Source organism: Marmota monax, unplaced genomic scaffold (assembly GCF_021218885.2).
Source record: "Marmota monax isolate L192 unplaced genomic scaffold, Marmota_monax_Labrador192_F-V1.1 WCK01_AAM20220418_F8-fsc00002, whole genome shotgun sequence".
Lineage (NCBI taxonomy): Eukaryota > Metazoa > Chordata > Mammalia > Rodentia > Sciuridae > Marmota > Marmota monax.
In genome coordinates this window covers 5,744,747-5,816,835 of record NW_026693571.1, presented here as the reverse complement: position 1 = coordinate 5,816,835, position 72,089 = coordinate 5,744,747, and the positions used below count along the sequence as shown (strand labels likewise).

General features: G+C 39.0%; 1 pseudogene; it reads right to left on the bottom strand.

The window, feature by feature from the left end:
* Positions 1-36,525: 36,525 nt before the first annotated feature.
* On the bottom strand, positions 36,526-70,960 carry LOC124102536 (ubiquitin-conjugating enzyme E2 E3-like; annotated as a pseudogene).
* Between the last annotated feature and the right edge of the window lie 1,129 nt (positions 70,961-72,089).

Here is a 72,089-nt window from a genome sequence, read left to right as displayed (position 1 = left end):
ATTTTTTGAATAAATAAATGAAATTTTTGTCATTCGGCAATTCACCATCATTTCAATCAATGTAGTTCGATTACGGTGCTGTGATGTGAGGTGATGTGTGTAAACACGTATCTGTATGTGCAGCACAGAATACAGAACAGAAGAAACTGGCAACCTTATATTGCTTTCCTTCATGGATGAAGAGTATGAATTCAGTGTCAACCCTACCCACAGTCTCTCCTAAGAGAAGATGCTGTGTCTTTACTAAGCCCCCTAATTGGCTCACTGCTGGGGGTTGAGCAGTTAGATATAGCACTCTCTTTAGCAAAGTTGAATAGTGGAAGCATTCTTGGACTTCCTTTTCCTAGTAATGTTCAGGACCAAAATGCATCCCCAGGATGCCTAGGAGCCATTCCTTCTTCCATTTCAGAGTCATTAATAGTCAAGAGCTACTTACTGAGAAGATATACTGTGAAGAACACAGTTAGGGGCATGTAAAATCAATTAAAGACAAGCTATCTGCCACTGCGAAGCTGGAATCCCCACTTTTCCTGTGATACAGACATGTTCTCCTCATTTTCTTTTAGGATTTCATGACAATTTCTCTTTTTCCAAAGTCACTTAAGATAATAACAATTAATTTCATTAAATGTTTTCTTTCCCTTATTAAAAGGTGTCATGTGTGTGTTAAATACAGAAATAAAAAGTAATAGAGAAGATGAAAAAAGTCTTTCTTTGTTTTACCATTCCCAAATGTCTCACCATTAGACACTGGTTTCCTTTTTTACTTTTATAGTACTTTGTTGGTATGTGTAGGAAGTAATCTGGGCATTTTGCCCAGTTTGGTTTAATTTTTGTTTATTTGTGAAGTGTCTTAGATTGCATTACCCTTATTAGATTATTACTGTTATTAGCTGTTACTAATGTTATAATGTTTTCTTATCAATCCAAAATTGAAGCAACAAAGAATTCATTCCCCAGGATGATCTCATATGTTGTCTCAATTATGAAGAAATGATGCACAGTGGAAATATAACACTAACTACAGTGGATTTAGGATTCCCTGGATTGTGGTTCTTTAAGCATTTCTTTTCTGTGTGTGTTATTTCAGGCTGGGTTTCTTCCTATCTCCCAGCATACTGTCACCTTTTCCACAATGGACCTTTTCTGCTTCTACTTAGCTGATTTTTTTCAACTTCCCATCTCTTTCTTTGAAAAATCAAGTCATCTTAAAGGTCTGCCACCAATCTTACTTCCTACAGACTTTTCTTATCACACTGGCCTCATTTACTCCAGACAGAACTGAACCATTGAAGTCTTACTGTCCACATCATGTATATGGTATTCATGTTCAAATAGAACTACTTTCTTAAAAAAAAAAGTTACATAACATAAAATTTGCCAACTTAATTCTTTTTTTTTACTGGATGTTGAACTCAGAGACATTTAATCACTGAGCCACATCCTCAGCCATTTTTGGATTTTATTTAGAGTTGCTTGGAGCCTTGCTCAGTTGCTGAGGCTGGCTTTGAACTCAGGATCCTCCTGCCTCAGCCTCCCTAGCCACTGAGATTACAGGCATGAGCCACCATGCCCAGGCTAGCCTAATTCATTTCTAAGTGTATAGTTTGGTAATGTTAAGTGTAATCACCTTATTGAACAATCCTTCTTCTGAACTTTTTCATCTTGCAAAACTGAAACGCTATACTTGTTGCTCTATTTCCCCCTCCTACAGCTCATGGTAGCATATTCTTTCTGTTTCTGTGAATTTGTCAACTTAGATTTCTCATAAGTGTAATCATATGCTATTTATCTTATTATTACTGGTTTATTTCATATAGTCTAATTTCCTTTATTATAATTATTCACCTATGTACCTTTTCTTCCCAATTACCTTCAGCTCAGAATAATCCATTTTTCTTTAAATGACATTCTGGTCTCTTACACTTTCCTACCAGATTTTAAGCTACTCTAAAGTTATCATGTTAATTTAGAAATTTTTTAATAAGCATGAAAAAAAATTTGTGTTGACTGAGTAATGCCAGATTTTGAAATAGGACCCATACATTGAGTTACCTTAATTTCATGCAAAACCTCCTTGAGGAGACTAGGATGGCTATTTGTGTGTGTGTGTGTGTGTGTGTGTGTGTGTGTGTGTGTGGGGGGTGCTGGGGATTGACCCCAGGACCTTGTGCATGTGGGGCAAGCACTCTACCAACTGAGCTATATCCCTGTCCTTTCTGTCCCCCGCCCCTGCCCATCTATTTTTAACTTTGTTGGCAGATTTAATGTGGGTAATTTGTCTGGACATTATTTCTACTAAATGTTCCCAGAATCCTATCTTTTCTTTTAGGTTTCAGAAAAGAAACAAAACCCATATTTTACTAGTACCTTTCAGGATAATTTATGAGGCCTTACCTGATTTAATTACTTAATAGCTGCTAAATTTATCTTAAATTTATATAAAAGCTAGAACTATAAAATCATAGAGGGTTTAAAAATATCAGTTCTCCATGTGTTAGGCCTTGGGTTCGATCCACAGCACCACATAAAAATAAATAAAAAGAATAAAGGTACAATACCTTTGTGTCCAACTACAACTAAAAAATAAAAATTAAAAAAAAAAAATCTCAGCAATTTGGGAGCTGAGGTGGGAGGATTGCAAGTTTGAGGTGAGCCTCAAATTGGATCCAGAAAATCAGATATACAGAAGCATATGACAGATCATTTTTCATTCCCACAGCCTCTGTGTGATGGTAAATTTTAGGCATCTATCTATTGGGGAAGAGATTTGTGGTTAGAGAGGAATTTACTTGTAATCATACCATCTTAGTAGGTGTTACATGTAGGGAAAGCTAATACTCTGTGAATCTTTTTAGAGGTTATTGAATTATCCTACTTCTAGGCACTGTTTGGGAACTGTCCTGTAGTGAGATTGCAGGTTGCATCAGTAGAACACCAACTCTGTTGAAACTAGACAGAGAACAGTGACAGGTATTCTTTTAAGAAGCACAATTAAATGGTTCGGAGGATTGCACTACCAGTGGTAGTGGTGGTAGAAAGGCTGGTGTTAGGGCTGGGTATATAGCTCATTTGGTAGAATGGTTGCCTCACATGCACAATGCCCTGGGTTTGATCTCCAGCAACACAAAGCATGTAATCCCAGCTTCTGGGGAGCCTGAGGCAGGAGGATCCCTAGTTCAGGGATTGTCCCAGTAATTTAGTGAGACTGGGATGTGGTACAGTAGTAAAATTCCCCTGGGTTGTATTAAAAATAAAAATTGGGGCTCTGAAGATGCAGGATCTGAATTTAAATCCTAGCTCTGAACTTTGGTTAATGTAACCTTGGACTGATTACTTTATCCCTCTAGCCCTCAGTTTCTGTGTCTGTAAATTGATGAAAATATATATAGCACATAGCTATTGCGGAAATTAAGTGATGTATTATAGAGTGCTTTCACATAGTAGGGACGTATTAACATCAACTGATTTTTCTTTATTGTTTTTTTGGGTGCTGGGATTGAATCAAGGGCTTTACTAGTGACAAGTGGATGCTCTACCACTGGGCTACATTCCTAGCCAACATAAGTGATCTTTCCTGACTAAGAGAAAAGTACTACACTTCTTGATATTTGATTTAATAACACATTAGTATGTGTTCATAAAACAGAGTTCTCGATGTAAGTTTGCTGCCTTTCCTTGTGGCAATTTTCCAGTATACAATTGGCCCTCCGTATCCATGGGTTTCGAATCCATGGATTCAACCATCCAAGAAGCAAAACTATTTTTGGAGCCAGGAGTGATGGTACATGTCTGTAATGCCAGCTACTCTGGAGGCGGAGGCAGAAGATCACAAATTCCAGGCCAGCCTGGGCAATTTATCAAGACACTGACTGAGAACAAAAAAATAAAAAGGGATGGAGTTGTAGCTTAGTGGGAAAGCATCCCCGGGTTCTATCCCCAGTACCTAAAAACAAATCAAAACAAAACTTTAGGACTGGAGGTATAGGGCATATGTCTGTATCTTCAAGTGCCTGGGTTTAGTTCCCAGCACCAAAAAAAGAGAAATTATTTATTTATTTTTTTATGATTAAATGGGCTGAGGGTATACTTCATTGGTACAGTACTTGCCCAGCAAGTACCAGCCCTCAGTTCCATTGCCAGTCCGCACGCGCGCATACACACATACACACACACACACACAACACACACAAGAGAGAAAGTGAGAAGAAAAACAAAAATACCTTTTAAAAAAATGAGATGGGTATGGTGGCACATGCCTGTAATCCCAGCAATTTAGGGGCTGAGGATATAGCTCAGTTGGTAGAGTACTTGTCTCGCATGCACATGGCCTTGGGTTCAATCCCCAGTACCACAAAAAAAAAAAGAAAAGAAAAGAAAAAAATTCAAACAAAGGGGTTGGGATTGTGGCTCAGCAGTAGAGCGCTTGCCTAGCATGTGTTAGGCCTTGAGTTCGATCCACAGCACCACATAAAAATAAATAAAAAGAATAAAGGTACAATACCTTTGTGTCCAACTACAACTAAAAAATAAAAATCCCAGCAATTTGAGAGGATTGCAAGTTTGAGGTCAGCCTCAACAATTTAGCAAGGCCCTAAGCAAGTTAGTGAGACCCTGTCTCAAAACAAAAAGAAAAAAACCAAAAAAGGCTGGGGATGTGGCTCAGTGATTGAGCATCCCTGGGTTCAATCTCCAGTACCAAAAGAGAAAAAAATAGAGTACATGAAATCCATTCATACAGACTTTTTTTTTTTTGTCTCCAAACAATAGTCTCCATTCTACTAGATAATATAATCAATTTACAGATGATATGAAGTATATGGGAGGATATGTGTATGTTCTGTACAAAAACTGTGCTATTTTTAAATTTTTTTGTGGTACTAGGGATTGAACCCAGGTGTACTTTATCACTGAGCCACGTCTTCAGCCCCTTTTATTTTTTATTTTGTAACAGGGTCTCACTAAGCTGCTGAGGGCCTTGCAATATTTGTTGAGGCTAACCTCAAACTTGTGACTTTCCTGCCTCAACCTCCCAAGTCACTGGGGTTAAAGGCATGAGCCACTCACTATACCTGGTGATACTATGCCACTTAAATAAGCATCCCCAGGTTTTGGTATGGTGGGGGAGAGATCCTGAAAATAATTTTCCACAGATACCAAAGGACAACTGTATACTCAAGATTTTGAGGCTATGAAAGCAGATTTACAAAATTTAAATATTTATTTATCTGTTATCTATCACAGTTATCAATTGCTGCATAACAAACCATTCTAATATTTAATGTCTTAAAATATCAATCATGTATTTGTACATGATTCTGCTATTCTTACAGGACTTGGTCTCTGTTCCACATAGCATCTGCTTGGGGCAGTTTGACTGGGGTTAAGTGATTTACTTCCAAGATGGCCTATTCACACAACTGGCAAGTTGGTGCTAGTTGCACCTGAAAGTTTGTGGAAGGGATTCAGTCCTTGCTCAACTGATTTCCTTAGTTTCTGCTATTATGTGGATTCTCAGTCATCTTCTGTGTGGCCTCACTAGATAACTTGGGCTTCCTTCTAACCTGATGGTCTCAAGAGTAGTTAGATGATACATGAAGATTAGCTTCCAACTGGGCAAAAAGAGGCTTAAGTCTGAGCTGACAGAGGGAAACTTCTGTTGGATTCTATTGGTTAATCATGTCACATTCAAGAAGGGGTTGCATAAGGGTGTAAATAGCATAAGGTGCATTTCCTTGGTGTCCACAAATAAAACTGACTGCTACACCATTCATTTAATATAAATATTTAGGTACTGTTGCTATATAAGAGAATATTCACTTACTAATTCCACAGTCAGTTACCAAACATCTCTCTTGTGCTCTGGCCTGTAGCACAAAAGGATATAAGATCCTTGCCCAGATGGAGTATTCATAGGGCACTTAAGTGATTTCAGTAACTTGTGACTTGATGAGTGTTTTGAGAATGGTAAGGGCTATATACTAGCAGTACTTAGCAGGGATTTCATGAAAAGTTTGAATTGTGGGATAAAAACAATACATTCTAGTTGGTCCCAATGGTGCACACCTGTGATCTCAGTGAACTGGAGAGGCTGAAGCATGAGGATTGCAAGTTGAAGACCAGGCTGGCAATTTAGTGAGACTTTGTCTCAAAATAAAAATTTAAAAAAGGGCATAAGGAATTGTGTGCAGGGCATACTTGTAATCCCCAGTGACTCGGGAGGCTGAGGCAGGAGGATCAAAATACCAAGGCCACCCTCAGTAATTTAGAGAGGCCCCAAGCAACCCAGTGAGAGAACCTGTTTCAAAATAAACAAAGGAAAAGGACTAGGGATGTAATTCAGTGGTAGAGTGTCCCTGAGTTCAATCCCAGTACCTGCCGGGAAAATGCACTCTATGGGAGATTAATGAAGGGAGAAAAGTGGAGTGAAAATAGGTACGGAAGAGTCTGTTTTGTCTGGCTTTGAAATGATCTGAAATACTCAAAGGGGTCAATTGTAGTGGAGGAAGCACTGAGGTGAAAGAGCCTGGTATTGAGTGTGGAAGCGAGTGTGTGTGAGAGCCAGGTGCTGGGCCTGGGCTGCTTGTTCCCTGCTCTCTAACAGGGCCACTGGCAGGAGCTGTCAATAGCAAGGGAGACAGACATGCCCTTGATACCATGAATCTCGGGATTGACCTTCATTCTTGAGGTTATCAGCAAAATATGCAAGAGATTCTAGAGAGGGAGAGGCAAATAAGCTCTGCAGGGTTACTTCTCAAAGCTATCATCCTGAATAATCAAATTCCTGAGGTCCCTTGGTGGGTTAGGGAGCAATTTCCCCCCTCCCCCCCATCTAGTCACTCTTCCTGATAAATCTGTGTTGTGCTCCCAGCTTGATAGCATAGGACTAGCTTTAAGTATCTTTTAACTGAGTAACTTTGGATATTTTGTTAGGGGAAGAAAATAGTAAAAGAGATCGTGATTTAATATGAGAAGTTCTCAGAAAAACATTTCTTAGTAACACCTTGTCATTTTAAATACACCCGAAATCTCATTTCTTATTCAAGGTAGAAATTTTCATTAATTGAATATTTGTGCTGCAAAGAAATAACAAGTAAAGCTGGGTTTGGTGACATGCACCTGTGGTCTCAGTAACTCAGGAGGCTGAGGCAGGAGGATCACAAGTTCGAGGCCAGACTCAGCAATTTAGACCTGTCTCATAATAAAAAATGAAAAGGACTGGGGGTGTAGCTTAGTTGTAAAGCACCCCTGGGTTCAATCCCTAGCACCAAAAACAAACAAACAAACAAATAAGTAAATAAAGGAAATGTCTAACCTAAAACCTGGATACTAGTGAAGATTCTGGTACTTAGCCTGGTGTGGTGGCACATGCCTATAATCTCAGTGGCTTGGGAGGCTAAAGCAGGAAGATTGTGAATTCAAAGCCAGCCTTAGCAATTTAGGGAGGCTCTAAGCAATTTAGTGAAACCCTGTCTCTAAGTAAAAAATAAAGGGTTAGGGGTGTGCTTCAGTGGTTAAGTGACCTGGGTTTAATCCCTGGTACCAAAAAAAAAAAAAAAAAGAAGAAAGAAGCTCAGGTGGATTGAATTATAGCTTTGTGATCAAGCTATTGCCTAACATGCTTGATGCCCTGGATTAATTCTCCAATACTGAAAAAAAAATTATTAACAGTCCATTATCAAATTTTTTTTTTTTTGATACTGGGGATCAAACCCAGGGGCACTTTTACCTCCAAGCTATAACCCCAGCCCTTTTAAAAATATTATTTTGGGACAGAATATCACTTAATTTACCAGGTTGGCCTTGAACTTTTGATTCTCCTGCCTCAGCCTCCCAAATTGCTGAGATTATAGGGCTGTACCACCCCACCTAGCTCTGAGATGTTTTTAAAAAATCAGTCTTGACAGCATGGTAGTACATGCCTCTAATCCTAGTGATTTGGGAGGCGGAGGTAGGAGAATCACATGCTGGAGGCCAGCCTCAGCAACTTGGTGAGACTGTTAGCCATTTAGGGAGGGCCCGTCTCAAAATAAAAATTAAAAAGAACTGGGGATATAGCTCAGTGCTAGAGTGCCTCTGAATTCAATCAAAAAATCACCCTGGCTACTGTGTGGCGATTAGATGGGATGGGAACAAAAGCATTAGTCATACTAGGTAAAATAGCACAGTATTCTGTAGAGATAATTGTAAGTTGGATTCATGTGGAAACAGAGAAAAGTGGATGTTACAGAGTAAGTTTAGGAGATCGAGTGGACAGATCTTCTATATGCCTTAGTGGGTAAGGATGGAAGGAACCTAGAAGTCACATGGTTTGTCATTAATAATAGTTAGGATGAAGCTGGGCGCCATTTTGCCTGCCTGCAATCCCACCTGCAATCCCAGTGGCTCGGGAGTTGAGACAGGAGGATCACAAGTTCAAAGCCAGCCTCAGCAATGGCAAGGTGCTAAGCAACTCAGTGAGACCCTGTCTCTAAATAAAATAGGGCTGGGGATGTGGCTCAGTGGTAGAGTGCTCCTGAGTTCAATCCCTAGTGCTACTACTACTACTACTAATAATAATAATAGTTTAGATGAATATTTTATTTACCTCTTTATACTTTCTTCATTTCCCAAAAGGTGCCTTGCCTTAATGATGAGAAAGAAGTAACCAGTGTCATTTGCAGTGTCACCAAAGTACATGCTGTTCTAAACTGTTTAAAAAGGAAAAGAAGGACTAGGAATATAATTGAATGGTATAGAGCTTGCCTAGCCTGTGTTCAGTCCCCAGCACTGAAAAAAAAAGAAAAAGAAAAAACTAGAAGAGATGAGTTTGAAGGTTGCCAACACAAAGAAATGATAAAGATGTACATATTTTTGGAAATGGAAATACTAACTACCCTTTATTTAATCATTACTCATTATACATTGTATACTTGTATCCGATTATCACACCAGAGCCCACAAATGTGTACATAATTATGTGTCAATTAATAAAGAAAAGCCACAAATGTTCATTGTGTATTTAAAAATAAAAAGAAAAATAATACATTTACCTTTTATAATCCTATGACATGATATTTTATAATAATAAAGATATTTTATAATACAATAAGAGAATGTACCTAATTTTTTTTGGTTCAATTATAAATTTCATGAGGGCAGGAATTGTTTGTTTCATTTTTTACTGCTTATTTACTCTGGTTGCTGATTCTAACTAGATAAATATTAGTAAGCAAATATACATATTTTTACATACATTTAAAAGTTCACATCTAAAATACAGTTTTAATTTTTCTGGTATACTTTTAGTTGTAGACGGGCACAACACTTTTATTTATTTATTTTTAGGTTGTGCTGAGGTTGGAACCCAGTGCCTCACATGTGCTAGGCAAGCGCTCTATCACTGAGCTACAACCCCAGCCCCCAATAAACAGTTTATTTTTATTTTTAATTTTATTTATTTTTTTATTAGTTGCTCAAAACATTACAATGATCTTGACATATAATACATTTGATTCAAATGTTTTGACAGATTTGCTAAATAGTATCTTTTCTAGGAGGACAATCTTCAATCCCTTCAGCATGAACTTGTGTCACTACATTTTCTTCTTTCAGAAGGATGTGGGAATCATGCTCTAAATAGATCATATCACTGTTAATCCTAGGGGATTCTTTTCAGCTCTTAAAGAGCCAAGTGAATGTCAGGTTCATTTTCATAATTAGTGGCTACCTTAATTTTTAAAAAATATTTATTTTTTAGTTTTAGGTGGACACAAAATCTTTATCTTATTTTTTTTAATGTGGTGCTGAGAATCGAACCCAGTGCCTCATGCATGCTAGGCAAGCACACTACCACTTGAGCCACATCCCCAGCCCCTAGTAGCTACCTTATTGACTTCTCTCCAAAGTTGACAGCTTGTCCTGAGTTAGAAAAATGGTCCACTTTAGATTTAGGTGCATTGTTAGCATGGGTGCTCCTGAAAGTCTCAAAAACACTGATACGATTTCTCATGAATTTGTTAGGGAAGTGTGATTAGAGTATAAAGTAATAGATTAAAATTTAACCCTTGCAGTATTATTATTTTTTCCTCCTCAGTGAGAATGATCTAGCACTATCTCTTCTGCAGCCCCTCCTTTTGGCTTTTGGCTTTTGTTCTTGTCTCTTCTGGGTTGAGAGATCTTTTCCTCCTCTTCTTTCCTGCTGACAGCGAGATCTTCAGGCACAGGTTTGATCCTGTTCTTTGTTGCCAGAGACTATCAATGATTCTTCATTGTCTTAAAGATAATGCCCTTTCTTTTTTGGGTACTGGGAATTGAACCCAGGGAAGCTGAATCACTGAGCCACATCCCCAGTCTTTTTAAATTTTTTATGTTGAGAAAGGGTCTTTCTAAGTCGGTTAGGTCCCCGCTAAATTGCTGAGGCTAGTTTTAAACTTGTGATCCTTCTGCCTCAGCCTCCCAAGCCACTAGGATTACAGGTGTGCACCACTGTGCCTGTCGCCCCCATTTATTTTTATTTTTATTTTGAATCTTGCTAAGTTGCTGAGGCCGGCCTGAAACTTGAGATCCTACTGCTTCAGCCTCCTGAGCTGCTGGGATTATAGGCATATGCCACCAGGCTGGGCAAAATCCCCATTTTTTTGTGTGTGGTTCTGGGGCACTTAACTACTGAGCCACATCCTCTGACCCTTTTTTCTATTTTATTTAGAGACAGCATCTTGCTGAGTTGCTCAGGGCCTCGCTAAATTGCTGAGGCTGGTTTCGAACTTGTGATCCTTTTGTTTTAGCCTCTGGGATTACAGGCATGTGCCACTATGCCCTGTTCAAAATCCCCATTCTTAACAAGGCTTCTAAGGTTTACTCCTATCTGGCTGGTCCCTCTAGAGCAGGGTCCCAGGTACTTGAATACACCACGTATTTTTTCACTTATTCTATTGTTTAGTTTCCAAGCCTTCCCCATCTCTGTCAACTAGGGAGCATCTACTTCTCTTAAGCTCAAGAGTCCCACCTCTGTGGAGCTTTTCCTGAAGTCTCCAGGACTGAATTGATCCGTCTTTTGTGCTGCCTCTACCTATGCAGACTTTCAAACAGCTTTGGGGGCATGGTCAGTGTCTTCGTCTTCTTATCCATAGTGTCTGGTATGGTGAATAATGCATAGAAGACAGGTGTTATCTGAATTGCTAAATGAATAATAATTTTGGTGGATAAGGGAACCCTTCAGACTTGGTGGCATGCTGGTACTTCTAGCTTATTTCATTTTCCAAGTTCTCCCCACCATCCTGCTTCTTTTAAATGTGGTTAGCTATCAGTATTTGTAGTCAAGGCTCTGTTCTGATGGAAAGGGGGTGGGGAGTCAAAGCAGAGACAAACAGCTATTATCAAGAAAGAGAAAGCATTATTCTCTTAAGGGTTATTATCACATATGACAACCACTTTCTCCCTAGCAACAACCATTTATCCTGTGCTTCTGTATCCAGCGATCCAGCTTTGCTTTTTCATGCAGGCACACTCAGGAGAGAGAGAGATGAGCTCTACTCTTATTCAGTGAGCTAACTTTTCCCACTAGGCTTCTCTCTAACCAATAGGCTTTTTTCTTTTTAACAAGTCTAGCATCCATGTACTTGGTCCCACTCAGAGAGCTTCCTTTTCTGCACATTGCTGTCCTGACTAAGCAAAGCATGCCCTGCCAACACTGTGATAACTAGTGCAAGTATTCAGTAAGATGTTGTTTTAGAACCTAATAACTATAAGTTGTTATAACAACAACAACAATTACTATTATTAGTACTAGGGATTGAACCCAGGGACTCTTACCACTGGAACACATCCCCAGCCCATTTTATTTTTTATTTTGAGATAGGGTAAATTGCTGAGGCTGACTTTGAACTTGCCATCCTCCTGCTTCAGCCTCCTGAATTGCTAGGATTATAGGCATGCGTCATCATCATGCCTGGCACTATAATTTTTATTTTTGATTCCACTTGGATTTTCTTGTACTTCCTTTGAAATAGCAGCAGGTTTGTGAAACTTTAAAATTGGCATTGGATTCAAAACATTTCTCAGGGCATTTTCCTGATTTAGCAATATAAACCAGTTACTAGATATTAAATACTTGGCCATTTTACTCAAATAAAATGGTTACTGTTCAGTGGAGAAAATAAGCACTTTAAATAAAATGAAATGTGATAAATGGTTTATAAACTTGGGGAAGGCTTCACAGCGGAGATGAAATTTAGTTTGTTGACACAGCGTTCTCATCAGACTTGTCCCTGAACAGTGTGTGTGTGTGTGTGTGTGTGTAGGTAGGGTATGGAGGTGGGTAAATGAAGGCCCTAGATGAGGCTGTTTAAGGTCGGTTGAGACCAGAATGTTAAGGTCCAGTGTTTGCCTTGATAAAGACGAGTTGAGCATTATTCTTGACAATGATTACCTTAGCCGTTTTCAAGTAGAAAGGTAACATTATCAGTTTCATGTTGTTTCTTCTTACAACCATGGAAAACTAAAACTAAAGAAAAGTCTCCTAAAATGAAATGCCACGTGATTCAAAATCCCATTATATCAGCCAGGAGCAGTGGTGCATGCCTGTAATCCCAGCAGCTCAGGATTCTGAGACAGCAGGATCGCAAGTTCAAAACCACTCTTAACAATTTAGGGAGACCCTGTCTCAAAATTAAATATAAAAGAGGCTGGGGATATGACTCAGTGTTTAAGCGCCCCTGGGTTTAGTCCCCAGTACTAAAAGAAAAAAAAATTTTCCATTACATCAATCCAGACTTTGGAGAGTTACTTTCCTCATTTCATGTCTCCGGAGCTCTACCAGGACTACTAAGTCAGGCCCACACCCACAAGTGGACTCTGATCCTTTACATGAAAAGAATGTGGGACTTAAATCTTCCTCAGGCTATAAAAGCAAATGTTTGCCTATATCAGCTCACCCCATCCCTAGGTTGCTGACACTGTTGTTTGAGAACGGGCCTCTTCCCTAGTCCCACCTTTTAATAGTGCTTTATAACCTTTACTTTCCATTTGAAACAGAAATGTGAAAATGCAGGCAGTTCCCTTTAGCTGATATCTGACAAATTCGTTAAGGTAGAGTCCTATATAAACTTTTTATTCATTAAATTAACATTTCTATATTTTCTTTCAGTTCTGCATATTGTTTTCTTTTGTGTGGGTGTATGTGCATGTGCACGCCCACACATACTTGGGGGTCAAATCCAGAGCCTCTACTTCTGAGCAACATCCCCCAGCACTTACATATTGATTTTTATTTTATTTTATTTTTTTATTTTTTGCAATTGTAGTTTAACCTTAGAAACTACAAGGTAAGCAACATATGTGTACTTTCCATAGATTAAATAAATTAAACAATTAAATTGTGTCTTACTAAGATCCTTGTCTCTTTAGGTAGATATTTGTTACAAGAAAGATAAAATTCAATAAGAAAAATGATATTTAATTACTGGGGTAGTTTATGTTGAAAATGAATGAGAGGAAAAAGGGAAATGTAATATCATCTTTGTGTTTGGCTTAAACAACAAATTATATGAAATAACAAAAATGTCTCAAGCAGAGATACAGATGTTTTATAATCAGATACTGATGTCAGCTCAGCTATAGTTATATCGAATAAAACCTAAGATAGCAGCCATTAAAGTAAAGCTCTTCTTGGTTTTCAACATCTTTTTTTTTTTAATTTTTTATTGTTGGTTGTTCAAAACATTACATAGTTCTTGATATATCATATTTCACACTTTGATTCAAGTGGGTTATGAACTCCCATTTTTACCCCATATACAGATTGCAGAATCACATCAGTTACACATCCATTGATTTACATATTGCCATACTAGTGTCTGTTGTGTTCTGCTGCCTTTCCTTTCCTCTAGATTTTTATTTTAAAATATGTTTTCTTCATATGTGAAGTCTTGGGTTTGATCCCTGCCACCAAAAAAAAAAAAAAAAAGTATTTTCTGAATAATACAGGATCAGCTATAAAATGTAACATTGCAGAAATACAGTACGTTAAAAGAAAATTTAAATGTTTTATAGGTTTTTTCCCCTCTACAGTTAACTTTCTTAGCATAATCTTCCAGCTTTTTGAAATGTCTATTATTAGCCAGGGTTAGTGATTCCAGCTTATCAGGGGGCTGATGGAGGAGTATTGTAAATTTGAGGCAACTTTCAGTGAGGCTTGTCTCAAAATAAATTTTTTTTTTAAACATTTACTTTTTAGAAGTAGTTGGACACAATACCTTTATTTTATTTATTTATTTTTATGTGGTGCTGAGGATCAGACCCACCCAGTGCTAGGCAAGCACTCTACCACTGAGCCACAGCCCCAGCCCTCAAAATAAAATTTAAAAAGCTGTTGGGTGCAGTTCAGCAGTAGAAGTGCCCTTGGGGCAGTCCTAGTAATGGAGGAAAAAAGTGACTATTGCCTAAACTAACAGATGTATGTATCTATCTTTGTGTAAGATAAAACTCGTATCTTGAACATCTTTTTAAATTTTTCCTTTCTTTTTTTCAGTACCAGAATTTGAACCCAGGAATGCTCTACTGCGGAACTATATCCCCAGCCCTTTAGTTTTTGGTTGTTGTTGTTGTGAAATTTTTAAATTAATTTTTTTTTCTGAGAGAGAGAGAGAGAGAGAGAATTTTTTTTTAATATTTATTTTTTAGTTTTTGGCGGACACAACATCTTTGTTTGTATGTGGTGCTCGAACCTGGGCCGCACACATGCCAGGCGAGCGCGCTACCGCTTGAGCCACATCCCCAGCCCCCATGTTGTGAAACTTTAAGACAAATTCTCCCTGGACTTGAACTTGTGATTCTCCTGCCTCAATCTCCCAACAGTGGTGCACACCTGTCATCCCAACTAAACCAAAAGATGCTTTTTTTTTTTTTTTTTTTTTTGGTAACACTGAGCTATAATCCTAGGATTCCATTTATCGTATTTTTTGTATGTTTATATATAAGTAACTAATTGATAGTTCTTTTCTTTACTATTTCTTTCCTAATTCTTTAATGTATAATACACATTCACAACATACCTAAATCAAATATAAATTCATACATAAAAGCTCTAATTTTTTTGCTACATACTTATTAATCCTGTCCTCTCATCCAACTTCATATTTACCATTCATATCTACCTTAAAGGCATTCACTGGATTTTTAACTTTATAGTGGTCTTAAAAGTGATTTTGGAATTTTTAGGATTACACATTCTTGAAATGACAGGTTAGCATCTGTGGCCAATTTTTATTAATCATTAAAATAAACAAGAACCAGGCATGGCGGTGTGTACCTGTAATCCCAGGGGCTCAGGAGGCTGAGATAGGAGGATCAGGAGTTCAAAGCCAGCCTCAGCAAAAACTAGGCGCTAGGCAACTCAGTGAGACCTGGGGTTGTGGCTAGGTGGTTGAGTGCCCCTGAGTTTGATCCCTAGTACAAAAAAAAAGAAGAACAAGAATTGGTAGTGGCACACACCTGTAATATAGTGACTGTGAAGGCTGGGGCAGGAGCATTGCAAGTTTGAAGCCAGTTTCTGCAATATAGCAGGACCTATTTCAAAATAAATAAAAAAGGGATGAGAGTGTAGTTCAGTCATAAAGCACTCCTGAGTTCAATCCCCAATATATTAAAAAAAGAAAAAGAACAAGAATGAAAAACAATTGAAAAATTATATTACTCCTAGGAGTAGGGCTTTGGTGTTGCTCAGTGGTGGTGTGCTTGCTTAGCATGTGTGAGGCCCTGGGTTTGATCCCCAGCACTTAAAGAAAATATAGAAAAAGAGAATTAAGTTCCAAAATATATTTTAAAAGAGCACTATTTATGTTTACTTCAATTAATACTTTTTTTTGGGGGGGGGGGCTGGGTTTTTTTTTGTTTGTTTGTTATTGTTGTTGGTATCAGGGCTTGAACTCAGGGGCACTCAACCACTGAGCCACATCCCCAGCCTGAGGTGGGTCTAAATAACTGGCTAGAGTTGTTGTTCAGTGGTAGAGAGCACTTAACCTAGCATGTACCCAAGCCGCTGGGTTGGACTCTTAGCACTGGTGAAGTTAAACAAAAAGAGGAGGGGGGGGTACTGTTGAGCTACAGCCCAAGCTCTATGAGAGGGGCATTTTGAGCATCATAGATCATCCATTCCCAGAATTAGGTTCTGAGAAACATTAGGCTCAGTGTCATCTGCCCAGGAAGGGGAATAAGATCAAACAGGAATGTGTTATCTGTGCGTGAAATTAACACAGTCCTCTAGGTTGACCATAAGATAAAGATAAAGCAACAACAAGAAAAGATTTTAGTAGAGAGGAATCTGTCATGGGAACCAATCCTCTCCAGGAATTAAGGATGCCAGGTCACAGACATTCCTAAAAGAAATACTTTGCATCAGGTTTGATGTTAAGGTTTTCTCTACATTTCCTTGATAGGCTCAAGTCTAGCAAGTCTGAATTAGATCCACTGCTGCTTGGCAGCTGTGACTTTGATTTCTGAGTCTTGCCACATTTACTTTATAAAATTCACAATGACTCTGAATTTGCTGTGTAACAATTGTCATAAGGTAAGCATGTTTGTTTATAAAGGCAAATATGGTATTGTTCAGTTTCACGGGAAAACTGAGTTTTGCCTAGAGTACCTTGGAAATTGGTACAGAAACTCAGGAACCAGACAGCCTTCCAGGAGATCTCTTCGGGGATAATGGGGATGTTGCTCAGTGGCAGAGTATATGGTTACATGTACAAGGCTTTGGGTTTGAACCCCAGCCCCACACCCCCCAACACACACAAAATTCTCCTAATTGAAAGTCGGCCCTTGACATGAGGGCTTGAAAAAAATAAAAGGAACTAAAAAAATAAAGAAGAGTCTTTGTTGTCCTCCATCATACAATTTTAATCACATTTTCCTTAAGTACTGTAGATATTGAATCACTGAGAAGGATGCTTTAGAAAAAAATCTGCAAATGAAAATAATTTTTCCTGCATTTCAACAGCTAATAGTGTAAAACTTGAGACATTGAATGATAGGCAAATCTTATCAATAAAAAAATTTGAGTAAGTACCCATAAGATGGCATTTCAGGAAAAGCCCTAAGATAGAGAACTATTAACCCCTTGGGCCAGGATTATTCTCATAACCGCAGCAGGAATCAGGAAAAATAACAGGAATTCAGAAAACCTCTTCACCCTCTGTCTTGTATTTCTCCTTTCCAACCCTAAGATTCTGGAGCATTAAAGCCTATGATCCAACCTTTTTTATTTTCTGTTCCTTCACTCATCCCACCTTCTAGTTCTCACCAGTAAGAAGGCTGATGGATTCCAGTAAGCAGAACTAGAAATTAGAGACCCACCATTAAAATTAATCACTTAAGATCAGAATCAGTTTGCTTAATTGACAGCACTTAGTCCTTAGCTTCAATTTGAAAATAAATCTACTCTTAAATTTAATCCTTTGTGTTAAATTTTGCTTCCTCCCCCAAACCTGAAATACTTCTAGGAAAACCCCATTCCACCGAAGAATAGGTATTCAGCTAGCCAATTATGCACAGAAACCACTCATTTTCACATGCAAATACCTTGTGGTTATCCTTTTGTTTTGTTTTGTTTTTGCATTGCTGGGGATCCAACTCAGGGCCTCCCACATGCTAGGCAAGTGCTCAGCTACTGAGCTACATCCTCAGTCCCACATTGTCCTTTTGCACATTTGAATGTGATTTTTACATTTCAAGTCCAGTGGCTAGCGAGGCTTTACAGATCCCAGCCAGTGGGGTATGGATTAAGATTTCTTTTCTAATTATCATTTCCTTTTGGTGCTAATGTGTTTGTTCCTTATTAGTGCCACTCACTAGTCCGGACCTAAGCCAGATTAAAAGAAATTCCTTTCATTTGCCTATTTTCAAAGATACAAAAGAATTTCTCACTTTGGAAGTCCCCAGAGAGTCTTGGTGAAGAATGAATCACCTTGGGATGTTGATATTCTTCACTATAACTGAGCCCATTAGGAATTCCTCAACCTTAAAAGATTGGTGTGACTCCCTTGTTTTTAGGCAATGAAAAAGTCATATCTGCTTCTGTGAGCCTGATACTGTTGTTAATTTTGCTTAGTACTTGAAATAATACAAATTGAAATTTGGGGGATTTGTAAAAGTGACTACACTTTAATTATAGCCCTTTGGATTGCATAAAATTAGTTATTTGAGTACATTTGAAGCATTTGAAGGAAAAAAAACCAAAAGCATGTCATATTTTTGTCAACAAATAAGTCAAAGAATAATTTTTTTTTAATTTTTTATTGTTGGCTATTCAAAACATTACATAGTTCTTGATATATCATATTTCACCCTTTGATTCAAGTGGGTTATGAGCTCCCATTTTTACCCCATATACAGATTGCAGAATCACATCAGTTACACATCCATTGATTTCAAAGAATAATTTTAGTAAACTTCATTAGGGATGGGGATGTAGCTCAGTGGTAGTTCTTGCCTAGCAAGCCAGAGGCCTTAGCATTTGATTCTTGGCACCCTCTTCCCCCTAAAAAGTTTTAAGGTCTTCTGAAGCAAAGCCATTGAAAAACTTTTTCCTTGGAAGACATTTTGAAACACATTCTTGCTTTTAAAATGCTTTAAATTATTGGAAATAAGAGTTTCAGGTAATTGATTTAGTAAATACAAGTTAAAGGTAGAGATGATCTTTTAAAAAGTCACTGGGGGTGGGAGGTTAGTTAGCTTAGCGATAGAGCACTTACCTAATATGCAGCTAGACCCTGGATTCAATTCCAGCACAGCACCCCCCTCCCCCCCAAAAAAAGACTTAAGATAATCTTACTCTAGATAATTTCTAATAGTTTTATTTGAGGTGCTGGGGATGAAGCAGAGCTTCCTGCATGCTAGGCAAGTTCCACTGAACCACACCCCCACGGTATTTTCTAACTTACTTTTTTTTTTTTTTTCTACTTAAAGACTCAGGAGAGATGTCTTCCAATCCAGCTTTATTTATTTTTATTTTCCAGTTGGGTTGAGGCCATGTACTTCAGGCTGGTATTGAGGTTAAGTGATTCTGGTGCTTCAACCTCCAGAATGCTAGGACTACAGTTTTAAAACCCCAACTTTCTTGATGATCCGTAGAGATCAAGAATGCGAAAGTTTCAACTAGTAAATAAGCAACTGTTTGTTTCCCTGAAGTAGAGGATGGATGATACTCGGCTCTATTTTATCTGTAAGAACATTTTCTTTCTGTTAAAGGAAGCAGATATTGAGGGGTTAAATCTCAGGTAAACTGGAGAGTAATTACCGGAGCTAGTCTTCTTACAAAGCCCCCAGGACCCCATGCCTCACTCTATTGTCTTTGTGATTGAGCACATTAAGGAAAGACAAAGAAAATTGCAAAACCTTGGACAAAAGCTCTCTAAGTAGGAAATGCCCACCCCTTTGTTTAGGAAAACCACCCTTGAGACCATTATTTACCTATTTCTGGATGAATTATCATAGCTGTGGGGCAGAATCCCAGCACACACTGCCCTTTAACCAGATTTATTGCTTACTATCATTTATATATTTTGCAAGTATATATTTATGTATCTAATCTGCCTAACTCCATCTATGGGCTTGGGAGGTTCTCCAAAGCTCTGTCTGCACAGTCCTTCAAATGTCAGCAGAGGAAGAAGGCTTTCTCTGTGCACGGGAGAAACATCTTGATGAAGCTTTGGGAGGGAGGGAGGAGGTGGTCTAAGAAGCAGAGGGCCTGAGCTGAGAGGAAAAGGCAATTCCGTAGAGACCTGAGGTTGAGGGGCCAACCTCAGCACTGGTGTTAAATGTAGGGCAGTGCAGGAGAAGAGCTAGCCGCAGTGGGACAGGGAGAGGGGGCAGAGAAAGGCCCATGTGTACCCGAGGGCTGCGGCTTCAATCCAGAGGCTCCTGTGGCTTATTATTTAAGCAAGAGTTTTCATCTTGTCCCCACCATGTTTATGGGTCAGTGGAGTGCCCAGCACCCCCCAACTCTCTCAAAGAGGGTAGTAGGGAGAAAGTTATGGTGAAGGGAGAGAATGTTAAAGAGGACAGAAAACCCAGAGGGAAATTTCTGACAGTGTTGGGCATAGAAAAAAAAAAATCTGAAGGGCTGTTCACTTTCTCCCTTAAATTTATCTTCTAACAAAAAACAAAAACAAAACAACAAATAACTCTAGTTCTTGGGAGTACGGATCGCATTGTGCCCTGTGTGTGTAAGTACTGGCTTGGGCTGGGGATGTAGGTCAGCCTTGTGCTTGCCTGGCTGCCCTAAAGGGAGTCATATACCTTTAGGCGATAAGTACTAAGAATGTAGGAAAAACACTGGAGCTTGTCCGAAACTACTTTCTCCTACTTTTTGGACTGGCATTCAAAATAACCCGGTAAAAATTCACTGTCTGCACTAGGCAGGTTTCTCAGCCCAGCTGCAACAACCATAGCACATTCACCACATCCCCCCTAAGGGAAGTTCCCCAAACTTCCCCCACTCTGCAGTTCTTAGCACCCCTTTGGTAGTCCATATGCAGATGGCCTCACCTCCCACCTTCGGGGATAAGATCCTGCCATCCGGTGAGAACTCCCCCCATACCTTAGCATATCTCCAGGGTGCATTGTTTACTGTAAATATTTTGCTAAAGCTGTTTCCTCCTGCCTCTCCCCTCAACTCCATCCCTTCCCCCATTTCTTAATCCTTCTCATCTTTTAGGGCCTAATCTAATCCCTAGCTAGTCCACAAAGTTTTCTCTGACATTTCCTGCACACAATGATATCTACCTTCTTTGAACTTAAGTAAAATCTGTCATAAAAAGTTTTAGAATCACCAAACTGGCAGAGCCTTATGTCTCCTTCCAGTCTGATCTTGCCTGTTTACATATTTACTTACTCCTTTAACTGGTTAATGGCTGAGCCCAGACTGTGTCTCTGCTTTCTGCTTCCAGTGCTGTGTTAGCTTTGCTACTCAGCCATCAAGGGCCCAGTGTTTTTCCCCTTGATAGGTTGTCCGAAACCGGGATATGGCATTTTAAATGCTGTCTGCTTAACTCTAATTGCCAGCACTGTCACGTTTTATGTGGCCACATTTCCTTGAAGGGAAAGGCTGAGGTTGGTTTTGGGGACCAGGAAGCGGTATGGTTATAGCTGGTGGAGATTTGGACTGCAAAAGCAGGAGGCCTGGGTTCCTATGAGAGGATTTAAATGACTCTCAGAGAGTTGACTAGTTCCTTGTTCTATTTCTGCACCTAATGCAGTCCTCTATTATTGGATGGCATAAATAAAACTACCTTCCAGCTGTTCTCAAGTTATCTCCTTTATTGGAGGGTGAGCAGCTTGAGGACAGGACCATGCATGACCTCTGCTGAGCACAATATTTTGTTCCCAGTTAGCATTAGTTCAGCTGCATAAAGCCATAGCCTGCTCTGGGTCCTAATTTTCCCTTGCCAGTACTGGTGCATGATGATTTCTAAAATCGTTTCCAGTTCTAATTTCCTACAGTTAACTCAAAAGCATCTTGTTATTTTAAAAGCGGAGGTTGGGGCTGGGGATGTGGCTCAAGCGGTAGCGCTCTCACCTGGCATGAGCGGGGCAATGGGTTCGATCCTCAGCACCACATAAAAATAAAATAAAGATGTTGTGTCCACCGAAAACTAAAAAATAAATATTAAAAAAAAGCGGAGGTAACTAACTTCTAATTTGTGTGCTGAGTTGAGTTCACATTATGTTTTTTTCTGGGGGATTTTGGAGGGGCTAGATTCATTTTATATAAAAGTACGAATTTCTAGCTTCTGTTCAAAATAAAACAAAGAAACAAAACCCCCATGGCCCTCTGAGCCTGCTTTCATGGCATGGTGCCTGCCCATGCAGACTCTGTTCAATTTACCAGGACCCTGGTCTCCAGGCCCATGTCACCTTCCGCTGTGCTTTGCCTTTGTAATTCCTGCCCCAAAGCTACTCAAGAATGCTTGCTAGAAAGGAAAAAGATAGAAATGAGGATGAAAAGTTTTGTGAAGAAAATCTAGGAGTCTATATTGGGAGGAGGAATGACAGATTCTCACATAAACAACTATTGTCACTCACAGAAAGAGAGACAAAGGAGGAGAAAGAGAAAGCCTTTTGCTTGTTTATCTTAAACTCCACAAGTGGAAAAAAAAAACCTAGATGCAAATGTCAGGGTTCATTAACAACTTGAAAGTAGCTCATATGTAGACCAATGTACATGCCTCATGGCAGAACAACTTCCTGCCCTGGTTTTCCCATCTCATTCCTACATAGTGAGCATCATTGATTTCTTACAGAAATAGAATGAATTGTCCTATAGAAAGTTTCATATCCTGGATGTGTCCAGTGGCTCTATTATGTGGTTAACTTGTTCTACTCTCCCATCACACCAGTTTTTAAACTGATTTATTTAAACCAAATTTAAACTGAATTATTCCAATGAGTTGTTTGATTGGTAAGGGCTTCATGGGAAGTGGTTCTGCCCTGTATCATAATAATATAGTTTTCCAGTGTCAAAAGGCTTGAGCTGTGGGTTTGTTTTCTAGAACTGCTGATGAATTCAAACTGATCCCTTTACTCCCTTTGTCTCATACAACTCTCAGGAACATTTTTTTTTGACACCCCATGACAGAAGACAGATTGACAAGAGTGAAGTTTTGCAAATTTATTTAACCAAACTTTTGCATGATGTGGGACACTTCTGCAATGAATATTTTTTAATAGTTTTCTTTTTTTTTTTTAAGAGAAAGTGAGAGACAGAGAAAGAGAATTTTTTTAAAAAATATTTATTTTTTAGTTCTCGCCGGACAGAACATCTTTGTTTGTATGTGGTGCTGAGGATCGAACCCCGGCCGCATGCATGCCAGGCGAGCAGGATACTGCTTGAGCCACATCCCCAGCCCCCGCAATGAATATTAAGGAGATAATATGGCATTTTAAATGCTGTCTGTTAACTCTTAATTGCCAGCACTGTCACATTTTACATGGCCACATTTCCTTAAAGGGAAGGGCTGAGGTTGGTTTTGGGGACCAGGAACAGGTGTGGTTATAGTTGGTGGAGATTTGGTGGAGATTACAACACACTGTGTACTCCCATAATTTGTATGGTTTCTTATCTGTGAATGAATGTGGAAAAGTTTATCACAGTACTGACTTGCTATTGAATGTGTTGAATTCTTATATTAACTCCATGTGCCTTAATTAGCTCTAATTGCTTCGTAATTCAACAAATGGGAATTGATGGCTTGCTATCTGCTATTGATATGCACAAAATAGTATTTATTCCTTCATTAAGCCCTTTGTCAAATATGTAATTTAGCAATATCTTGTGCCAGGCACTGTGTGAATGTTGAAAAAAGGAAAAGCCATAATTTCTTTTTTGTAATTATTAATTAATTTTAATTAGGTTATATGACAGCAGAATGCATTTTGATTAATTGTACACAATTAGAGCACAACTTTTCATTTTTCTGGTTGTACATGAAGTAGCGTCACACCATAAGTGCAGTCACACATGTACCTAGGGTAATGATGAAAAGACATAATTTCTGTCCTTTTTCTCACAGTTTTTCAGACTGAAGCTCTTGACAAAGTGTAGAATGGAGATGGGTAGATTTTGTGGGAAGATTTGGGTGTCATCACCATGAATAGTTCATTCCTATTACTAGATAAATTATATCTCATAATAATGCTAATAAAGTAACTGCTACCACTACTACCACTTACCATTACATTTGTGTTTTATACTTCTATACACATTTGACTTCTAATCCCTATAACAATTCTGTAAGTGTAGGGGAGAAAAAGGAGCATCTTTTTTTTTTTTTGGACACCCCATGACAAAAGACAGATTGACAAGAGTGAAGTTTTGCAAATTTATTTAACCAAAGTTTTGCATGATGTGGAACACTTCAGCAATGAAAACTCAAAAACCCAGAGAAAACTGTTTTTACTGAGAATTGAACCAAGGGGCACTCTACCACTGAATTCCATCCCCAGCCTTTTTTATTTTTTATTTCATGACTGGGTCTTGCTAAATTGCCCAGGCTGGGCTCAAACTTGCTATACTCTTGTCTCATCCTTCCTCGTTGCTAGGATTATAGGCCAGCACTGCCATACTTGGTTTGAGAGAAAATGATTTGTATACTTAGGTTTGATGAAGAATGGACAGTCCTGTAGAAATATGATTGGACAAAAGGGGTATGACTTAATGCAAATTAAAGAGAAGGGACTACGGAAGTTCAGACAGACCTTTCTGTGTGGCTTTCTCAATTTCCTTCAGCTAGCTTTCTTGCCTACTCTTTCTATCTTGTACTGAGGGTAGAACTTATTATCTTGCCTATGCTAGGCAAGTGCTACTGAGCTATGTCCCAGCCTCCCTATTCTTTTATACCCACTGAATTTTATATTTTAAGACAGGATCTCTCTAAGTCCCCCAGACTGGCCTCAAACTTGGTGATGCTCCTGCCTTAGCCTTCAGGGAAGCTAAAGAGGAGTATTTCTTCAGCCTAAAAACTCAGGATGCCAGGGTGCTATATTTTGGAATAGCATTTTCTGTACACCATTACAAGTTAGCAAAAATAGTTAACATTTAGTGTTCTAAATAACTACAAGGTACTGTGCACATATTTTAGGTAGATTTCTTGGATTTTTTTTTTGGATGTGTGTGCTGGGGTGGAGCCCAGGGTCTCATGTGTGGTAATTAAGCGCTCTACTCCTGAGCTACCTCCCTAACCCAAGTTTTTTCATTTATTCCTATGACTCTATGTAAGAGAGAGAATTATTATCCCCATTTCACATATAGGAAAACTGAGGCACGAAGAGGTTACATAATTTGGGGCTGGGGATATAGCTCAGTTGGTAGAGTGATTGTCTCTGCATGCCTCTGAAGGCCCTGGGTTCAACCCCCAGCACCAAAAAAAAAAAAAAAAAAAAAAAAGATGTTACATAGTTTGTTAAGGGTCCTATAGTTAAAAAGATTTAGTGACATTGGTAACATGTACCTGAGCAGCCTGACTCAAAAGCCTATACTTTTAATCTGTTAACCCATTTTTTTGAGAGGATAAACTGAGGCTTAGATGAGAACTGATTTATTTGCTGTCACTAGTGGTGTAAGAGTCAAACCAGCCCTGGCCAGTTGTAAAACCCAATGCTCTTTATTTTTTTCTATCCCAGGCTGACTTTTCTAGATGTCATTTGTATCCATTATAAAGAGTAAGAATTACACTTTTTCTTTTATTTAAAAACTGAAGTGAAATATATTAAACTTAAGTTTTGTATTTTCTTGCAAATGTAGAGGAGTGTAGTGAAGCCTTCACGTGGGAGTCAGCCTGACAACACTCCTATGCCACTGTCTGTCACAAGATCAGCTCTGGAGATTTATCCTTTCCTTGTTTCTGCTTGACAGAATGTGAAGGATGGGACACTTGGCTCTCTCAGGATGCGCATTCCAGGGTATAGAGTTTTGCTGTCGAGTTTAATATTGATTTGGACATCATTTCACAAAGAATTAATCAGGCTTTGAAAAAACAGATCCTTTAAAATTTCTAAGACATTGATTTGTGAACAAATTCAGTCTATTTATGGTGTGGATTGTGTCTTTCCAGTACCTAGAATAAAGATATTTATCTAGAATCAGTTTTGTTTGGAAAACAAATTAGTCACTCAGATATTCCTTGGGAGAATTGACTGTGTCCTTGATGAAATCTGAGAAACTATGAGTGTTTCCTCATTTTAACATTCTAGTAAGAGATTCTTTGAGGTAAGCTGAAAAAATTCGGAAAAGTTAGAACTTGAGCAATTTTTCTACAATTTGGGCATGCCACCTTGTTTTTCTTTTTTCTTCCATTTGTGTTTACATCATCTTATAATTCTCAAATTATATCATTCTATTACTGACAGTTTACACTGCTGCTTTCCTGAGACCATTTAATGACAGCAGTGACATTTCTTTCTATTTTTTAACATTATATTTACTTTCTTCAGAACAGAGTCCATGTTACATCTTTTTAAAAAATATTTATTTTTTAGCTGTAGTTGGGCACAATATCTTTATTTTTATTTATTTTTATGTGGTGCTAAGGATTGAACCTATGGCCTCACACATGTTAGGCAAGCTCTCTACCACTAAGCCACAACCCTAGCCCAGCAGTGACTTTTCTTATCAGTAGCTAACAGCATTAATGACATCTACATCAATGGAGCACCATGTGCCAGGCACACAATTCAGGCATTTTACATATTTTAATTTATTTAATCCTCACAGAGGTACTGGGAGGTGGGAGTTAGCATCATCTCTGGTTTTATAGATGAGGACACAAACAGAGTGGGTTTAGAGTAGATTACTTCTGGGCAGTTGATCAATTAATAAGTAACCTTTGGCTTGTGCGTTATGATTCTTAGGAGGTGAAGTCTGGGAGCATCTCATTCTCAATCTTACACTTTTCTCTGCTGCGCCTGCTAGATTTAAGGATGAATTTTATTTTTGTGTTTATAACTTTCTTATCATAAAACAGGAATAAAGCTTGTGGTAAAAGTCCTGTGACACCTGACAACAACTCCAGAGTCGTGCCTGTCTCTTTCCATCAAATCCTGCTGGATGGGCATTTATGAAAATAGTCGACCCTTTCCTCTTTGCTCCAGTTAGTGAACCTGTGGATGCATGTAGTGGCCCTTCTGGGGGTGAGCAATTAAGTACCTATGAGGGAGAATCTCTAACCACATCATGGTATAGTGACCTAAGCTATAAACCTCCATAAAGTCGACCAGCTTCCTACAATATTATCCTATTGAAGTACATGCCTAAATGTATTTTACTCTCTGCTCAAGTTTTAATGTAATTTCTTCCTAACAAGTCTTTCTGTTTTTAATTTTCAGAAAACAATACTATGGAGAATAGTCTTTACAAGATAATAAATCTTCGTAATTACCAAATTTGAATAGCTGTTTTTTTGTTTTTGTTTTGTTGGAGTAAGAAGCTGGGCCTTAAGCTGGCTAGGCAAGTGTGCTACCCCAACCATTGAATAGCTAATTTCTTTAGCCTCCTTGGGAATGTTTTCAGACTAAAAGAATGTAGAGGGAAATTGCATGAAAATAAGAGAATCCCTTGGGTTCTTTCCTCTGTGGTAAATTGCATCTCAATAATCTGGAGAGGTGGGGGGTGAGTGAATTAGCATGTGAAAGGAAGATTCACTTTCTTTCCCCTCTTAGTTTCTCTGGTTTTGGTTAATGTCAGTAGTATCACTGGGAACTCTTTATTATCTAGACTTTTTTAACCAGACTTGGTGAATAATGATTTTTATGACTGTATACATTGTAGAGGACTTTGTCCTTTTCAAAGTGCTTCAATATCCATGAATTATTTTTTTCCTCTCTTCCCTTCATCTTCTGCACCTCTGGTTTGTCACCAGGCTCCTATTGATTCCCTGATGGTTATGTCTGTTAGACTCAACCACTCCATTCCAGTAGCTGGCACCGTAAAAATCACAGCATAAACCAGACGTGTTGGTGCACACGTATAATCTCGGCTACTCTGGAGGATCAGGCAGGAGGATTTCAAATTTGAGGCTAGCCTAGGCCATTTGTGACATATTATCTCACAGTGAAAAATAAAAAAGGCTGGGGTTGGAACTCACTGTAGAGCTCTAGATGAGGGGGTAGGGGAAACAGCATAGTGGAGCTGGGAAAATCCTTAGAGACTACTTAACATGAGATTCTCATTTTATAAGTGAAGAAACTGTTAAGTAACTGGCAAGATTATAGATTTCCCCCACGCCCTGTGACTACTGATTTGAAGGCCATGTATCAATGTCTGACAGCTTAGTTTCTCATCTCCTCACTCCTATTTTATTTCATTCTGTGCAGAATTGAGAGGAAGAAGCTTTTCATATTCCATTTTCTTAAAGCTGGGTTCTCTCCTCTAGACCTAATGGAACTTCTTATTTTCTTATACATTAAATCAAAAGTGCTTTAGGTGGGTTTATTATGTGTCCTTTTTTTCTTCCTGTTTTGTGGCACTTGGATTAAATCTAGGTCTTTGTGCATGGTATAGGCCAGTACTGTACTACACTGTTCTATGCAGACCTTCTTTACAAACTATATGCATATGTATTTTTAGTAATAAGCTAATTAAATTTGAATGCAATGTTGCTTTTGTAATGTCCCAAAGTAGTGACTGTATGTTTTATTTATTCAGCATGATTGAAACCTCGAGTCACAAACCATGCCATTTATTCCTTTTGTACACCTCCTTATGTGTTTTATACAGCTTTTGAAGTTGGTGTTCAATAAATAAAACTGAAATTCTCTTTCACATTGAGTGCAAAAAAAGTGCCTGGAAATATTTCTTTTAATAATAAATGTTATGTATTGTTCCTGATCTTTCTCCTCCATATCTTTTCCGTTATTATACCCCTGCTTTTGCACAAAAATTGCATTAAAAAAAATGTTACTCAGGGCTGGGGCTGTGGCTCAGTGGTAGAGGGCTCCCCTGGCATGCATGAGGCACTGGGTTCCATCCTCAGCACCACATAAAAACAAAACAAAGGTATGTGTCCACCTACAACTGGAAAAGTACATATAAAAATAGTTACTATGTTATCCTATTAACTCTTTGAGGGAAGGAACTCAGTCTCTGATAGGTTCTTAGGCACATAGTAGGTTCTTAAGAAATATTTCCTTCATTTAACTACATTGGGTCCACCAAATGGTGGATTACAGAGAAGCCCAGAAGAGAGAATGATTAATTTTTCTGCACAGGCGATATGGTGCTAGAGAAAGCTGGACCAACATTTGGTTTGGGTCTTGATTTGCTGGACTTGAGGGAAACACATCCAGGTAAATCATCACAGGACGATGTGAATTTACCCAAGGTGCCCCAGTCAATGAGTGCTTTGTAAGATTAAAAACACAGACCTCTAGTCTTTTTCTTTAACATTCAATTTTTTGTTTAAGTAAAAAATCTTTCTTTTTTTCTTTTTTGGTAGGGATTGAACCCAGCTCCTCATGTATGTTGAATACCACTGAGATACACCCCCAGAGTAAAAAAATATTTTTTTTATGTTTAAATAAATAATTGAAACATAAAATACATACTAAGAAATATTTTGCATACATTCTTAAGAGTTTAAAATATTTATTGGCAACGTTTAAAAAATGGAAACAACATTAGTGGAAACAAATCAAGTTAAGCAACATGAATCTTCTAAATATTTTTTTTTTTTAATATTTATTTTTTAGTTTTCGGCGGACACAACATCTTTGTTTGTATGTGGTGCTGAGGATCGAACCCGGGCCGCACGCATGCCAGGCGAGTGCGCTATCGCTTGAGCCACATCCCCAGCCCTCTTCTAAATATTTTTGACCCTATAACTTGTACTTATTTTTTTTTTTTAAACTTTAAAATTGCTTTGTGAAAAGTAGTTTTTTTTTGAATATGCTTCCAAACTTCTAGTGCCCTCTTGTGGCAGGAATTTGCTATTTCAGGAAAGTTCTTTTAAATTTTTAAAAATTTTTTTATTTTTTAAAAATATTTTTTAGCTGTTGATGGACCATTATTTTACTCATTTATTTATATGTGGTGCTGAGAATTGAACCCAGTGCCTCACACCTGTGAGGCAAGCACTCTACCACTGAGCCACAACCCCATTAAGTTCATTTTTAAAATGCTGTTTGCTACTTTGTATAATTTAATTCTATACATATTCAATATCTCATTAGGGGAACATTAAATTTTCAAATGACAGGAAGGAAGTGCTAATTGGATTAAAGTAATAACTCCTAGAAGCAGTTTTGGAAAACTTGATGACTAGTCAGACTGCTCAGTTCCTTTATTTAGAAAAGAGTGTTTGAGATCAGTGGTCCAACACTTGCCAAGTATGCACCAGGCCTAGAACTGGATTCCCAGCACAAAAAATAAAAATAAAAATAAGGTTGGCTGGGCATGGTGGTGCATGCCTGTAATACTAGCGGCTTGAGAGGCAGAAGCGGGAGGATAACAAGTTCAAAGCCAGCCTCAGCAATTTAGCGAGGTTCTGGGCAACTCAGTGAGACCCTGTCTCTAATAAAATACAAAAATAATGTTAGGGATGTGGCTCAGTAGTGGAGTGCCCCTGAGTTCAATCCCCAGTACCCTGCCCCCGCCTTCCCCCAGCCCACCAATAAAGAGATTGGGCTATAGTTCTCAGAAGGTATAGAAGGCATTAAGGAACATACTTAGTGTGCTAATTCCATGACAATTTTATCTAGGAGCTGTATCAAATAAAAAACATGCAAACCGGGTGATAATTTACAAAGTTTTTTTTCATCTATAGATTTCATTTTATTATTTTGATACTGGGGATTGAACCCAGGGACACTTTACCACTGAGTTACACCCCCAGCTCCCACCTGCTCTTTTTTTAAAAAAATTTTTTTAAGTTGTTGAGGAACCTTTATTTTTTAAATTTATATTTGGTGGTGCTGAGAATCGAACCCAGTACCTCACGCATGCCAAACAAGTGCGCTACTGCTGAGCTACAACCTTTTTTTTGAGACAGCATCTTCCTAAATTGTGAGGGTCTTGCTAAGTTCCCTAGCTTGGCTTTAAAACTTCCTCCTCAGCCTCCAGAGTTGCTGAGATTACAGGTATGTGCCACTATGGCTTGCTTCATCTATAGATTTTAGATAGTTAAGAAATATTACTTAGGGGAGCGGGAGTCTGCAGTAAGTACAGTGGAATTTGTCCTGACCTAGAAATCAGATTATTGAGTATAAAGTATAAGATAAATATACTTATATAAAGTATAAGATAAATGGAAAACTTTTTAGTTTTCTTTTGGAAAATTTAAGGCAGAATCATCCAGTTGAACATGTTAAGAGACCTAGTTCAAGGTCATTGTGGCCAGCAGTCACTAGTGGAGGGAGGTACCTACAAATATTTGAAATGTCCTTGTTAACACTCCAGGAAGGAGGCTCTGACTGATTGTTGCCCTATATCCTCTCTGAGCTTCAGTTTTCTCATCTGTAAACTGGGGATACTAATACTTTGCCATTTATTACTTTTATTTTATGTATTAAGTGAAACATAGTTAAAGTATTGCTAACTTTAATACAACTTAGGTTATTATTGGAACTGAGGAATATAGCTTAGTGTTAGAGCACTTGCCTAATATGCATGAGACCCTGGGTTCAATCCCCAGAATCAGGTTTTTATTGTTGCTTAAATAGTGTGAGGAGATAGGCTGAGATCCATTTCAAATTGATACTTCCACTAGGCTTTTGGCAAATGCTAACAAACTTCACAAGTTTTGCCAATCCATTACAGTGCAAGATTGTAATGCAAAAAAGGAGGGTAGGCTTAACAGGTAAATAGAGGCATGTAGTATTCCTATGCTGTTCACAAATAGCTCAAAGGGGTTGAGCTATTTGTGAACAGTGGTTATTTTATACTCTTTTCACTATTAGGCCTTCATTTGAGTCTTTGTTGGGGGACCATGGGATATTTTTATTCATGTTTGTGAACTGTTCATGAAATTTTGCAAAACACATTTTGTATGAATTTTCACTTTGAATCAATTTAGATAGGATCTAGTCTTGGAGATCCAGGCTTTTGCTTATATCAGTCTGCCTGTGGAAGTTAGGACTGTCAGTGACTCAGATCCCAAGATGGCTTCTAGAATGGAGGTTCCACTAACCTAGGAGTTAAGCTTTGATTAGATCTATCTGGCAAACAGGAAATTTGCAAACTTGTCTTCCTTTAATTTTTTCTGTATGTATGTATGGATTGTTTTCCTCATGGTACTGGGGATTGAACCCATGTGTGCTCTGCCCCTGAGTGACATTCCAAGCCCCCCCCCCCTTTTTTGGAGGCAGGGTCTTGCTAAGTCACCCTGGCTTGTCTAGAACTTGTGATCCTCCTGCCTGCACCTACAGGCCTGGACCAGGTGCCAGCTTTCCTTGAAAGCATTTTTTTTGAATCTTCTAAGTTTTTCTGCTCACAGTTCCCTCTAATTTAGCAATTCCTGCTTCCACTAATGGAAAACCTTATGTACAACTATGGAAGCTAATTTCCTGAGTTCCAGGGATCTTAACTATTAAGTCAGCCACGGAAACTTTACTTGTGTTATATTATTTTTATTTATTGATTTATCTTTTTTGAGAAAGCATCTGTGTTGCTCAGGTTGATTTCGAATTTATGGGCTCAAGTGATTCTCCTGTCTCAGTCTCCCTAGCAGCTGGGACTAGGTGTCTGCCACCACCCTCAGCAGTTGTGTTATATTATTACAATGACTCCTCTCATTTACTTAAAACAGGGCAATTGCAAACATTTCTAGGCAGAGCTCTTCTCAAATACTTTGTTGCTTTTCCTTTCATTGGAAATTACCTTTCTGTTGCCCCCTCTGCTTTGGCTTCTTCCTCTCTGGGCCAGGGTCCCCATTTCAGCTCCAATTTGAAACCATAGGGAACAGGCAACAGTACTCCCAGGGCTGCTTCTCTTGAATTTCAGCACAAGCCTTGTTCTCTGAGGCTCTTCTCATTGATGGACAGTCTCCCTCTAGTGTCGATATGGAGCCATTTCCACCTGGTCCTGATGTAAGTGCCCCCACCCGCGCCACTCCTCTCCACTCCACCCGCCTGGCCCCGCCCCACCGCTGTACTGGGAATAGAACCCAGGGCGCTCTACTTTTTTTTTTTTTTTGGGGGGGGTCTCTACTTTTGGCAACATCCGGCCCTTTTTAAAGTTTTCATTTTGACGCTGGGTATCACCAAATTTCCCAGGCTGACCTCTTATCTGTATTCATTCTTTTTTTCCTCCCCTCCCCCTCCCCCTCCCCCCTCCTCCTCCTCCTCCTCCTCCTCCTCCTCCTCCTCCTCCTCCTTCTTCTTTTGGTACCAGGAATTGAACTTAGGGGAACTTGGCCACTGAGTCATATCCCTAGCCCTATTTTGTATTTTTATTTATATTTAGAGACAGAGTCTCACTGAGTTGCTTAGTGCCTTGCTTTTTGCTGAGGCTGGCTTTGAACTCACAATCCTCCTGTCTTAGCCTCCTAGACCTCTGGGATTATAGGCGTGTGCCACAGTGCCCCGCTTATCTGTATTCTTAAACATACACTGTCTCATTTTATGGTGATCCCATTTTACAGATGCAGTCCAGAAACATTTAATTTACTGGCAAATGGCAGAACCTAGACAAGACTCCACATTTCTGTGATCTTCCTCCAGTATTCTCTCTACATAATTACTGTATCTCTTTTATCTTCTGTGTCTGTCCACTCTTCTTTTCCATATTCCTATTTGTCTACAGAGATTTTTCAAGGAAAAACTGTTTAGTGCAGTATCCAACTTAATCCTCACAATTTTATGAGAAGCCCAGCCAAGGTGATTGTGGTCCCAGCTACTCAGATGGAAAGATCCCTTGAAGCCTGGGCAGCAAGGTGAGACCCTGTCATCAAGGAAAAAAAAAAAAGCCTTAAGAAGGAGGAGGTATCCCTATGAGCTTTATGAGCTTTGTTGCAGAGAAGGAATTTCAGCACAAGCCTTGTTCTCTGAGGCTCTTCTCATTGATGGACAATCTCCCTCTAGTGTCGATATGGAGCCATTTCCACCTGGTCCTGATGTAAGTGCCCCCTATCCCCGTCTTTGAATTTGTTCAGAGACACACACCTAGTATTTGGCAATGTGAAGATGTGAACCTGAGAAGCACACCTCTCAGTTCTTGCTGTCACCTGCGGTGCCATAGAAACTTCTGGACCCGTCAACGTGCACATCACCTTTCATCATTCAAGGCACACTCACTCTGTTCACTTTACTCCCTTACTAACTACTCACTCTTCCATCCCCTGTGTTCTGGCTGTCTATGGAAAAACTTCTTTTGAAGTTCAACAACCACTAGTTGTCTAATGCAAGTTCTCTTTCTGCCTTTTTTTTTGGGGGGGGGGGTGGAGATTAAACTCAGGGATGTTCACATTGCTTGGCAACTGCTACACCCTCAGCCCTCTCCCATTTTTAAACCTTCCTTGACCTTTTGTCAGCCTTTGAGCTTTCTCTCTCTCTCTCTCTCTCTCTCTCTCTCTCTCTCTCTCTCTTTCCTCTCTCTCTCTCTCCCTCTCTGAAGCTCTTTCCTTTATTCTGTGGACACATCCTTCTCTTGATTGCACTGCTCTTCTCTGATGGTTTCATCTTCCTCTTCCCCCTCCTCCTCCTTTTTTCAGTACTAGGGATTGAACTTGAAGGTGCTCTACCACTGAGCTACACCCCCAGCCCTTTTTATTTTTTGAGACAGGGTCTTGCTAAATTGCCCTGGCTGGCTTTGAATTTGTGATTCTCCTGCCTCAGCCTCCCCAGTTGCTGGGATTTGCAGTTGCTGGGATTACAGGTGGGCACCACCCCGTCCCATGTACAATGTCTCCATTTTGAATTTGAAGGATTGAAGTTGTATTTTGCCATTATCTTGTTTTATGTTGTTCTTGACTACAGATGACTTTAGACTTTTTTTCTGTTAGTCTTTAATCATTTGCTATCCTGTACCATTTTTTTTCTACTCACTTAGTCTGCTCTTTTAAGTTCATTGAAACCCATATTTACTTTTTACTTTTTTTTGGTGGGGGGAGTACTGGGACTGAACTCAGGGTTACACAATCACTGAGCCACATCACCAGCCCTGTTTTGTATTTTATTTAGAGACAGGGTCTCACTGAGTTGCTCAGTGCCTTGCCTTTGCTGAGGCTGGCTTTGAATTCATGATCCTCCTGCCTCAGCCTCCTGATGCTTTTTACTTTTTATCAGCCTTTGACACAACTAGATACAACTCTGTTTTACCTTCTGGAACCATTTTCTCGTCTGTCCTTCCACCCCATCAGGACTTCTGACATGAGTTGGGGCTCAGAATACGATGGCTTGGCATGCAAGGCAAGCACTCTACCAACTGAGCTATATCCCCAGCCCCATGCTGAACACTTTGACCTGAAGGGGAGGGTGTCAAAAGCAAGATCTTTCTGCTCTTTTCCTGTACTTCTTTCTCTTGCTTCCCCATATTCATCAAGGATGGCCATAGAAACAAGAATTCCTCTTCTTCAAGTCGGACCATAGAAACTAGAATCCAACTCCCCAAAGCTAACTGTAAGACCTAGACATATTACTCTAACCTTTCCCCATCTTTCTGTGTAAGAGCTGGCCATAAAAAAGATCCTCTGACCTAATTTGTCTGACAGTAAGTCAGTCATAAGATCCTTGCTGCAGACGAGATCCTGCCCTATTAGAGAAGGAATGAATGGTGAGCAGATTCTAAGAAGAATCTGAACACACAGGCTCTACTGAGCCTCCCCAGCTCTTCAGTCTTTTACCATTAGATGGCACCCATTTGTCCAATTGCATCTCTATATGATTGTCTATTCTTCATCAAATCTAATCATAAACAAGCCCCCCCCCCTTTGTAGCTGTAGGTGGACAGCATGCCTTTATTTTATTTGTTTATTTTTATGTGGTGCTAAGGATTGAACCCAGTGCCTCATACATGCTAGATAAGCGCTCTGCTGCTGAGCTACAGCTCCAGCCTGCTGGGTCTTTATTTATAAAGGCCCATGTCACATAAACCTTTTTATTTATGCCTTCAGGAGCGTGTTTATTGTTTGAGATGACACATCAGTACCCTTTGAGCAACAAAGAGTAAAAGGAAGTCCTTTCATTACAAACTGACAAAGGCAAAAGGTAAAGCATTTTCTCAACAGTATGAATCACATATTTAGAAATAGATCTGGGTTTAATACAAGTGACATAATTCCTAGTCATTTACGGTTGCTTTTATAACCTCATAGACATAATGAATTAGGCTAAAATGCCCTATAATAGTTTGGTAGACTTCAGGACCAGTATCCTTAGTACATGACAAAATACATTTTGATATCTCAAAAAAGCAAGACTTGCAAGTAAGCATTTTATTTATTTATTTGTGGTACTGAAGATGAACCCTGGGGCATTTTATCACTAGGCTACATCTCCAGCCCTTTTTATTTATTTATTTATTTTGGTACTTAGGATTAAACTCAGGGGTACTCAACCTCTTAGCCACATCCCCAGCCCTATTCTGTATTTTATTTAGAGACAGGGTCTCACTGAGTTGCTTAGCACCTCACCTTTGCTGAGGCTGGCTTTGAACTCTGGATCCTCCTGTCTCGGCTTCCTTTCCCTGGGTCCTTGGGATTATAGGTGTGCACCCAGCCCTCCAGCCCTTCTGCCCTTTTAATTTTGAGACAGGATCTTGCTAAATTGCTGAGGCTGACTCTGAACTTGGGATCATCTTGCCCCAGCCTCCCAAAATGCTGGGATCACGGGCATGTGCCACCTGTTCCAAGCATTTAAATCGAACTAATCTACAGCTATAAATTTCTGCTCTTGATAACATTTGCCTTTTTTGTGAAGTCTCTCAGTTTCCAATCGACAAAAGCAGAGAGTAGAATCAGTATTATATATGCACAGAAGTCCGTATTGGAAAGACTGTAAAGATTTGCCATACAGGGAAAGGATGGATGCCTTCTGCTTTCTCACACTGCATACAAATCCTGTGAATCATGTTGTGCATTTCTTGGTCCACTGTCTGGCTATCCTGTCATGTTCTGCTCTGTTGGTCAAATACTGAGTGACTGTGCTTCCAACCAGAGGATCCGCAGGGCTGCAGTCTGTCAAAAGGGAACAAATAGATAGCAAATCCTTTGCAACAGTCAAAGCAGGACTCCAGTTGTCTTTAGGGATGTCTACACAGATAACTCCCAGACTGTTGATGTTGCAGTGATAGATTCTGGCATTAGTAACCTTTGGTGGTTTAAGTGAATTGTCTGATAAAAATATAATATCTAGAAAAAACAACCACTTTCACGTACAGAACTCGGAAGTACCATCCATCTCCATTCACAAATGTTTTCTCCTTTAGGCCCGGCAATTAGGAGGAGAAAGGGTTATTTTGGCTGGTTCCTTCTGAATTCTTTGAGCACTAGTGGATAACTTGGCAGTGGTTTTGCTACAGAGTTTGTTGTTTTTCTTCAGCTGGGTGCCAGAAGTTTTTCTTTTTTGTTCTTGAGGCTCTGTAGCAGCTGGGTCTTGCTGGTTCCCATCTGAAATGCCACTGCTGTTGCTGGGGCTTCATCATGGAACTTTTGCCTATTACTGAACTTATTGGTAAAGTTATCTCTTGGAAAATGTTTGCAAAATTCCCAATGTCACTAAGTTCTCCCTCAAGTTTTTTTTTTTTGTTTTTTTTTTTTGGTACTGGGAATTGAACCCAGAGGCACTTTACCACTAAACTACTACATTCCTAGTCCTTTTTTTTTTTTAAAAAAAAAAAAAAAAACTTTGGGACAGGCTCTTACTAAGTTTCTTAGGGTCTTGAACTTATGATTTTCCTGGTTCAGCCTCCCAGGTGGCTGGGATTACAGGTATGTGCTACTGTGTTTGGCCTCCTTGCTCAATTTTTACATTATGGACCAACTTTTGTTTTTTCAGTATTAGGGGCCTTGTGCATACTAGGCAAGTGCATGGAAAAACATTTTAGCTGAATAAACAAATAAACAAATAAATAAATAAATAAGTTAGGGGGCATATTGTTGAGAAAAAACAGAGTCCCAAGAAGTACAAACAATTTTCATGCCAGTGGAGGTGAACCTGTGTTCTGCTTTTCTCTTGCAAACCTATTTTTTTTTTTTCCTGTAGGGGTTGATGCATGAGGAAAGGTGTCACAATTTTCTGACCCTACACTTGTCTTTTAAAGTGATAGTTTTAAAATCCTTAGGTTTTGAATGTCACGGTTTAAGACCCCAATTTAGTGATTCCCAGTCAGGAGTAGTATTGCTCCCTAGAACAACTTCTGGAAATGTGTGACCCTTTCAATTGTCACAGTGACTGGGAATGCTACTGGTTTCCCAGGTTTTTGGATTTAGACTAGAACTTACACCACTGCCTCTCCTGGGTCTCTAATACTTGACGGACTGCAAATTTGGGGACTTAATCACTTAAGCCAATTCCTCATAACATGTGTATGCGCGTGTGCATGTGTAGGGGTGGATGGGTGGATGCATATCCTACTGGTTCCATTTCTCTGGAGAACCCTGCATAACAGTCTTTGCACTAGTATGTTTTTTCTTTTTTCTCATTAAGTTCTACATCAAATAACACCAAAACCAGTTTCTCTAAGTTCCTGCAGATTCTTATCCATTGGTTTCTCCCTTCTCTGGCAGTCCTGACCTTCACCTCCAGACCTGTGCCCAGTCAGGAGCTCCAGTGAGTGAGAGTGACGAGTTTGACTGAAACTTCTGTAGATTTTCTTTTTGTTCAGCCAGCAAGTGGCAGGACATCCAAAAGATCCCAATGGCTCAGGCTCCATTTTCCATAGCTCTAGTTAGGTAGGAGGGGAGCAGTTTTCACTACAGCCACGGGTGGATAGGACTCCAGTTTGTGGAAGACACAATAGCAGAGATGTGGAGGCACCAGCCTCAGGAGCGATTGTGGAGGGCTAAAATACTGGGAACATTTAAGGTCACTGAAACTGACCTTGGTTGGGAGGGCATTGTCTCCGTGGTATCTTCTCTTGTGAAAACCTCAGCTGATGCCTCAGAGAGGTTTATATCTTCACATTGCCTGTAAGAACAGCAGCTTCCAGCACCTACGTAACATTTCTAAAAGGAAATCTACAGGAGGTCTCTATGGGCAAGATCCTGGATGGGATATTGGCATATTTCCATTTTGGTGTTGTCAGACAGACTTTAGGACCATTAGAGTGGGAACGAACTAGTCCTTATCCAGCACCGGTCTTTTTTTTTTTGGTACTGGGGATTGAACTCAGGAGTACTTAATCACTGAGCCACATCCCCAGCTCTTTTTATATTTTATTTAGAGACAGGGTCTCACTGAATTGCTTAGTGCCTCACTAAATTGCTGAGGCTGGCTTTGGTCTCGCCATCCTCCTGCCTCAGCCAGAGGACTGCTGGGATTACAGTGTGTGTCTCTGCCTCCACCAGTGTCTTCTTTATGTCTGTGACCTGGGATGCAGGAGATGAATGTCAGTGTAATCTCTGAGACAAGCACAGGACAGAATCATCTGGATGACCCCTGGCCTACCAGAAGGGGGAGCTGGATGATTTGAGGGGACCTTGTTTTTTTTAACTTGTTATTTTTAGGGTTTACCTGACAGTAGAGTGTATTTTTTTTATTTTGACATATTATACATATATGGAGTATAACTTATTCTAATTAGGATCCAATTCTTGCATTCTTTGTACATGATGGGGAGTTTCACCGGCTGTGTATTCATATATGAGGGGAACTTATTGGAGCAAACTATATTGAGGGCTCCTTGGGGTCTGGGCAGAGACTAACTTATTGATTTTCTGTCAAAATAAGACATAAATACCCACAATGTGACTGGTACTCAGTACTTTATAGATGCAGCAGAAATGTTGATTTCCTTTTGTTCTCCTGGATTCTATTTATACCATTTGAGCTATCTCGAAACATAGATGTAATATATAATTTCTTTAATTTAAATCACTATTCATTACCTTTCAGACATAGTTTTCAAAATTATGTACTGAAATCATCTTATTAAAACAAATTTTCTGATTTACTAAGTTAAGAGTGGGACAAAGCCAGGTATGTTGGCACATTCTGTAATCCCAGTGACTTGGGAGACTAAGAGAGGAGGATCATAAGTTCCAGGCCAGTGGAAACTTAGTGTGAACCTGAGCAAATTAGTGGGACCCTTTGTCAAAAATGAAAAAAATAAAAACGGGCTGGAATGTAGGAGAACTAGCTCAGTGGTAGAGCACCCCTGGGTTCCACCCCTAGGAAAAAAAAAAGAGTGGGGCCAAAGAATTACATTACTAATAATTTCCCAGAATGATGCTGATGCTGATGGTCTCATGACTGCATTTTGAAAGCTCCCTTATTACAAAATACAGTCCAACCTCCTCAGCACAGTAGACAAAGACCTCTAAAACTTGACTGTGGGTAGGAAAAACAGGAGATTCTGCCAGGAAGAAGTGACAGTGCAGGCAGCTCAGCAGGAGATGAAAATACCCTTTCCTTCCAACTTCTGAGTTCTTGGCTAGGACCCTTATAACAAAAGACAGATTACCAAGAGAAAAATATACAAATTTATTTAATATAGGTTTAACACAACAATGGGAACCTTCCTGAGAAAATGAGGTCCTGAAGAAGTGATTAAACCAGAGTGTTTTTATGCTAGGTTTGGTGAAGAGTGGAAAGTCGTGGAGAAGTATGGTAGGACAAATGCAGTATAAGTTGATGACAATAAACCGGGAGAAATTTAGCAAAGACTGTGCCTTTAGAAATAGGAAGATCCTTGGGCATAAAGAAGGCATCTCCTGATGGGCGCAGTGGGCGCACGCCTGTAGTCTCGCAGCTCAGGAGCCTGAGGAAAGAGGATCTCAAGTTCAAAGCCAGCCTCAGCAACTTAGCAATGCTCTACGCAACTCAGTGAGATCCTGTCTCTAATAAAATACAAAAAGGGGTGCATATGTGGCTCAGTGGTTAAGTACCCCTAGGCTCAATCCCCTGTACTAAAAAAAAAAAAAAAAAGACATCTCTTATAGGAGAGCTTTATGACATGTTTCAGGGGAAGGTCAGAATGTCCTTTCTATATGTCATTTCTTAGATTCCTTCATCTTAAAATATTCAGTATGCCCAGGTGCCATATTTTGTCCTGAATGCCATCAGTCATAATCAGGAGAAAAGTTCTGCTGATGGCCCTGAGATCTTGAAGAGCCATTCAGATCACCTGTCACTTTTCTTTTCTGAGGTTGCTGTTTTTGTTGTTGTTGTTTTTTAAGGTGAGTCCTTTATGGCTGAGCTACATCTCCAGCCCATACTGCTGGAATCTGATAGCTGAACACACACATGGAATGGGGAAAAGCTCACGAGATGTAGTATTCCACAGTTTGAGGCTCATTTTTGCTGCCATCTTGGTGTCTTCAGGAAAGTCCCCTACAGTTTGGGTCAGTCGGGATAACCTTTATAAGTCAGGATAACTCTTCTAGATTCCTTTCAAGCTTATAGTAAGAAAGAAATCAGCAATGCATATGAAAGTACTTTCAAAAGAAAAGCTCAAATATACATTATCCTATCAATGTATGTTAAGTGCTCTACAAATATACATTATTTAAATTTTGTTAGCACCCAGCTACTGGAGGGGCTGGCTAAATCCAGATACTGAAATATGACATCCATTAACTGTGCCAGGAACAAATGTTGCAGAGGACACAAGATTCATGTATGCTAAAGATCTGAGAGACTGAAATAGAACAAACTGTCCCTCTCCTTCCCGGGTTTGTCTTATCTACCTCCTCTGGAGTAGGTAGGTAGGCGTGGGTGCCTCACTTGTCCCTTGGAATAATTGGGAACCAATTTTTGAGAAAGGACACCAGCCTGCAACAACAGTGTCATTAGCTAGATTATTCTTGGTTTGGTTTGGTGGTGGTGGTGGTGGGGCTTGAAACTGGAATGTTAGTCAGATACTCAAGCAGCACAACATTGCCTGGAATGGCATTTGTTTATTTAATTTTTGGTATGGAGGAAATTGAATGTATATAATAACTTCCTACTCTCAACACCACCATTACTGGCAGCCCCAGTAGTTACCACTGATTTCTGACCTGCCGAGTAGGCTTAAATTACCTGTTCTTTAAAGCAATTTCAACCTCTAGGGAAATCTAATTTGTACCAAAGTGGTCAGAAATTGAAGTCAGCCCTTCTGCAAGTTCATTATGTCATCATTCAGTGTGAGTGATCTGCAATCCTCACTTAGCAAAACTCTTTTTGAGGCCTACGGAGCTACTCTCTTGGAAAGATCCTGGTATATTCTCTATAGATGGGCACAGTTTATGACATAAATGTGGAATAAGTAATTTTGGGGATAATTCTACTTAAAAAAAATAAGATACCTATTCTTATTGACAGCCAAGTACAATAGTCTGGAGATTTTTCATTTTCTTACATAATCAATTGTATGAATGTATGGGAGCAATCCTCAGATTATTACTACTGGATTTAGCATGTTCTCCAAATTCCTGGAGTATGGAATATTCTGTTTTATGTTAGGCATTTATATTTTAATTTCAGACCTTTTCACAATTATTTTATCTAACTCATTTCTTCTTGCCTTCACTTGAAGTAGGAGGAAAATAAAACACTTATAATAGTGCCTGACATTCTCTTTTCCCAGAGCCAGGGGTTTATTGCAAGGCATGTTTCAAAGTTTGTTTTTCCTCCCAGGAACTCTGCCAGAAGATGGCATTGTGCTCTCAGAGACTCCTCTGCATGGCTTTAGTCATCAGCCCTCAGTGAAAAACTGCAGTTGGAAGTGAAAACTGCAGTTGGAAAGCTCATTAGTCTCAGTGAGGCTGACAGGAAATGAATTTGCTTGTGCATCCCCAGTCAAGGATAATGCCATTAAGGTCGGCTAAACTCACAATCCCAGACTAAAGATTTCAAAATTCTATTGCTGGTGCACCAAGGAGACTTGTTTCAATTTAGACCCAAGGCTGAGAGTCTAAGTAACAGAGGCACAATAGTTAAGGAAAAAAACAATTATAAGTATGGAAGAAACAAATGAATTCTAAAGGAATTTACATATTGAAGTAGCTGTACTGTAGCTAACTCTATGTAGCATAATCATCATTAAAATATAGTTCATAGACTAATAATTCATGAGAAATAATAATATGTAATTGAAAAATTGCTATATTTTAATGGACATATTTAATTTGTTTTTAGTTTTCAATAGTATTTTCTTTTTAAAAAATACCATCTGAGGGCTGTGGATATACTCAGTTGGTAGAGTGCTTCCCTCACATGCACAAGGCCCTGGGTTCAATTCCAGCACCACAGGAAAAAAAAAATGCCATTAGATAGTAATGCCACAAAAGATTACATTGCCAAATTTTGTTTTGTCCCTGTATTTTTTATTTTAATCAGTTTATTTCTATATCAGTACATCTAATAAGTATGAATGGTAAAAAGGTAAACATTAAAGAGTAAAAATTGAGAACTAAAAAACTTGACATTTCCGACTCTCCTCCCTCCTGCCTACAGTGGTAGCTAATAGTGTTTTTTTTGTTTTTTTTTTTCAGTATTAGGGATTGAACCCCGGGCCTTATGCATGTTAGGCAAATTCTGTACCACTGATCTATATCCCCAGGCTACTAATAGTACTTTTTTGTACTGGGGTTTGAACCAGGGGAGTTTTACCAGTGAATTACATCCCCAGTCCTTTTTTATTCATTTTATTTATTTTTTATTTTTTAATATTTATTTTTTAGTTTTAGGTGGACACAATATCTTTATTTTACATTTATGTGGTGCTGAGGATTGAATCCAGTGCCTCATGGATGGTAGGCAAGCACTCTACCACTAAGCCACAATCCCAGCCCCTATTTTATTTTTAAATTTTGAAATAGGATGTAATTAACTTGCTGAGGATGGCTTTGAACTTGCAATCCTTCTGTGTTAGCTTCTAGAGACACTGGGTTTACAAGTGTGCGCCACCACACCCAATTCCACCAATAGTGTTTTATATATTGTTTCAGAAAACAAAATAACAACAACAACAAAAAAAACCCCTAAAAAAACCCCTAAACTGTCCAAAAACCAAAAATGAACTGATTCTTTATCATTTTAATGTTAATTGAAAAAGTTTTTTAAAGATTACTATGAAAATGGTTGTTGAGCAATTATAAAATAAAGCATGATCCTATTTGGATTCTGACTTTTTTTTTTTTTTTGGTAGTGTTGGGAATCACATTCAGAACTTCACACAGGCTACATAAGTGCTCTACCACTGAGCTATAGTAAAAAGAGTGAAAAATGAAAACTAAAAAACTTTACATTCCTGACTCTGGATCCTGATGTAAAAAAATTGCAATTAAGAAAAAAATGCCAGGCCTATAATCCTAGCGACTAGGGCAGGTGAGACTAATCTTAGCAATTTAACAAGACCTTGTCTCAGAAAGAAAGAAAGGAAGGAAGGAAGGGAGGGAGGGAGGAAGGAAGGGAGGGAGGGAGGGAGGGAGGAAGGAAGGAAGGAAGGAAGGAAGGAAGGAAGGAAGGAAGGGAGGGAGGGAGGGAGGAAGAAAGATTAAAAAGACTGGTGATGGCTGAGCGTGGTGGTGCATGCCTGTAATCCCAGTGGTCTGGGAGGCTGAGGCCAGAGGATCACAAGTTCAAATCCAGCCTCAGCAATGTCGAGGTGCAAAGCAACTCAGTGAGACCCTGTCTCTAAATACAATACAGAATAGGGCTGGAGATGTGGCTCAGTTGTGCCCCTGAGTTCAATCTCTGGTACCTCCCTTCCCCCAAAAAAGACTGGTGGTGTATCTCAGTGGTAAAGTGGCCCTGGGTTCAGTCTCCACTCCGAAGAAGAAGGAGGATGAGGAGGAGGATGAGGAAGAGGTGAGGAGAAGAATGGGGAGAAGGGTGAGGAGGAGGAGGAGGAGGAAGGTGGTGAGGAGGAGGAGGAGGAGGAGGAGGGAATGCACAGTCCTTGGTTTTTTTCTAGGCATCAGTTACATTAGTATATTCATTTTGTAAAACATGAGCAACCTGTCACTGGGCCTGTAATCCCAGTGACATAGGAGGCTGAAGCAGGAGGATTGCAAGGTTTGAGGTCAGCCTGGGCAACTTAACAAGATTCTGTCTCAAAATAAAAATCAAAAGGGCTGGGGGTGGAGCTCAGTGGTAGAGCATTCTTGGGTTCCCTCTCCAGCCCTGAGGGAGGAAAAGTCCTTATATTTCAAAGATATATATTGAAATATTTCTGGACGAAATCTAGAATTTCTTTAAAATAAGATAGCATATGTTTCTGGGAAGGGAATGAAAACAGAAGTGAAACATAATTGGCCAGGATTTGCTGACTGTTAAAGCAAAGTGATGAGTGCATTTGGGTTCATAATACTAATCTTTCTCCTTTGTTTATATTTACAGCTTTCTGTAAGTAAGAAAAATATTTTCATGAAATATTTCAACCACACAAAAAGCTATAAAATTAATAGTAATGAAATCAAATAGTACTTACCCATGTGCCACGTACTAAGTCCTTTACACATACTAATTTTTTAAATTCTTACTGTACCTGTGTGAGATATATATTATTATTATTATTCCCATTTTTTTCAGGTTAATAAAAACTAGGTCAAATAACTTGTGTAGAGTCAAAGAGCTAAATAGTTGATGAATCCTCATGGGTTCATGTGAATACATGTATATAAATCTCTCAGTTTGGGGCAGTGGCACACACCTGTAATCCCAGAAACTTGGAGGCTGAGGCAGGAGGACTGCAAGTTCAAAGCCAGCCTCAGCAACTTAGTGAGTCCCTAGGCAGCTTAGTGAAACTCTGTCTCAAGATAGAAAATAAAAAGGGTTGGGGATGTGGCTCAGGGGTAAGGCACCCCTGGGTTAAATCCTAGTACAACCCTGCTCCTTCCCCCAGAAAGAATAAAACCTGTTAACAAATTGAATACAGCTCATATGGTGTGTTGAATCATATGAGATTGTTGTTTTGTAGGTCAAAAATTACTCAACATTGGCAGTGTCATGTGATCTAACCCAGTATTTCTTCTCAATTGTTTTCTCCTTCCAATCCCTGGGTAATAACCATATTATTCGTATGCATTTCTTTTACTTCAAATGGTGTATATTTAACAGTAGACAGAGTTGATTCTCATATTTTAAACTTTCATAGTAGCATTCTGGCAATTTGATTTTTTTATTCAACTTATATTTATGAGATCCAGTTATCTGATATGTTTTTCAAATATATTGTGGGATATTCATATTCTGTCATACTATGGAATAGTGAAAATACATGAACTTAAACTATCTGCTTAGGAGCCACTCACAATATAAGTTATTTATTTATTTATTTATTTAATTTTTTAAACACACATTTTTTTTTTTTTTTTTTTTTTTTTTTTTTTTTTAGAGAGAGAGAGAGAGAGAGAGGGAATTTTTTAATATTTATTTTTTAGTTTTCGGCGGACACATCTTTGTTTGTATGTGGTGCTGAGGATCAAACCCGGGCCACACGCATGCCAGGCGAGCGCACTACCATTTGAGCCACATCCCCAGCCCTATAAGTAATTTATGAACCAGCTTCCAACTTTGACTGTCTCCAGTCTTTTTTTCTTTGTGATACTAGGGATTGAACCCAGGACCTTGTGCATGTGAATCAAGCACTCTAACAACTGAGCTTTATCCCCAGCCCTGTTTCTAGTCTTTTATTATGACTGGCAGTTCTCCTATGAGCACACAAAGCATACTCATAAGTGAAAATATGAACTTCTACCAAAATTATCATCATCAAAATATGAAATGAATCATCTTATTTGCCTTCTAGAACATATTTGATTGGATTTTATTTGACTCTCCCTGAAAATATTTCAGAAATTGATTATTATGACAGATGACATTTTATGTGGTCTTACACAAAAGTCTAGCACTCCTTAAGGGCAATTGGAAGTGCACTTAAATAAAGCAGAGAATGCAGATACTGTGTTGAAGTTTGACTATGTGGCCAATAGAAATAAAACAAGAAAACAATCAGAAGTGTGGGAAGAGAGTGAGTCTTAAAATTTATAATAAATTATCTTGTAGCAAATGACTCCTAAGTAGCTTTGGTGAAACAGCTGCATTGTTTGTGGCAAGTTTATCCTGTTTTACTGTTCACCCTCCCATGCTTCTTCTGCTGTCTCTTTTTGATTTCTTTTCTTTTTTGAGATGGGGTCCTGCTATGTTGCCCAGGCAGGCCTTCTTCCTCCCTCAGCCTCCTAACTACCTGGACTGTAGGTACATGCCACCATGCCTGGCTTTTTAAACGCTTAGCGTGTCTTTGCCTCAGATTAACAACACCCTTTCCTGTGATCCTCAGTGGTGGAGGCAGTAGTGACTTTTTCTACCTTCCTTTCTTTCCTTCTTTTTCTTTCTTTCTTTCTTCCCCTCCCTCCCTCTCTCTTTCTCTTTCTTTCTTTATTCTTGATACTGGGGATTGAATTCAGGGGCACTCAACCACTGACCCACATCCCCAACCCTATTTTGTATTTTATTTAGAGATGGTCTCATTGAGTTGCTTAGCGTCTTGCTTTTGCTGGCTTTGAACTGGTAATCCTCCTGCCTCAGCCTCCCAAACTGCTGGGATTATAGGCATGCACCACTGTGCCCCGGCAGTAGTGACTTTTTATATAAAATATGAAAAGGTAAAACAAAGCCTGATATTCAAGGTGAAGAAACCCACAAACCACCGATAACGCGAATGTCCTCTGCCAAACCACAGTGGTCCTCATGCTATTGGTACACACGATCATAGAAATAGACACTGGGGGTTTTCTTTGGAAAAGAAATCATACCAATTAGTTTTTGTTGTTGTTGTTTGTTTGTTTCTCTCCTTCGTCAGTGATTAATGTTCCTGAATGATAGGTACATTGTTAGTTGAGGCTTTCTTGGAAAACTGAATGTTTGTTTCTTTTTTTTTCCCTGAATATTAAACTTGTTTTGGAAAAGGTTTCAACTCTTTCTTCAGGGAAAGACTAGGAATATATTTCAGATAAAGGCTTTTGGTTTAGAACTTTTAAAAGGCATACTACTAGACACAACAAATCATATTTTAGTATCTGATTTCTTTAAATCTTCTTGCTACTTATTTCTTTACAAATTCTTATAAAGCTGACCCACTTATACATTACTAATTGGAACCATAGAGCCTTTAATATCTAAATTCTACCTCAAGAAAGCCAATTTTAGGGGTGGGGATATTGTTCAGTTGGTAGAGTGCTTTCCTTGCATGCACAAGGCCCTGGGTTCAATCCCCAGCAATACCAAAAACAAAAACAAACAAAAAAGCTGATTTTATTTTGGGACACCCTATGAACTTTTTATAATGTTTATCAAACTATTATGGCTCACAAAGTTATTCTTTGTGTGTATAAAAATAACGGCAATATGATGCCAGGTGTAGATTTCCTTTTTTTTTTTTTTTTTTTGGTGATACTGGTGACTGATCTTAGGGCCTTGTGCATGCTGTACCACTGAACTACATTGAACTACTCCAGCTCTGATTTTCATCATTTTTTTTTTGTGTGTGTGTGTGTGTATGAAAAAAAGATTTAGAAGTCCTTTGTTTATGTCAACTTGCCACTAAAATTTGTAATACTTTATGTCATCTGTGACAATTAAATGTAAAATCAAATATTTTTATTCATATTACTTGAGCGAGCTCTTGCAAATCAGTTTAATTTATGGTCTACAAGTACTCTTTTGATTTTAAGGTTTTTTTTTTTTTTTTTTTAAATACAATGTCAAAATTAAAGCCACATAGATTAAAAAAAAAAGAAGTAAAAATATATAAATGTACCTTCTGCTCCTCCCCACAACAAACTCTGCATTCAGGATCGACTTGTATATGACCTGCTCCTAAAGATAGGTCACTTTTGGATTTTTTGATCATAAGGAAGAGATCTACTCATAATCTTTACATGGAGAAGTTTATTGTAAATATCCAGGACATAGACTTTGTCTTCTGCTGTCTTTTTGGGTGGCTGCTCTCTTCCTTCTGCCTTCCATTCAATCATCTGTATACTCTACTGTAGGTTCTGAAAGGGGACATCTGAGTGGATTGATTTCCATTGCCCTGGTAGGAAGAGTCCTTTGAGTAAGGCCTATGGGTCAAGGCTCATGCTGAGGAGGCACTGCCTCTGGGTTATCCTGTATTATGTAGATTTATAGAGTATCTGAATATTCTAAGCTCCCATATATATATATTTTTAAAAGGTTTATTTGGATCAATTTTTTTTTTAAAGAGAGAGTGAGAGAGAGAGAGAGAGAGAGAGAGAGAGAGAGAGAATTTTTTAAATATTTATTTATTTTTTTTAGTTTTCGGCGGACACAACATCTTTGTTTGTATGTGGTGCTGAGGATCGAACCCGGGCCGCACTCATGCCATGCGAGCGTGCTACCACTTGAGCCACATCCCCAGCCCTAAGCTCCCATATTTTAAAAAGGGTCTTGACAAATTGGAACATGTCCAAGGGAGGGCTTGAAGGATATGGAACAATTGTTAAAATAACTGCAATTATTTATTTATTTAATGTCGGTTTGTTTGTTTGTTTATTATATTGGGGGTTGAACCCAGGGGATATTCAATCACTGAGCTATATCCCAAGTCCTTTTTATTTTTATTTATTTTGGGACAAGGTCTTGTTAAGTTGCTGAGACTGGACTCGAACTTGTCATACTCCCACCTCAGCCTGCTGAAGAGCTTGGATTACAGGCATGTGCCATCATGCCTGGTCCTACAACTCTTCATTTGAAGATATATTTGAGAAGAGTTGTCAAATTTATTCCATTGGCTTCAGAAGGTGGATTATAAGGTGGAAACTACAGGAAACAGATTTCTGCTTAAAATGAGAGTGTTCTAACAGGTGGAGGTGTTTGAAAGTGGGATTGGACACCTCAGTAAGGCAGGGAGGATCCTGTGTTTGGAATGTCAAAGCAGAGGCTGGATGCCATTCGTCAGGGATGTTGTAGAGGGCATCCCCATTCTAGCAAAGACTTTCCCATGAATCTGAAGGAACAGGTGAAATTGGATTTCTTAAGATTAACATCTATGAGGGTATACATTCATAAACAAGTTTTGACTTTATTCTTGAAGCTTCTTAGGAAACAAGAATATAAGTGTTGGAAAATCAAGTTCAGGCAAAGAAAAACCCTAGAGTTGCCTATACTTGTTTAAACATGAGAATTAAAAATATCTAATTTGGGCTGGGGTTGTGGCTGGGGTAGAGTGCTTTCCTTGAATGCACAAGGCCCTGGGGTTGTGGCTAAAGCTTTGGCCTAGCATGTGCGAGGCCCTGGCTTTGATCATCAGCACCACATAAAAATAAATAAATAAAATAAAGGTATTTTATTTAACTATAAGTAAAAAATAAATATTTTTAAAAAATCTACTTAGATAAAATATCCACATACATTTATCTTCATAAGCAACAGAAAAAAAGGGCATACTGACATGTCTGTCATATGGTTGTTTGTTTAAATTAATAATGTTAAAATATGTTATATAATGAATAAAATAGTGATAAAATTTAGAGAACATAAACCACATTTTATTTTATTGTTCAACACAACCTAACATACAGCACTTTTTTTCAGTGGGAATAATATAAATTTTGCATCAGGCATGGTGTCAGAATTGGGCATATCAGCAATAAAGCATCTGAAGAGTTTGAAAGCATCCTCAATATACAGGTAGTATTGTTATGGAATTTGAATTGGTTAACTTCAGTAAGGATCCAGTTGGGTGTGGTGATGCATACCTGTAATCCCAGCAACTCAGGAAGCAGAGGTAGGAAGATATCAAGTTTGATGTAAGCATAGAAAGGGCTGGAAATATGGTCCAATAGTAGAACACCCCTGGATCCAATCCCTAGCACTGCAAAATACAAAACAAAACCTGCAATGATCAGCATTGTTGATAACTATTAAATGGCTACTAGCAGAGGATGATTGTCATTTTGGGTGTTTGGTATTTAACTCTGAATCTCACAAAAGTAAACACTTGGGAATGGAGGTGTAGCTCAGTGGTAGAGAACCCTGGATTCAATGCCCAGCACCAAACACACAAAAATAAATTGATACTTTATGTTAACTACAGCAGAAGAAAATGTTTGTCTGATATAAGATATGTATCAGACACTAATTTGGTTTAATATGTGTAACTAAGTTGAAACTAATTTGCTCTGATATGTATAAGAAACACATATTAACTTTATATAACTTTTCACCTTTCCTGCTTTGTTGATTTACTACTATTAGAAACATGGAAAAATGTGGAACCAAATGAAGTAGATAAATAGAAAAGTTTTGCCCTGATATAAAGAAGGATGTGAATTTTATTTGCATAATTTTCTATTTTTTAATTGTTCTGTTGTAAAACTGATACATGCTTATTATAGAATATTTTGGAAAGAAGTACATTATTTTTAAGCCTTGCATCTGTTACCCCTTAACTAGATTTCTTTTTTCTTTTTGAAATAATAGGAGCTCACAAATCCTTTTGATCTACAGTTTTAAAATAAAAACATAAGGGTTGGGGTCGTGCCTCACTGGTAGAGTGCTTGTCTGGCATGTGTGAGGCACTGGGTTTGATTCTCAGCACCACATATAAATGAATAAAATAAAAGTCCATCAACAACTAAAAATACGTATATATTAAAAAAGTAAAAGCATAAGAATGTGGTTCACTTTAAGGATAACTTCAATTTATACTGTTAAGAACTTGAAGGGGTCTGGGAATATAGCTCAGTTGGTAGAGTGCTTGCCTTGCATGTACAAGGCCCTGGGTTCAATCCCCAGCACCACCAAAAAAAAAAAAAAAAAAAAAAAGAACTTGAAGGGCCTCATGTGGTACACTCCTGTAATCTAGCTACTCTGGAGGCTGAGGCAGGAGGTTCTCAAGTTTGAGGCCAGCCTGGGCAACTTAGTGAGACCCTGTCTCAAAATAAAAAATAAAGATGACTAGGATATAGTCCAGTGGTAAAGCAAACACCCCTAGGTTCGGTCTTCAGTAACCCCTGTTATGGTTTAGATGTGGTGTCCCCCAAAAGCTCACATGTGAGACAATACAAGAAGGTTGGGAGGAGAAATATTTGGGTTATAGCCTTAAGCTAATCAGTGAATTTATTCCTGATGGGATCAATGAGTGGTAATTGGTGGCAGGAGGGATGTGACTAGAGGAAGTGGTTCACTGGGGGCGTGGTTATGTATCTGAACAGTGGAATCTTTCTCTCTCTGCTTTCTGATCATCCTGTGAGCTGCTTCCCTCTGCCACACTCTTCCACCAGGATGTCCTGCCTTACCTCAAGCCCCAAGGAATGGGACTTGCTGTCTATGGATTGAGACCCCTGAAATAGTGAGCCCCTCAATAAACCTTTTCTCCTCTACAGTTGTTCAGGCTGGGTCTTTCAGTTGCAGCAGAGAAAAAGCTCAATAAAACACCCCCTCCCCCAAAAAAGAATTTTATACATTTAATGCAGTATTTTGATAGACAATTCTCCTTGTTGTGTACCAAAACAATTAGGTCATTTGTTGGAAGATATTTTATTGGTTAAATGCTTAACAGAAGCAAAGTATTTGGTTATCTTGTTTATTGCTGTCTATTTGTAACCAATAAAGTAAAATTAATCCTGTAACAAATATTCCTGGAAAAGCAATATAATTAAGTCTACTTGTAGGGAAGTACGGTATAGAAGTCTGAATTTATACTTAGCGATTTTCAGGCTTCAAGTTTTATTTCTTTAATCTATACAAATTAGTGCCTCTTTTCCTCTTTGCGCCAAGAGAAGTGCTGAATGAGAGGTAAGAAGCACTTTCTTTTCTCACTCCCATCCCTATTCTAGCTGGGACTCTTAAGTGCTTTCATCAAAGAACAGACTTCTTGCCAAGAGTCCCATTTGTCTGCCAACATGAGAGTTTGGCTATAGATTTTTGATTTTAGGGCAATATAACTCTTTCTAAGGAGGAGGAAGAGACCGAAATCCGCTCTATAAGCAACTGTGACACATAATGGAACAATAGTTTGGGCTCTAGAGTCAGAAAATAAGTAGATTTGAATCCTTGTGCTAGCACTTGCAAGCAATGTGAACTTGGCAAACACTAATTGCTTTGAGTCTTAGTTTGGCCATCTATGTTTGTTATAAGAATCAAAGAGGTCACAAATGTCAAGCACCAATGGCAATAACAGGTACATTTTGTATAATTCCTAATTCCCTCTGTCCCCTACAAATCAAAATATTTTTTTTGGGAACGAAATTGCATAATCACAGAGGTGGGGCAGAGAGCCTTGGGCTGCCCCAGAAGTCATCTGATATGTGGACATAGTTTCTAATGAATGAAGGAGAAGAATTGAGATCACATTCTCCACTGTGTCCCTTTCCTCACCTCAGTTGTGATTGCTGTTTGGGCTCAGACCACAATACCCCAAAGTATGTTGTTTTGGTGTGCTGAGTACTTTCAAGAACATTGGAGAGACTCAGGTGCAAGGCTTCTCTGATCTTTTTCTGCCCACCTGTCTCCCTGCCCTCCTCTCACCTACCCCTTTTCTCATCCAAAACAAGTCATAGAAACCAGAATCCCTTTTCCCCAAACCAAGGCATAAAAGATTGAAAGGCTACTATCTTCTTTCTTGAAGATCCTCTTTCAGAACGGGTCCTGCCCCAAATGGAGGAAAAAGGAACACTTCAGAGAGAGGCCAAGATTAATCTGAACAGATAGACCTTGTTGGGTTCCCCCTCAGTCTATTACCATTAGATTTTTTTCAAAAAAGCTATTTGTCCATTCACATTTCTTCATAGCTGTTCATTCTCCATCAAACCTAAGCATAAATGTAGAGAGAATTCTCTGGTTTTTGGATCTTCATTTCTTTTCTTTTTTTTTGGTACCAGGGATTGAACTTAGGGGTGCTTAACTACTGAACCACATCCCTACCCCTTTTTTATGTGTTATTTCGAGACAAGGTTTCGTTAGACTGCTCAGGGCCTCACTAAGTTGCTGAGGCTGGCTTTGAATTTGCAATCCTCCTGCCTCAGCCCCCCAGCTGTTGGGACTATAGGTGTGCGCCACCATGCTCAGCCTGGGTCTTCACTTCTGAAGTCTCCTGTGTCATGTAGACTTTGGTTAAATAAATTTGTTAAGTTTCTCTTGTTAACCTGTCTTTTGATTAAAGGGACATTATGATGGATGAGGAAAGGTATCACACCTTTCGGGATTGCAAATAGTGCGAATCCAATTCCTAGGAGTCTCATCTTTGGGCATATCACTCAGAGCCCTGACATAATGACAGCTAGCTCTGCATTTCAGGTGAGGCAATGTAAGAGTGGTCTCAGTTGCTCCTAGAGTCCTAGTTCTCAGGGAGAGTGGGTAAATGTTTTGCTCTATGAATGTTGAACAAGAAGTACAGACCCTAAAGTTTGATCTTAACATTCAGGGACAGAATCAGAAAGAACGACTAGATTGAATTTTAAAATTGTGGTAAAATATGCGTAACATAAAATTACCATTTTAGCCACTTTGAAATGTACTGTTCAGCGGTGACATTCACATTACTGTGCGACTGCCATCCCTCTCTGTCGCTAAAAGGTTTTCATCTTTCAAGACTGAAATTATTCTCATTTTTATAACAATGATTCTCTATCTCCCAGCTCTTGGAAACCACCATTCTCCTCCCTTCCTCCCTTTCTCCACTTTCTTCTTTTTCCTTCGTTGGTGCTGGGTCCTCAAGGAAGTCCAGGCCAGTACTCTACCAACTGAGCTGCACTGAGAAACACCCTTGGCTCTGCCATTCTGTTTTGTAGCTCTGTGAATTTCACTGCTCTAGTTACTTCATGTTAGTGGAACCATACAGCATTGTCCTTCAGTGACTAGCTTCTTTTGCTTAGCATATGTCTTAAGGTTCATTCATATTATAGCACGTGTCAGAATTTCCTTTCTTTCAAAGGTTGAGTATATTTTATTATATGTGTCAATTCAACCCTTTTGGTTTATATTTTTCAAGCCACATTATGGTGAGTAATGATGCTTTACTGTAGGTTTTTTTTTTTTAAACCAGGGATTGAAGCCAAGGGTGCTTAATACCGAGCCACACCCCAGCCCTTTTAAATATTTTATTTAGAGACAGAATCTTGCTTAGTTGCTTAGGGCCTCACTGAGTTGCTGAGGCTGGCTTTGAACTCTCGACCCTCCTGCCTTAGACTCTCGAGCTGCTAGGATTACAGGTGTATGCCACTGTTCCTGGCTTTATTATAGTTCTGATGCCATATATTTTCTTTTTTCAAATTGCTAGCCGTGTGTGTCTCAAAGAAGTTTATTTCATATGAGTTAGTCCCTCTGGGTTTCTAGGAGTGAAATAAGCCCTAATGGCTGGCTATAAGGCATCCATTGTATGTAGAGAATTCACTACTCTTTGCATCTAGAATGGCATTGGTTATTTACTATTCTTGGGAGAATTGAGAAATAGTCACCGAAATAACTTTTTGTACTCTGTGTTCATACGAGGAACTCTGTCATTGAGAAAGGCAGCTCTGAGGGCTTTTGACTTTTGTTTTGATTTGGTTTTTGTGTGGTGCTGGGGATTGAACCCAGGGTCTTGTGCATGCCAGGCAAGCACTCTGCCACTGAAGTTCATCCTAAGCCCAACCTTTTCACTTTTGGGTAAAATAAAATGAGTTTTTGAACCTGCAAAGCTGAGGATATTCATTAGACCTTGGTAATGACAGAAACATACAGGACACCAAAGGAATCCTACTGGGTCTCCAGAGTGACAGTATTGCTTCTGTGTTTTCTGTGTAAATTTGGAATGAGGAGTACATAACTGATTTCCTTCTTGTAGAACTAATGGGCTTCTTCTTCCTCTTCCTCCTCCTCCTCCTCCTCCTCCTCCTCTTCTTCTTCTTTCTTTTATTTTTTTGTAGGATTGATGTGTCTTAAGTGCAAGTTACTCATTAGTAGTCAACAAAATGCAGGAAATAATAATACTACCATGTTGTTCATTACACCTAAGGCATGTACTGAACTGATTCTCTGAACATAAATGTACGGTATCATGTGTTGGGGATCTGCATTAAATAATACTCATGTAACAATTTTTTGTCCCCAGTACTCTACTGGGTCCAAATAGTAGAAAAGCTAACTGATCTGATGGTCTAGTGGTAGTGAAGAGGCAACTATAATTGCTAAATACTAATTAATGACAGAGAAATGACAGGATGATGTGATAGTACAGAAAAGAAACACTTTTTTCAGACTTAGAGGATTAGAGGGAAGCTTCTTGAAGGAACTGATATCTATGTAAAGACCTATGAATCCAAGAGGAGTTAACTAAGCAAAGGAAGGGAAAACACTTTCTTGGAAGAAATAGCACATGCCAAGTCCTAGCATGTGTATTTAGGAAAACGAAAAAGGCCAGTGTAGTCTGAAGCCAGACTGTGAGGGTGGGAGGGTGAGAGGAATAGCGCAGGAGCTCTCTCAAGTAGAATATTCTATATCCTCTTCAGGATTCTATGCTGAGAACAATGAGACTCATTAAAGAGTGAAGACAGGGTATATTATAGTGAAATTTGTGTTCTGGAAAGATAACTCTAGCTGCAGTGTGGAGAGTATTTAAGCGGAACCTGGTAGACTATTCATGATTTTTTTTTTTTTTTTTTTTTTTTGCAGCAATCCAGGGATGAAGAGAAGTTTATAAATTTAAAGTGCTCTTTTCTAGGATTTGGTTACTTTTCAAAAAATATGGTGTGGGGGTAAAGGGTGACTTTTTGTTTCCAGCTTGGATCATTGGGTAAGATGGGGGGGTGGGGAAAGCACATTTCCCCAGGAAGATGATGAGATCAGTTTTGGATAATTTAAGACTGAGGTGCACGTGTGACAACCAAGGAAGCTTTGGGGGTGGAACATTTATGGAAAGATTAGAGGAAGTTGTTGTTGATTTTTAAATTATTGCTCTTATTTCCAATTCTCTTTTAGGATGCTACTGTGGAATTAATAATTTATGGATTAGAGATATTTCCTGTGGGATTGGATCCAAACAGCACAACAGGAAAGGACATGTAACTTGCCGCTTCTTGAGAGTATAACAGGACAAGAGCCTGTTTTCTGATGAAAGCTAAACAAGTGTTCCTTCCCATTTATTTTAACTTTGTATTATATATACATTGATAAGGCCTTAGATGTGTCTGCTGATGCAATTATCTTTGAAAAGTGGGATTAGTTGGAGGAGAAAGGAAATGTTACTTTATATAATCTTATAAAAATTCTTTTTTTGCACAAAGTATTTTATTTTTATGAAAAAATTGCATCACGATTGTGTAAGTAATTTAGTAAAAATTTTGATTCAGTTGGACTGATAAATAATTGAAGCACTAGAGAAAATTTTCAGGAAATGTAGAAGACATAGAAAGAAAAAAAGGGATATTCTCCAAATTGCCTTCTTGCCTCCTTAGGTATATTAGGAATCATGTGTTAATTTTTTTTTTTTTTTTTTGTCATCCATTTGCTTTCTCTTACTCTCCTGTAGCATGTCTCTAACTCTACATTTGTTATGAAGATCAATGCTCAACTGGATCTCTCTGGTCTGCAGAAGTGTTTTATTTATAGCTGGTGTCTGTTCTGATTGGTCTGTTTCCTGGTTGTTGCTGCCACTACTCCTTTAGAAATTTAAGTTCCCCAACACCACTGATTTGGGTGGCCTTTTTCACCATCTGTCTTTTCCTACATCTCCTATCCAGTTGAATGATGGCTCCTTCTCTGTTTCTCCAGTATTCCCCAGTAGGTCTCTATCATAGTAGCAGTGGAGTGGGCTTAATAGTGGCCCCTAAAGATAACAGATCCTAGTTCCTGGAAATCTTAAATGTTACCTGTTGGAAAAAGCATCTTTGCAGATGAGATCAAAGATCTTGAGAGGGGGAGATTATACTGGATTACAAAGTCCACCTCCAAAGAGACAGACAAGGGTCCTTATAAGAGATGGCAGAGGGAGACTTGACCCAGGCAAGAAGAGTGGCAGTATAAGTGAGGAACAGATGGAGACTGGAAGATCTTGAAGACTGGAGCGATATATGGCTACAAGCCAAGGAACTCTGGCTGTGACCAGAGGCTGGAGGGAAACAGATTCTCTCCCTAGCACCTCTAGAGGGAATGCACCCTCATCAACAATTTGATTTCAACCCACTGAAACTGATTTTGGAATTTTGACTTGCAAATATGTGAGAGAATAAATATCTTGAATATATCATGGCATATACTTATACTAAAACATATTACTTGTTTCTCTGAAATTCAAATCTAATGGGCGGGCCTCCTGTATTCTATTTGGTAACCATAGACAGACATCATGTCTTAACCACCTCTGAATTGTATCGTATAATGTTCAGGAAATGAGTATTTTATGACTAAATAAATACTGAAATTTCCAAACATATCCACAATAGAGAGAAGAGTATAACGAGGCCCTTTATATTCATCATATAGCTTCTACAATCATCAACATATGACCAATCTCAAATATTTTTTTTCATTGCTGGGGATTGATCCCAGGTCCTCCAACATGCTAGACAAGCACTCTACCAATGAACTACAAATCTTTCTTAAATTTTTTATTTTGAGACAGGATCTTATGAAGTTGCCCAGGCTAACCTTGAACTTGTAGCCTTCCTGCTGTAGACTCCCAAGTAACTGTGATTATAAAAGTGTGTGCACTTTGCCTGACTCTCTGTTTTTAAAACAGTACTTTGGCTAGGTACAGTGGTAAACAGCTGTAATCCCTGGCTCAGGAATCTGAGGCAGGAGGATCTCAAATTCAAAGCGGCCTCAATAACTTAGACCCGAAGCAACTCAGGGAGACATTGTATCAAAATAAATAATAATAAAAAAGGCCTGGGAATGTGGTTCAGTGGTCAAGCACCCCTGGATTCAATCCCTTTTACCAAAAAACAAGCAAACAAAAACATAGTATGTTGTTCAAAAGAAGCATCTCTGTGGTATTATGAGCGCATGTATGTGTTCATGGAGATCATAGCACTGCATTTGAAGATGCTACGTCCTTCCACAAGAATGGAGGAACTGGAGAGTGATGAACATTTATATATGGATAACAGGAGAACAAAACTAAATGCATATCATTGAGGGAACGTGGCTCTAGAGTGCCCAGTGTGATAGAGAACATGGATGGTACTTTTCGGACTTACGATTTCTCCATATAAATTGCAACATAGGCACAGAGATTGGTAAATGTAACTTTTTTTTTTTTTTGGTTCAGTGTTTATTAACTATGATTTTTAAAATTTATTTTATTTATTTTTTTTATTGGTTGTTCAAAACATTACAAAGCTCTTGACATATCATATTTCATACATTAGATTCAAGTGGGTTATGAACTCCCATTTTTACCCCAAATACAGATTGCAGAATCACATTGGTTACACATCCACATTTTTACGTAATGCCATATTAGTAACTGTTGTATTCTACTACCTTTCCTATCCTCTACTATCCCCCCTCCCCTCCCCTCCCATCTTCTGTCTCTACCCCATCTACTGTAATTCATTTCTCTCCTTGTTTTTTTTTCCCATTCCCCTCATAACCTCTTATATGTAATTTTGTAAAACAATGAGGGTCTCCTTCCATTTCCATGCAATTTCCCTTTTCTCTACCTTTCCCTCCCACCTCATGTCTCTGTTTAATGTTAATCTTTTCCTCCCGCTCTTCCTCCCTGCTCTATTCTTAGTTGGTCTCATTATATCAGAGAAGACATTTAGCATTTGTTTTTTAGGGATTGGCTAGCTTCACTTAGCATAATCTGCTCTAGTGCCATCCATTTCCCTGCAAATTCCATGATTTTGTCATTTTTTTAGTGCTGCATAATACTCCGTTGTGTATAAATGCCACATTTTTTTTTTATCCATTCATCTATTGTAAATGTAACTTCTGGCAGTTTTGTTCTGTGCAAAGCAAAGGCATTTGATGAACTTTTCTTAGGTGGGATGTTTTACCTGTGAGAATGATGTAACAAGGAAGATGTATACAACAAAGAAGAATAATGATGTAACAAAGAAGTAACAAGGAGAGTTACTATTCTGAACTCTGAATACCAAGGAGGAACAGTTGGGAGAAGTGGAAGTGACTGTCACTGAAGAGGGGTCTGTGACCATATCATTTCTGTATGTGAAGTGGCCAGGGAAGAGGTGTTGGGCCTAGTCAGGTGACAGTTCGTAAGAAAAATAGCCTTTCAAAATTCAGAGAAAAGACAGGTATAACTGTATTATGAGGATGTCGGGTGACAGATGCCAGAGAAACAGGAAATTCCTTCTTCATTTTTTTGGTCTTGAGGATCAAACTCACGGCCCTGTGTATTGTAGCATGTGCTTTGCCATGAGCTGTAGTCTCATTTAATACATTAAATTTTACAATTAAGTTTCCTACATTTTTTTTTTGAAGAAAAAAAAGCCAGAAGCCCTCTGTAGCAGCTGCAATTGGCTGCCTACCTTTATAACAGGTAAAATGATGCAATGAAATGGGCCAGACTGGTCAACATCCTTTTTGATGCACCAGGCACTGACCTAAGCACTGGAAGACCATTATAGAAGAGCCTGACAAAGGGTCAGTGCTCCAGGAGCTCATTATTCTGGCAAGATTGTGACAAAGAAGATAGGCATGTGGATTTTTATATCTTTAAAATATATGTTTATTTTTAATTGACACTTGGTAATTGTACATATTTTAAGGGGTATACAGTGTAACATTTTTTTACCTATATATAAGGTGTAATGATCAGATCAGGGTAAATGGCCTGTTATCTGAGACATACATCATTCCTCTGTGTTGAGAACATTCAGCATTTGCTAGTTACTTTGAAATATTCAATTGTAGTCAACCATAGTTATCTGCTGTGCTACAGAACGTTGGATAATATTCCTCCTACTGCTGCCCATATCATATCCCTCCCAGGCTCTGGTGACCATTATTCTGTTTTCTAATTCTACAAAATAATTTTTTTTCATTTCCACATGTAAGTATAGGTATTTGTTTTTCCATGTCTACATTATTTCATTTAATATGATGACATCAAATTTCGTCCATGTCACAGGGAGCAGTGGCACATGCCTGTAATCCCAGCAGTTTGGGAGTCTGAGGCAGGAGGATTGTGAGTTCAAAACCAGTCTCAGCAAAAGAGAGTCACTAAGCAACTCAATGAGACCCTTTCTCTAAATAAAATATAAAATAGCTGGGGATGTGGCTCAGTGGTCAAGTGCGCCTAGTTTAATCCCTGGTACTTCCCCTGCATAAAAAATTTCATCCATGTTACTACAAATGACAGAATTTTATTTTTTATGACAGGATAATATTCTGTTGTGTGTGTGTATTTTCTTTATCCTTTTACCTGTTGATGGACACCTAAGCTGATTCCATCATTTGTTATTGTGAATAGTGCTGCAAATAGACATGTGAGTGAAGATATCTCAACATACTGACTTCAGTTCCTTTGGATATAGCAATGAAATTGATGGATCATATGGTAGTTTTTTTGAGGAAGCTCCATACTGCTCCCCATTATGGTGGTGCTAATTTGTGTTCTTACCAACAATGTATTATGACTTCCCCTGTAACCTGGCTTGGGCGTGCATGCCTGTAATCCCATGGCTTGTTAGGCTGAGGCTAGAGGATCACAGATTCAAAGCCAACCTCAGCAACTAAGGCAGGCCCCAAACAACTTAGTGATACCCTGTTTCAAAATAAAAAGGGCTGGGTATATGGCTTAATAGTTATGTCCCTAGGTTTAATCCCTGGTACCAAAAAGAAAAAAATGAAAAAAAAAGTCCAATATTTGTTATTTATTGATTTATTTGTCTTTTTAATAATAGCCAGTCTAACTAGGGTAAGATGATATCTCACTGTGCTTTTGATTTCCATTTCCCTGATGATTAGTAATATTGAGCATTTTTCCATATACTTATTGGCCATATATATTTCTTATTTTGACAAACGGCTGAGTCATTCCTCCATTTAAAAAATAAGGTAATTTGCTTGTCTGATTTTGTTACCTGTACTTTTGGAGTTATAGACCCCTAAAAATCTTTGCCCAGGGCTGGGGATGTGGCTCAAGCGGTAACGTGCTTGCCTGGCATGCGTGGGGCGCTGGGTTCTATCCTCAGCACCACATAAAAATAAAATAAAGATGTTGTGTCCACTGAAAACTAAAAATAAATATTAAAAAATTCTCTCTCTCTCTCTCTGCCTCTTAAAAAAAAATCTTTGCCCAGACTAATATTCTGAATTATCTCCCCTATATTTTCTTCTAGTAATCTCACAGCTTTGGGTCATGTGTTTAATTCTTTGATTTATTTTGAGTTGATTTTTTTTTTTGGTACTGAGGATTGAATTCAGGGGCACGCAACCACTGAGCCACATCCCCAGCCCTATTTTGTATTTTTTATTTAGAGACAGTGTCTCACTGAATTGCTTAGGGCCTTGCCTTTGCTGAGGCTGGCCTTGAACTCCCGCTTCAGCCTCCCAAGCTCCTGGGATTACAGGTGTGCCACCATGCCCTGCTAAACTTTGTATTTTTATTTATAGTTGCATCTGACATTGGTCTTCAGAAAAATCTGGAATGAATTTAAAAATAGGTGTTAAAGGCTCAGGAGGCCGAGGCAGGAGGATTGAAAGTTTAAAGCCAGCCTCAACAATTTAGCATGACTGTAAGCAACCTAGTGATGAGGCTCAGGTTAAATGCTCCTGGGTGCAATCCCTGGTCCCCTAAAAAAAATTAGTTGGTGAGCACTCAGTTTGGGGAGGAATAATCATTAGGAATCAGTTTGAATGTACAAAGAGCAAGTGAGATTTGATTAACGTTTTCTTTTTTTTTTTTTTTTAGAAGATTCCTACCTGGTCAGGCAATGCTAAAGATCCAGAATTTCCAACTGGCCTTGAACAGTGCCCTGGAAGATTGTGTTTGATTGCTTTGTCACAGGGTTTGGTTCTTTGCTCTTTGTACAACTTTGTGAATGAGGCAAAAACCAAAACAACAAAAAACAAAACAAAAAGTGTCTTTACATGTTTATTAAATTTGCAGATGCCTGAGGTTTTTTTTGGGGGTACTGGAGATTGAACTCAGGGGCACTTGACCCCTGAGCCACTTCCCTGGCCCTGTTTTGTGTTTTATTTAGAGAAAGGGTCTCCCTTGGTTGCTTAGCCCCTTATAACATTGCTGAGGCTGGCTTTACCATTGTGATCCTCCTGACTCAGCCTCCAGAGCCCCTGGGATTACAGGCATGCGCCACCATACCTGGATCAGATGCCTGAGTTTTGGTGCCTTGGAAAATAGAATTTACAGTTAGGCTGAATTGATAGACCCATATTGAAAAGATGAGATTTCACAGGGATACATATAACCAGATATACATACAAATAGATTCAACATTCATGTGCTGATGTTCCAGAAAATGAAGGTCTATTTTAAGAACAAGTAAGTGAAAAAGTTCTAGTGATTTTAGTTGACTGCAAGTTCAATATGAGCCAACAGCTAGAGGACTGCCAAGATAAGTGGATACAAATCTAGACTGCATTAGTAACAGCTGAGTGTCCAACAGTCAGGGAAACAATAATTCCACTTCTTTGTGATTCTCAGACCACACACATTTGGAGTCCTAAGTCCTTAGATCCGGGTTCCCCATTTCAAGAGAAAGCACTGTCACCGTGGAGCTCTTCCGGAAGTGGTGAGCAGGACAATGAAGACAGTGAAAATCAAGTCAAATAGGAAATGGCTGAAGAAACTGGAGCATAATTGCTCTCCTCAATTATGTAGAAGAACTAGCACACAAACTTTGTGTCACCCCAGGGAGCAGAAGTAAAACCAGTGGGGCTGCAGAATTAGAAAAAAGCAAATTATAACTCAATACAAAGAACGAATAAAAACTAGGGGTCACATTTTGAATGGAATTATGTAAGGGGAAGAGACCAAGGACAAGATAGACCCTTTTAGTACAGCTCCCCATGACCTATTTTCTCCAGCTAGGTCTCACCTCCCAATAATCCATAAAAGTTTTAATCTGTCAAGTGGATTAATCCATTGATGAGGTCAGAGCCCTCCTGGTTCAATCACTTCCTTAAAGCCTTACCTCTGGGCATTGCTGCATTGGGGACCAAGCCTTTGAGGATATGAGCCTTTGGGGACATTCCAGAGCCAAATCATAACAACCAGTAAATGGGAAAATTACCAGATCTACTACAAAGTTATAAAGTAAACATTCTGTGTTTTAATTCAGCGGAGGCTCAATATCCAGTTTCTTGTCAACCCTATTCTCTGTTTTTAGCATCTCTTGCTGATTCTTGACTGAACCAATTATTCCTTTACAACTTGCAAAATGATGATTGTATCCAATTCTGCCAGTCCTGTTGCTTTCATTAACTAAGATTCTCTAGCGGAGCTCCCCTCATTAACGGAGTTATTTGTTCCTTTGAAACAGTTCCGCTTGGAAAAGAAAGAATTCTTAGTTCTCTCTACTAAATGTTTTTTTTTTTCCCTGATGATACAGGGGATTAAGCCTAGGACCTTGCACATGCTAGGCAAGCACTCAGCTATAGCCCCAGCTCTTTCTAAAAATTTAATTTTTTAAAAAAAAATATTTTTTAGTTGTAGATGGACACATACCTTTCTTTATTTATCTTTATGTGGTGCTGAGGATTGAACCGAGTACCTCACCCATGCTAGGGGAGTACTCTACCACTGGGCCACAATCCCAACTCCCTCTAAAATTTAATTTTGAGACAAGGTCTTGCTGTATTGCCCAGGCTGGTCTGAATTTGTAATCTTCCCCTCTCAGCCTCCTGAGTAGCTGGGATTACTGGTGCATGCCAGCATGCCTGGCTCTCTTTACCAGTTTTTAAGTAAGGAATTGGTATGATAGTCATGTCATTTAGTAGAAAATGTGTTGTTTTCCTTTTCTGTGTTAAGCATCTTTAATTTTTTAATTTATTTAAGTATGTCAATCAATTATATTATTTTTTATGATGCTGTAACAGATTGTATTTACCAAAGTAGGCTACACCAATATATATGGACTTATATCTTCTTAAAATGTAATGTTGACACTTCTCCATCACTTCTGCCTGGCACTCTAGGGACATATGCTTTTAGTGAAATTCATCCACCCTGAATCCATCCTGTTGGAGAGAGGATATGGAAAGACAATATAATAGACAGATGATCATGGATCCATACAGTCTAGGCACCAGATGCATGAGGGAATGAGCATTCAAAAGATTTCAGGGACCAGCTTTTGAGATACTTAATTGATGCTGAGCAGATTAGGAACCAGTTTACCCACTGAGTCCTGCCCAGACTATAGATTTGTGAGAAAAATAAATGTTTTTTAAGATTCATGTGACTTTTCACAGTAACTACAATGTATGTTGGATATAATTGGCCTTTGGGAGTCTCTCTCCACATTGGTTCTTCGGAGTTTTTTTGTGTGCATGTGTGGTGTTTCTTGGGACTGAAATCAGGGACTGGCATATGCTAGGCAAACACTTTACTGCTGGGCTACATTCCCAGTCCTGCATAGATTCTTGTGTCTTTTGACATAACCTAGTGGTTTTAGATAATTTCCTTGCTTTTTGGGTATCAATGTCCTAAGCTCACTTTGTGTATTTTTTGCCTTAGATCTGAGATCAGTCTTTTCTCTAAAGAACCCTGATTCCTTTTAATGAACACTAATATTTCCAGTTCAAAATCTGGGCAGTCTGAGAGCTTTCTTTCTTTTTATTCCCATCCTCTACCTCCCCTGGATTGAACCCAGGGGCACTCTACCACTGAACTAAAACTCTAGCCCTTTTGATTTTTTTTTTTATTTTGAGACAGTGTCTTGCTAGATTGCCCAGGCTGGCGTTAAATTTGTGATCCTCCAGTTTCAGCTTCCTGAGTCCCTGGGATTACAGATGGGTGATGTGATCTCTCAGTGGAACAAATTACAATGGAAATGTTACAAATGATGATAGTAAAACCCATTTTTTAAAAGTAGAATTGAAAGGCGAACAATGAAGCTCAACAGAATGATCAAGAAAAACATTACAAATCCAATAAAAATAAAAACATAAGGGGCTGGAGTTGTAGCTCAGTGGTAGAGCACTTGCCTCGCAAGTGTGAGGCACTGGGTTCGATCCTAGCACCACATAAAAACAAAGGCATTGAGTCCATATGCAACTAAAAAAAACCAAAAAACATAAGCAATTATTAAAAGGTGGTATACCAGGGCTGGGACTGTTGCTCACTGGTAGTGTGTTTGTGTAGCATGCATGTAGCCCTGGGTTCCGTCTCCACCAACGCCAAAAAAAAAAAAAAATACCCAATGGATGGTGATTATTGAATCATGTTCAATTTCATCATGATAAAAAGGGAATGTAACTATTTTCAAATTAGTAAATTTTCCTTGAAAAGAATAAGCCTCAGTGCTGAGAAGAAAACAAACTAATCTCATACACTGGTAAAAATGTCACCTGATTATTGGCTCTATTCCTAGTTATTTGGCAATATAAATTAGAAGTCAAAAAGTTCAAGGCATTTGTAATTGTTGGGATAGAGCCTAAGATAAAAAGATAACAAAGAGGTAACAAAATGAAGTACCTTAAAAAAATCTGGAAAAAAAAATATATATTATATAAATTTTATGCAACAGACAGGCATGAGTGGTCCAAGCTAGATGGACAGCTCTGCTTTCTGTTGTCATTGAGTGGCCCAGTTTTCTTCCATTCATTAGCTCCACCATTCCCTAAGTGTTAAAACTGTGGCTAAAGCTAGGTTGCAGACAAGTCTGTGTTCCAGCTGGCATAAAGGGAAAGAAAGAAGTTGAGGACAAACAATTTTCCATTCAGCAAAAGATGGGATTCTGTGCTCAAGGACACACCTACATGTAAGGCAGGTCGACAGCGGCAGTCTTAGGGCAAACAGCCATCTGTCTTTCCTAAGCACTCTTTGGAACAAGAGTACATCCTTGGCTTCAGTAATTCAATTTCTGATAATCTGTCCTAATGAAATGAATTACAGAAAACAAGTGTTAATTACTCAATGAGATGAACCTGGTGGTGCACACCTGTAATCCCCGTGTCTCGGGAGGCTGAGATAGGAGGATTGCAAGTTCAAAGACAGCCTTAGCAATTTAGTAAGGCCCTCAGCAACTTAGTGAGACTCTGACTCAAAATAAAAAGTTTAGGGGCTGGGGATATAGCTCAGTTGGTATAGTGCTTGCCTTGCATACACACAAGGCCAAGGGTTCTATCCCCAGCACCACACACACACACACACACACACACACACAAAAGGGGTGTGTGTGTGGCACTGGGGATGTGGCTCAGTGGTTAAGTGCTCCTGAGTTCAATCCCTTGGTACAAAACAAACAAACAACAACAACAACAACAAATTCAACAATAATTCAGCCAAGGAGAGTAATGTTTAGTACCTTGCTTACTAGAGAAGAGAGCTACTTGAAAAATTTCCAGACAGTATTACTGAAGGGTTTTAAGAGCCGTGGTAAGGAACTAAATGAGTGAGAAACCATGGGAGAATTTAGGAAAAAGAGATTGAGTTTGATTAAGGACCTTCTGCTTCCTATGGAGGACGAGTGCAAGCAGTGGCCATCGTCTGGGCAATACGTGATGATGGTGGATTGAAGTAGCAGGAGCAATGGTAGTGACAGTCTTTGGATATTAAATTTTTGTTAGCTACATTGATTTTGGAGGAGCATTTAATTTATGAGGCCGAATTTCCCACTTTGCTTAACTCATAAAATAAGGGATAGATCATGATATGGGGTTGTTGGTACAGAAAACTGAAAAGTGTTATTTTTAAATGGCCAAAGCTAATTTTATCTATAAAGTTAAATATCATCAAGATCCCAAGATAATCAAAACAAAAAGACACTTTTTTTTTTGAGATGGGGGGGGGCGTCTCACTATGTTGCTCAGACTATTCTTGAACTCATAGGCTGAAGTGATCCCTCTGCCTCAGTATTGTAGGTAGCTGGGACTACAGGCATGCACCTGGCTAAAAAGACACCTCTTAAGTAGAAAAATGTCATTTTAATTTTGTAATTTTAGCTTAATGATTAGTTCTTTCTATAGAAGGATCATAAAATATCCAATATCTGTTAGTTTTCATCATGTTGTCTTTGTTTCTTACATTTAAAGTGAACTGGGGCTGAGCATGGTGTCTTATACCTGTAATACTAGCAACCAGGGAGGCTGAGGCAGGAGGATTGAAAGTTTGAGGCCAACCTGGGCAAGTTAGCACAACCTTGTCTCAAAATAAAATAAAAATGACTGCATGTAGCTCAGTGGTGGAGCTCCCATGAGTTCAATACCCAGTACCATACACACATACATAAGAAGTGAATTAGGGGCTGAGATATAGCTCACGGGTAGAGCGTTTGACTGGCATGTGCATGTGTCCTGAGCTTAATTCCCAGCACCACAAAAAAATAAATAAATAAAAATAAAAAAGTGAATTGTGATTGTGCTATTTTCTTAGATGTTTATTAAAGTTATAAGTTTTTAAATATTATTTACCTAGCCTCTTTGTTATGGAGATAATCTAATAATTTATGTAATTATTAATCTAATATTTGATTTGTCATTTTACATAGAATATTTGTCATCAAACATGTGATATTTTCCCCTGAGAAGAGGACCAGGATGCTTTTGGACTGTGGAATTCAAAACGAGATTCCATGGGGCACCTAATTTTCATTTGATTTCTAAAGGAAATATAAACCACATAAAGAATAAAACCCTTTGAGTCTCTTGGTACTACCCACAAAGAATCTCTGACACCAAACTTATGGGCTTTTCACACCAAGAAATTCTCCAATTCTCTGTAGACACCAAGTATCCTAAAGTTTAATTCAGTTCTGACACTAACTACCCAGAGTTAACCCAGACACCATAGGTTAAGAGCTCATTCCCACAAGACTGGCCCCAACTTCAAATTCCAGTTGCAAGTAACGGGTCCTAAGACTACCTGTACTTCTGTGCAATTTGGCTGCAAATTGAGCCCCTGCCCGTGTTTGGTAATTTGCTGAAACAGCTCACAGAACTCAGATAAAGAGGTGTACCAGGTGGGGCCGGAAGACTCTTAGTGCAAGGAACTTTTGTCCTCATGGAATTTGGAGTGTGCTGCCCTCCTGGAATGTGGATGCATTCATCAATTTGGAAGCTCTCTGAACCCTGTCGTTACAGGGTTTTTATGGAGGTTCTATTACATAGCACGATTAATTATATCATTGGTCTTTTTTTTTTTTTTTTTCCCTCATGAGCAGATTGAACCTAGGGGTGCTGTATCATTTGGCTACATTCCCAATTCTTTTTACTTCATTTTGAGACTGGGTTTCAGTAAGTTGCCCAGGCTACCCTTGAACTTTTGATCCTCCTGCCTCAGTCTCCTGAGTTGCTGGAATTTCAAGCATGCACCCTCAAGCCTGGCATATGATTGGTTATTGATAATTAACTCAATTTCCAGCCCCTCTTCTCTTTCTGGCGGAGAGGAAATTCCAGACCTCTATCACACCTATCCTAAAGGCATACAGAGCTGGCTCTTGTCCCCCAACCAAGAGTCACCTTATTAGCATAAACTCAGGTATGCTTGGAAGGGTTTTTTTTTTGTTGTTGTTGTTGTTACTGAGAGGATTTAACTGGGGGGAGGGGCACTCAACCCCTGAGCCACATCCCCAGCCCCGTTTTGTATTTTATCTAGAGATGGGATCTCACTGAGTTTCTTAGTACTTTGCTTTTGCTGAGGTTGGCTTTGAACTCCTACCTCACAGCCTCCCTTGCCACTGGGATTACAGGTGTTTGCCACCATCCCTGACTTGAAAGGGATTTTTATGAGTCACAAAATAACTCATTTCATCACCCAGGAAATTACAAAAGGCTTAGGAGATCTATGACAGAAACCAGAGATGAAGATCATTTATTTATTTTATTATTAGTATTTTTTTTGAGATGAGGTCTCACTGTGTTGCCCAGGCTGGCTTCAAACTTCTGGACTCAAATGCTCCTTCTGTCTCAGTCTCTGTAGTAGCTGGGAAAACAGGTTCATACCACCAACACTGTATTATTTCCTTTTTTTCTTGGAGCTGGGAATTGGAAGCAGGGCCTTGAGCGTGCTACGCAAAAGCTCCACCACTGAGCTAGATCCCTAGTCCCCTTATTTCTTATTCTACCACTATCACAATTGCCTGACTTTCACTATTTATTTAACATGTATTATATTTAAGTCACTAAAAATGATACTGACATGCATGATAAATGAGTTTATAGGCTGGTTAGAGACATTCTGGTTTTATACAAATATCTGAAATATAGTTCATAAATCAAATGCACAGAATGCAATGCAATTAAGACAAAAAAAAGGTAAATTCTCTCTACTAGGGAAGAATGATGTTTTTGGTCACAGCTGTCTAACTTGGTTATGGTTTTGCTTCACACAGTTTTGACGATTTGGGTTACTCTTTTAAAGTTCACATTTATAACCATTTATCATAATGAAATTAAGACAAAACATGGTTTTGTTAATAGCTTGCAAATTCAGTATTAGAACATTTTATAAGAAGATTTGATAAAGGGATTGCTTTCTTTTCCTATCACAGTAGAAGAATTAGAATCTTTGTGACAAATATCCAACTTCTGCCCATCCACCCCCATGAGCTGATATTCTCTTTTGGTACTAGGTAAATAGTAGGTGATCAATAAATGGTTACAGAATGAACCATCAAATTTGCATCATTATTGAATTTGAGCTGATCTCCCTGCTTATCTGCTTATGTCTGTAAGTCTATTTCTGATTGAGTATATGTGAGTTCTCTCACAATGGGATAATTGTATGTTGCACTGTGTCTAGTGGTTATGTCTAAGATTTTCTATGAACCAAACTCAATGATGATTTGCTTAACACCCACTCACCCATCTGCCAGTATTTTGACTTTAATTTATATATATATGTATATATTATGTGTGCGTACTTATAAACAAACTTAAATGTAAAAGGTGATTTATTGAAAAGTGGTGGGATAGTGATGGCAGTGATTGGCATATGAAATTGCTCCCAAGGCAGGCATTGGCATCCTGGCGGTAGCTCATTCCTCAGCTTCCCTGAACCAGGCTTGGAACTCTAATGACTTCCTATATATATGATAAATTCAGGCTGCAAAGAAATCCAAGTGCTTTTTGTGCTTATTTTTCCCTCTGTTTCTAACAGAAGGAACCAGACCAAAAAATATTTTGTGAGAAAACGACACTCCTTACTCTGTACCACTTGCTTAGATGCAAGCCCAGGCACCCGATGATGCAACTCGCGAGTGTGGAAGAGGCTGGCGGATGGGCTGTCACGTCTGGCTGATCTGATGTCAGAGCAGATCATGTGGTGCTCTGCGGGCAGCTGGGACTGGCCCGTGGAAAGCACATGGATTACAGTGTGAGGCTGTAATGGGAAAGTCGGTTCCTGGGCTGCTGTCTCATAGACGTCAGCCTGCAGGGAAGCTGGGGGCTCTCCTACTTGCCCTGCTCCGGGGCCCCTCCTGCTGCGTGACTCACAGGCAATTGCAGAGAGAAGCTGCTTGCTGCTCCCAGTAAGTGCTTAAAGACGGTCTTTGTTCAGAGCGTTTTGGAAGCGGGGAGGAAGTGTTGGTGTTGATGAGGGATGTTGGAAACCCTTTGTAAATCTCCCTCCCAGGAGCTGGGCTGGGCAGCATTGCTTTACATGCCATCCCGGAGTTCAAAGGCAGTGCCCCATGTGCAAATACCCACAGCCCTGATTTTGGTTTGTTCTCCACGTGATGTGTTTTTCTGCTTTGCGATTGCTATTTTTTTAATTGTAGGGAAGATTTTTTAGATCTGGTTAGAGTGAAGTGATTTCAGATTCCCACACCCTGAGTGGACTTGGTGTTCTCTGTATGGTAAGCAGGGAGAGGGAAAGAGGGTGGTGTCTCTTTTGGTCAGAAACACTGCTTTTGTATTAAGATATCTGCTGTGTTTGTGCCAGGGAAATATTTAGTGATAACCACTCCTTCTCTGCTTTGGATTAGTAGGTGATGAGAGAGAAAGGATGAACCAGGGGTAGACAGAGATGATTCATTTTTGGTAAACAGCAGTGCTATTAGTAATTGCCTTTTTTCGTGGTTCAAATTTCTGTTAGATAGTGTCAGTTGGCAGAACAGGTGCTGGCAGTGGAAGAACGATGGGGTTCTCACTCCTTTTTCTAGCAAACGAATTATCTTTTCTGCTTTAAAAGCCCAACTAAGGAGTGGCAAGAAGTGTGCTATGTACAGATTTCTATGCACTGTTTTTTTTTTTTTTTAGTTTTTGCATTTTTTGCTGGTATCAAGTACTGTATTCCCCACGTTCAGGAACACCATCTCTATGGTGTCTTAGGTGTGGCCTTTTTGGAGAGCAAGAGAATAAATCCAAAAACATATTACTCTTCCTTCTGGGCATATAACACTAAATCTGTTTTTGAGACTGAAAATAAATGTGAGTGGTTGGAAGAAAAT